Source organism: Tetrao urogallus (genome assembly GCF_951394365.1).
Source record: "Tetrao urogallus genome assembly, chromosome: 5".
NCBI lineage: Eukaryota > Metazoa > Chordata > Aves > Galliformes > Phasianidae > Tetrao > Tetrao urogallus.
The window spans coordinates 46,551,787-46,612,734 of NC_136818.1; the positions used below are offsets into that span (position 1 = coordinate 46,551,787).

General features: G+C 46.9%; 2 protein-coding genes across 2 annotated transcripts; one reads left to right on the forward strand and one right to left on the reverse strand.

The window, feature by feature from the left end:
* Nucleotides 1-49,301: 49,301 nt before the first annotated feature.
* On the reverse strand, nt 49,302-55,392 carry HIF1AN (hypoxia inducible factor 1 subunit alpha inhibitor; the record flags this gene model as incomplete). Its single annotated transcript, XM_079535245.1, has 8 exons — nt 49,302-49,346; nt 50,396-50,506; nt 50,741-50,804; nt 51,201-51,307; nt 51,811-51,956; nt 52,960-53,108; nt 53,910-54,160; nt 55,225-55,392. 8 exons carry the CDS (start codon nt 55,390-55,392, stop codon nt 49,302-49,304), a joined length of 1,041 nt encoding a protein of 346 aa, XP_079391371.1.
* A 234-nt stretch (nt 55,393-55,626) lies between these two features.
* NDUFB8 (NADH:ubiquinone oxidoreductase subunit B8) lies at nt 55,627-58,486 on the forward strand (the record flags this gene model as incomplete). Its single annotated transcript, XM_079536287.1, has 5 exons — nt 55,627-55,726; nt 55,866-55,992; nt 56,251-56,350; nt 57,399-57,554; nt 58,255-58,486. The coding sequence occupies 5 exons, from the start codon at nt 55,627-55,629 to the stop codon at nt 58,345-58,347; spliced, it is 576 nt and encodes a 191-aa protein (XP_079392413.1). The 3' UTR covers nt 58,348-58,486.
* Nucleotides 58,487-60,948: the final 2,462 nt, after the last annotated feature.

The following is a 60,948-nucleotide window of genomic DNA, read 5'->3' on the forward strand; positions in this document are numbered from 1 at the left end:
AGCAATGGGTGTGCCTGGCGGGGACTCCTCTCAACACAGGCCAGTAGGATTATGGGGTTGGGAAGGGGCCATGTCTGCCCGGGCTTGCGAGGGCAGAAGCAGCCTCAGAGGTTATTCCTGCTCTGCCTATCCTTGAGCCTGTTTTTTAGGATCTCCAGCTAATTGCCACCCTTGTCATCACACACTTTCTCTCTGCCTCCCCTCTGCCCAAACACTGTGGCTTTCTCTCCGCAGCATCCTTGCCTTGCTGCCTGTTTGATAGCTAGTGATGATGAAAAGGAGCAGCTTCCAAGCTCACTCCCCATGCCAAAGCTTTGCATGCGTCATGCCCCCCTCTCCTTTCAGCTTCCTTTCCTCCCCACTTGAGCCAATTGTTCCCCATCTAACTGCAGTATCAGTCTGTACCTAAGTGACAGTGCATGAAATTCGCCACAGACACATGAGAGAGGTGATACAGAGCAGTTTTTTGGAAAGCCAGTGCAGGTATAAGGAATCACATAGAAACCCCTTCAACTTCAGAGCAGTTCAGGGATCCATTTTTCCCCTTCCAATTTCTGACTGGCATCAAAGTTGGTATGGCTTTGCCTGCCAAAGCCTGAAATGTACACAAACTACTCAGATACAATATTTAAGAGTCATCAAACTCCATCCAGAGAAACATCATCAAGATAATGTCAGGATGTCAGACAGATGCTGTTACTGGTATACATGTTGCCATGACCCAGCACGTCCCTTCATCCTCCTGGATGACTCTAGGTCCCTGGGGATGTGAAACACCTGCTGATCAGGTCTATATAAACATGAGGGTGCCTCCCCTGGCTACAGCTTTAGCACCACGTGGGGAGATGAGCAGACTCAGGCCATTTGCTGTTGAGTTGCCTGACTCTGCCTCTGCAGAGGAGGCCCAGAGGGTCTGTATTCAGGCATGCAGGCACAAGGTGCCCCTTCAACCAGTGGCTATCCCAAATTTAGGCAAGGTAGTCAATACCAAAGACTGCCTGAGGCACAAAGCACTCTGCTCTTCCAGCACATCTCAAGGTGGCTGTCATGAAAGATCCCTTCCAACACAAACCATTCAATGATTATTGCTTTCAACATCTCTTTCCTGTTTACCTATTCCCAGCCTTGTGCTGCCATCAGTGGAAGGAGCATGTCTCACTCTCCCCAGCCTGGAGCAGCTGAGATGTAGCCACACGCTGCCTTCTGACACCTCAGTGACAGCAGATGAGTCCAAGAGACAGGCAGCAAGGCTGGAAAGCTAGGAGTAGACTGTCTTGACAGACCCCATCACCTGCAGCCCAGAACATCCCCACCAGACAGCACATGCTAGATAAAACCAGGCCTTTCCTTCACACACCAGAAAATGCCATTGTTGGCACAAGTTCAAGCCAAAATCACCTTGAGATGTCTAGCGTCTTCTGCCCACTGAACAGGTCAGCAATGGAACTGCTGCTGCTGCCAGTAATGCACCCAACTGCATGGGTCTCCCACAGCCCCAAAACTACTTTCCTCTCATCTATCCTCTGCTGAAAAAAGGATGTACTGCTCCTTTAAATGTGGTGCATGTTAAAAAAAAATTGACAAGCTTCCTCACTCTCAAAAGAGTGAGAAATTTTCATTGATTGATTTCTTCATGGCTTCTTAAACAGATAATTAATTCACCGTGAACCTGCGGACACACCGTCGTGAGTCGTTAATATTGTAAATTCACATATACTTCAATAATCGCCTGACCCCCCCGTCACCCCGAAAAACAGATAGCTGTGCAGCGAGGAGGAGGGGAATGGGGGGGAATTGATTTTCGAAGACATGAAGGGATCACCCAGCAAAGGGAAGCTATTGATTCTCTTTTATAAGACACCGCTATAATATTTATTCTTTTGTAAACAGAATTAACCCAGCATCATGGGTCATTCCTATCGAACAACTTTCCTCTCATGTGCACAGCAATGCTGATTGTATCAGATGAGGTAGAAACATCCAAACCGCACCACCCACCCTGGCCTGCGCTTCAGCATCCGCTCCTCTCATGCTTGCTGGGTCTCACTGCCATGGCACAAACCCAGCTGGCACTGGGGCCACTCCGTGCCAGCCATGCACAGGTATTAGTAGCCTGGGAAGCAGCCATGCTTTTGTGGCCATGTGCTGCTGGCACCAAGGTGATCCTTGGGCTGGGATGGAACTCCTGTGGCTGGAGCTGCAGACCCAGCACACATGGAAGACTGCTGAGCTGAGGCTCCCCACTGCCAACAGCTGCTAACAAAGGAGATGAGAGGGAGAGCTACAATACGAGGAACTTCTTTTCATCTCATAATCACCTCCTATTTTACAGAGGTTGTTTCCCCTTATCAGAGCTGGAATATCAAAAGTGTCAAGGTAAAGCAGGCTTCTGGGTTACTTGTCCCAAGGAAGAGCAAACAAGACAAGATTTAGCTAGAAAAGGATCTACAAATGAGGTTTTTGAGGGACCTCGACAGGCTGGAAAGCTGGGCTCGGGTGAACCTAATGAGGTTCAACACGGCAAAGTGCAAGGTTTTGCATTTGGGCCGGAAGAACCCCAGGCACCCGTACAAGCTGGGAGGAGTGGTCCTTGAGAGCAGCTCGGCAGAGAAGGACCTGGGGGTCCTGATGGACGAGAGACTCAACATGAGCCAGCAGTGCGCTCTGGCAGCTCGAAAGGCAAATGGGATCCTGGGCTCCATCAGGAGAGGGGTGGTCAGCAGGGACAGGGAAGTGATTGTCCCTCTCTACTCGGCTCTTGTGAGGCCCCATCTGGAGTACTGTGTCCAGGTGTGGAGCCCTCAGTACAAGAAAGACATGGAGATTTTGGAAAGGGTCCAGAGGAGGGCGACTAAGATGATCAGGGGGCTAGAGCACCTCCCCTATGAGGACAGGCTGAGGGAGTTGGGCTTGTTCAGCCTGGAGAAGAGAAGGCTGCGGGGCGACCTCATTGCAGCCTATCAATACCTGAAGGGAACCTACACCCAGGAGGGGAGTAAACTCTTCATAAGGGCTGACAATAGCAGGACTAGGGGAAATGGATCCAAGTTGAAGGAGGGAAGATTTAGGTTGGATGTTAGGGGGAAGTTCTTTACGAGGAGAGTGGTTAGGCCCTGGAACGGGCTGCCCAGGGAGGTTGTGGATGCCCCGTCCTTGGATGTGTTCAAGGCCAGGTTGGACGGGGTCCTGGGCAACCTGATCTAAATGTGTATGTTTGGTGTATGTTTGGTGGCCCTGCTAGGCAGGGGGGTTGGAACTACATGATCCTTGAGGTCCCTTCCAACCCGGGTGATTCTGTGATTCTGTGTGATTCTGTGAAATGCTGGATGAAGCTGTTCATCTTCCTTGTATGCATCTGTATAAATATGGCGTCTCACTTCTCCATGGAAGATTAGCCACACATGGTCACTCAAGTTTCCCAATAGGACAAGTCAGATTAGCCTAAAGTTACACCAGGGGAGGTTCAGGTCGGATATTAAGAAAAACCTTTTCTCAGAAAGAGCAAAGAAGCATGGGAACAAGCTGCCCAGGGAGATGGTGGAGTCAACATGCCTAGAGCTGTTCAAAAACCTGTAGAGACGGGGCACACAGGGACATGGTTTAGTGGGCAATACTAGTGGTACACAGTATTGGTGGTAGGTAGATGGCATGACTGGATGATGTTAGAAGTTGTTGGTCCTTAGAAGCAGTAAAACTGCTTCTGCACTGCTTCTGCTAAGTTCTTTGAGGTACCAAACAAAGCTTTATGAGCAACATCAACAGTCACATATAGGAAAAAGATAACTCGCCCAACTAGCAATAGGGTCTCTGGCTACAGAACATCCCCTCTCAGGAAGTAGCCCTCATCCAGGAGATATTCTCCTTCCAGAGCCCAGCCCTTAAATGAGAGAGGGGTGGGCCCAGCACCCACCCCTTTCAGTCATGTGGGTGGCACAGGTGAATTGCTTGCACCTGAGCTTCCTGGGCTGGCCATTCCATACACCAGGGGCTTAATCATCAATCAGTTCAAGCCTTGACATAACAGTTTCCTTACAGAGGTCTTCTCCAACCTTCATGATTCTATGATTTTTTTCATTTCAAATTCTTAAAAATTTGAGTTTGTGAGACATCTTTGTGTAACACCAAACTGTGTTTTGTGTAGAAATCTTTGCCTTGGGTACCTTCACACTTGATGTCTAGAGAAGTCTGGTGGATGTGGCTCTGAAACTCCTGGTTGAAATGCTATTAACTACCACCAAGTAGCCCAAAACAAAGACAGAAACTGCAATTAAATATGGGCTTCCTTTCATATACCTCCCAAATGTGAAACAGCTCTTTCCAGCAACATCTTCCAAATAACATCTAATTCCAGGAGCTGCTTTTTGCACAAGTCACCAAAACATCACAAAAAGCATGTTTTAGATTACAAAACAACGACCAACAATCTTGGCCATGTCTCATGGGCCAAACCCATATCTAAGCACCCCACTGCCTGCTGCACAGAGGGAAGGCTTGGGGGAGGTTCAGCTGTGAGCGTTCTCGGGCTGAACCCCTTACAAGGGCTCCAAGCTCTCTGGCCCCACAACTTGGGCTATGGCAACACACCAGGCAGGACATGTTTGCTTTATGCTGGGCTGGCAGTAGGGACAGACCTGTGCCTGCCCCTGTGGCAAAGCCCTGGACATGCCAAGCCCCTGGCGCTCCGGCTGGCTTCCATTTGCCTCTCTCCCATCCCGGCTGAGAGCCAGGGCAAGTGAGAAAGGCCCTAAATTGTGTCAAAGAATTTAAAAGCAGTGGGGGGAGGCCAAGGGAGGCCAGGCAGCAGTGGAGGGGCAGGCGCGGGCAGCGGAAGCTCTAATTAAAAGTGGGGCCACGGGTGGGCAGGGCTGCCATTCAGAGGACTGACAAAGGGAAGGTCTGTGGAGCAGAACTGGGAGGCAGTGAAAAGAGAGGACCCTGCAGTGCCCCTCGCCCACCAGCCAGCGCCCCAGCTCACAGCACCCGGCTGACCACGGCCACTCCTGCTGCCATTTTCCCTCCTCTTCCTCCCAGCCTCCCCTCACCCCAGTACACATGGGAAGCTGTGAGGCACTGCCAAGCATGGGACGCTGAGGGGAGGCCTGGCAGGTGGTGGGGAGGAGGAGAGTGGGGAGCGCCAGCCCCCCAGGTCAGCCTCCAGCTCCCTGCAGCCAGACAAGCGCCTTTCCACTCCATCAGCGCCCCTGAATGCATTAATTAGCCCCCGAGCCTGGTGCTGGGGAATGCCACACCGGTCATATGACAGCCATGAGTGGCCTGCCCCTCCCCACAGCCTTGGGTGGGACATGGTGGAAGGAAGGCTGGGCTCTGCTGGCCCCAAGGGGTGGAGGGGGCTGCCCAGCCCTGCTCTCTCTGAAAGTGGAAGCTATAAAGGACTTTTTGGGGAAAATGAACAAGAGGCCCTGAGCTTGCAGAAGGGCAGCCGGCACATCACAATGAATTTGGTGTTCTTTCCAAAACAAAGGCTCTTTACAGCTTTAAATATGTTTTCATAGTAGTGCAGAGAAAGAGCAGCAAAGCGTCATCTGAAGGGCCCCCCATCTCCTGCCCTTTTGTCTTCCCTCCACACCTCTCAGCATGCCCTGCCTCCTCTCGTTTTATCGCCAGCACTCTCCCCTCTTCAGCCTCTTTCTTGCTCTAAACTCACATTTTTCTCCTCTGTCACATTAGCTTTGCTTTCTAGGGTCTTCCCAAGACTTTGCTGCAAGGCATCAGTGCTGCTGAGACAGCCCCCAACAATCCCATAACAGATACCCAGTGTGGGAAAGCTCGTGGCTACAGGACAGCTAGCACAGTGGCCACACTTTAAAAGGCTACTGCTGATGAAGCATTCTCTGTAGCTCTGGCCTCTTTCCCCTGGATCTGAGCAACATCAGATTCAAGCCTTAGCAGTGAACACCTTGTTACAGGTCCTAAGGTGGAGGGTGAAAGAGCACCATACGCTTCAGATCAAACAGGAGTACCCAGGTTCTGTCAGTGGCTAAACCAGAGCTACCTGGTCTTCTGTACATGAAGAGCAAGACAGCTCAGAGACTCAACAGGCTTTGCTTGCCTAAGAGGCTGAGATAGCAGGCAGTTATATGAGACTTTGGACTAGTGAAAGAGCCAGGGGAGAGAACTGTGGGTGATTTTCACATCTGAAGATCAGTTCAGGACTTCCTCCCACCCCCCTGTCCTGCAAACACAATGGTGATGGCCATCAGCTTTGATCGCATCACAATTTCTGCCATGAGCCAGTTTGGGCAGAATGCATCTTGGTGCATGCCTACACCTCCATGTGATACCTTCTCTTTCTCTCCTCTGGGCTCTGCAAACAGAAAGGCCAGAGATCACATATCCCTGCAGTAAACGTGCACATCTTGCTCAGCTAATACGTACCAGTTAAACCAGGCCTTTTGTTCCTGTGCCAATACAAAGAAGACATATCAGTTGATTTAGCTGGCTGTGCTATTGAGCTTAAGAAGTCTTCAGCTCTCCATCATGGTGCATACAGCCCTTCCAGCAGAGTAGTGCCTTTCACTGGCTCTCAGGAACACACTATAAACTTGGAAGGAAGCTGACATGCTGATGGAGAAAAGGCAGCACGGTATGGTGGAATAAACAGCAGGCAGCAAGGCAGTGCCATTGATTAACCATCTCACCTTTGATTTTCCTTCCCCTTCATCTTCTCTATTCAGCTTTCAGTGGCTTCCAGATGGGGCTCTTTCCCACCTGTACACCCTAGGACCCTGAAAACTACTGCAAGCTGGGAGGCCTCGCAGGAACTCAACAACCCTTGCAAGAATGTAATTGCCTTCAGAGCTAGCAGTGCCGGCATGAGACTGCCTTCAGTGAGAACAGACTTTCCACCATCACATGCCTCACCCAGGTGCACAACTTCGTTTGCAAAGGCCCAAGGGAGTGAAACAGCTCTGAAAGGCCTTAGGAGAAGGGAAATTGCTATCAGACTCCTGTTGACTCCACAGCCCACCAAGGAGGCTGCTGGCTTCTACAGGCCATCCCCCATCTGTTGGAATAGCAGGAAGTTTTGCTTTAGCAATAAAAAATAAAAAATGCTGGAGTCCAACTGGTGACTGAAGTCTGGTGCCAGGCTCTGCTGCAGAGACATCACAGCTGCTTACAGTGCCTGCTCTGAAAGAGGTGCTCATTAAACATTTGCCTTGGGTTTATTTTCCCTGTTCACTATACCCAAGCATTCACAACAAAAAAAATTCATAAGGGAAAGCTGCAAATCAAAAGTTTGATTTCATTAAAACAAATGCAACCAGCCATCTGACTATGAACTCTTCTTCCTTTGCCCTCTGGTTTTTATTTAGCCTTTAGGGCTTACTTTGAAAAGCTCATAGCCACATGGTCTAGAAGTGATTTTTATTTTCTAATTGAAAAAACTCAGATTTTCATGACCAAAAAAAAAAAAAATCAAGCTTTTTGATAAGATCCCAAGCAGTCAATACACTCTTCTCCCAACAAAACCACCTTAAGTTGCAGAGAGGGTAATTCTCTAAGATGGATACTTTTGGTGAAATTCTTCCCTTTTTGCTAGGTCTTGATACCTTCAACCAAGACACCTTCAACCAATATACTCAATAGCCACAAATATTTTTCATGCATGAGCTGCTATCAGGAAGACATCAAGGCTGAGGAGTCATCCTGGACTCTCAAAACCCAGAACGCAGACTGTTCAGACTGCTTGGAGGAAGGCTCTCACCAGCAGGATGATAACACTAGTACTGTGAGCAGGACTCAGAAATACTCACATCCATATGTTAACAACATGTCAGATCTCCAAGAGGACTGGGAAGTCTGTGGCCCATAACTTAGACAGCACCCACAACTTTATGCCACTTGACTCAATAGCATGAGCTCTTTCCTCACTGGATGCCAGTGAGCTGCACTTGAAGGTGAAGGTGTTTGTAAAGCTCATTTAGCATGTTCCTCACCTTACCCTGAAGTCTGGGAAGTCTTGGCTAGTTGTAAGCCCAGCTAATGCCATACCAAAGTCTGAACCTCCTAGTACCAGCACTTGGGAAACCTGTGCTCCCTAGGCACCACTGCTCTGCCGTACCCCATGCCACAGCATCACCATGCAGCATCCATGGGCACCCACTGTTTCCTGGTGATGACCTTGCTCTCAGTGGTTCAGTTGTCCCCACATTACTCCTTCTTGGCATGGCCAGCACCAAGCCCATTTCCTCTGGCTCTCTGGGCACCTGGGGGGAACTCAATGCAAAACCATGCTGTGAAGCACTGACACAGATCGATCCACAAGCCGCCCCTGATGTTCTCCACTTCTGATTGCTACATTTTTTGTGACAAATTGATAAACTGCATCTCCACTCAGTTAAAGATTTGATCTCGCTCTCTTAATCCGCTATCAATAAGATATTAATCGTGCACCCGACCCGTTCTGTTCCCCGTCTGCCTGCAAATCCAATAATCATTTCAGAATTCACAGCCGAGTGGGGCACTCCCTTCAAACAATTAATTTCATGGGAGTCTCATTTATTTTCCCTGTAACCCTCTCCCCCCTCCACTCCTCTGCTGCTTGCTTGGCTGTCCCCTTCTCTCTCCCAGTCTACATACTTCCCACTGAAATTCCTGCTCAGCAGAGCCAGGAGGTGGGAGTGCACCTTACACCGGGAACCTCAGAGATCCTGCTCAACTCCCTTCCATTTGCTGCTCCACAGAGCTGATTAAACACCCCTTAACCTTGTTCCCAAACATCTCTAAAGATGAGGGCCAAATTTAGCCCATAGCTAGCACTGCAGCCAGCCACACAGTGAGGAAGTGAGCAACATCTGCATGCTCACCAGCTGGAGCTGCTGGCAAGATGCAGGAGTGAGCCACAAATGACATCCCAAGCTGCTCTCTTCCTCCTTCCCTTCCAACATCTATACAAATGGCCCCGGTGACCTAAGGCATGCTAGACTCACCCACTCGTGGCATCATGGCAAGGTCATGACAAAGAGTGAAGGGAACTTCAGGGCCCTTGCACAAGCACTGCCTCCCTCCCTCCCTCCCAGGTCACACCAGTACACTCATTCCACAGACAGAAGGGAGAGCTCCCATGGCATCAAGTGTGTGCTATGTGTGTCACTGCCATGCACTCACCACAGTGATGGGAGGAAAAGAGAGTCCCTAAAATGGGGACAGATGAACTGATGACAGTAGAGCTTTATCAGCATATCCTTAACATGTTCTCCTAACAGACTGTATTCCTGTATGTGTGCTTCTTGATTTGGACTTAAACATGGTCTAGTGGATGGCAACCACTTCCACAGTAGGGGTGCTGTAACCAGATCTTTAAGGTCCCTTCCAACCCAAGCCATTCTATGATTTTATGATTCTATGGTTTTAGAGCTTTTATCTCTTCCCTGCTATTCAAAGGGGAACCAGGCTTCTTGGCCAGCTGTGCTCTCATCACACTATCCCCACTCTGTCCAGCTTCTTCTGGCATTGTATCTCAACAGCCAGTACATTTCAGACAATGCTGATAGGAAAGTTAGTCTATGCAGTATTTGTAGCCACATTGTATGGAGACAAAAACACAAATTAGCCAGACACAAAAATCAGCATCATTTCTGTGCCAGACTCGCTACCACAAGTGCTAGAGACCAAACACAGAGCCCATGGGGACATGAAATATTTCAGCAAGCACCTCAAGAACATGCACAGTCTTCAACTATCCACACAAAAATACGAGAAGCCCAAGAGTGTTCCTGACTGCCAAAGAACTCCCTCTGATGCGTGACTTTTGCTTCATCCTCTTCCTATTCTTCGTCCTTTTCTTCAAAACCCACAGAGACAGAAGCGCTGTGATCAGATGAGAAGGGCTGTGAGAGCGGCGCTGTCACTGGCAATATCCGCTGCCGGCATTGGCAGGAAGGCCGGAGGAAAGAGCATCTTTGCTTCTGTGCTGGGACAAGAGCAGTGCTTTGACAAGCTCTTTAAGCTCCCCAGGCTCCAGAAAATGCTGCGCAAAGTGTTTTAGCAACAAAAGTCTTGAGAAGAACAAACACTCTAATCCCTTAATGAGCCGGCTGATCCCCCATCTTGGCTCTAGTTTCTCTAAAGAGCCACACGCTCCCCTCCTCCCCAGCCCCAGACCCCTCTGGAGCAACCCACCGCGGTCGCCTCAGAACCGATTTAAGGTGCTCTTCTGGTCCAATCCAATTACCCTGCATCCTGCTGGGCGGCCCCACAGACCGACGGCTCTTTCACGGCCGAGTCTTATGGCCTGTTAATCCTCCCCTCATTAAGAGACCTTGTTCCTCCCTCCTTAGAAATAGGAAAGAAAAAAAAATAAGCCCACGCTGGGAAAAGTTTATGCAACAAAGCCCCAAAACGGAGCATGAAAACTGGTCCACAAGCTCCAGGGGTGTCCCTCGCTTCTCCTACCCCCAAATGCTGAGCCCTGCATAGAACCTAGCTCATAGGTAGAGAGGATGAGCACGTAGCAAGCTCTCGCAGTGTTCTTGCACCATAGCTTTATTGGCATCTCTTTAATGAGCCTGTCATTAAGCTAGGAGGAAGCTGGGTGGGAGGGTTCCCATAAAACAAAGGCTCACAGCTAATGAACGCAGCATCAGGGGGAAAGGAGCAGCAGCTGTACTTGGTCATGCAGGGCTGAGCTGGCCTTCTCCAGCCTGGCAAGGACAGGGATCCTCCTCGCTGGAAGAGGACATGTTGGAGCAGCCCCCTCTGCCATCCACCCCTCCGGTCCCACACAAGTGACAGTGATTGAGGTGTCCCCAGCCCAGACAGCGGCCATTCACTCCACTGCAGAGCGCTCCTCGGTACTGAGCTGAGAACTCAACCAGCTGCAGCCACCTCCTAACAGTTGTTGTGCCGCCTGCCTCGGGGTGAAGCTGCTCCTGTCTCTTCTGCTTTCACGAAATCCAGCAGTTTCCCTCCAGTTGCTTGTGAAGTTTGACCAGTTCTGATCTGAATCTGCCAGTCTTACTGTAACCACTACTATTGCTGCTGGTGCTCATTAGCCCACTGTTAAAGTGTAAAAAAGATCTACATATGTACAAGCTAATCTGTCCCTGCAGAAGATGCCATCAACTCACCCTATTCCATGGACAATGAGAAAATTCAGTAATAATGAGAAAATACTTCAGCAACTACATTTTGTAAAATGAATTGTGATTCCAATTGACTTTGTGTGGTAAGCTGGTTGACATCTCCACAGTGTATCAGAGAGCAGAATTTCAATCCCAAATCCAGGAAGCATTAAAAGCATTGCTGAGGATGCAGACAGACCTGGGAAGTCTATATACATAGGTAGAAGATAATGAAAATAGGGTTATGTAGGATAACAGCAGGGACTGTTCTCTAAAGATAAGGAGATAAAAATCAAGTGGAATGAAATTAAGGGAGTAACATCATGGTGGTGAGATCCACCAGGATTCTGAAGCTTGCTCTGAGGAAGCAGGCTACAGGGAATATTTCAGTGCCAGAAGTGCCTGAGCAGATGTTGTGCCTACTGTAGGTAGCAAAGGGCTTGGGAAACCACAGCTTTGTTCTTGGCCCTGAGAGCAGCTCACAGTACAGCATCACTGCAGACTAGCTGTGGTACGTGATCAGGATGAGAGGGAATGGCCTCAGGTTGCACTAGGGGAGGTTCAGGCTGGATATTAGGATATCAGAAAGAGTGGCAATGCATTGGATCACACTGCCCAGGGAGGTAGTGGAGTTACCGCTCCTGGAACTGTTCAAGAAGAGAGTACACGTGGCACTGAGGGACATGGTTAGTGGGCATGGTGGGGATAGGCTGGGGTTGGAGTAGATGATCCTAATAGTCTTTTCCATCCTTAATGATTCAATCAGTTTTTGACCAGATGCAGTCCCATACAGTCAGCATAAGGAAATCCTTTGCCAAATCTAGCACAGCTAGCCAGCCCCTCAGTTAGAGGTAATACAAGCATTGTGACTTTCTGTTCCCACATGAATAATTCTTCAAATTCTCTTCTGAATTTGAGGCAGCCTCACAATTCACTTGAAAGCAACCACAGCAGCAGTCAACCTCCCTCCTGGGCCACAAGGGCTCCTGGCAGCTGTAACAACATGTATGGAAAGGGGACACAACCACTAGAGGGGAATTGCTCATTTCTGTGAGGTGGGTGGCTTTCTCCAGCTAGGGCTGACCCAGATGTCTGTGAGTCAGGCTCTGCTCTGGCTGTGCACTATCAGGAACAGCTATTAAAATGCACCTGCTATGAAACTCTGATGCAACGGAACTCAGGATTGCACGTGGAAAAGAAGAACTTCAGTGATATCAAGGATGACTGTGAGATCTCAAAATTTTGCCATGGATGGAAACTGGGACACTGACTTACTCTGCATTTTCACAGTTTGTATTGGAATGTGTTTTTCATGTAAGAGTCAACAGAGAGTGAACATATTAAGCTGGAAACAACATTTTTCAGTGGAGTTTTAAGTATTTTGAGGGAAGGAAAGTTTTTCAAATTTCTTTTTTCCCTCTCAGCAGAAAAATTCCTTACCAGTCTTTCATGGGCCCCAGGGAGGAGAACTGCATGAACTAATTGGGCATTATCTCAGTCTTCTCCAATTTCTCTCCTGTCACACAGCCTGCTTTTTTGACCTATGCCAAGAGAAACAACATTGGCATGCATCCTTTTTGGCTTTGACGAAGCCTGTTTCTGCTCTGCTCTCTTCTACAGATTCTTTCTAGTTATGCCATCTCATCCGTTCACTCTGCACATGCACATTTAACACCATCATTACAACAGAGAAGATTAGATATCAAACTCACCCTTTCCCATGTAATGCTGCTTGTTTCTTGTTCATTGTACTTCCTTCAATAGGGCCAGTGGAACTCAGCCACTCCAGATCACATTTGTTAACCAGCAGGCAGGTTCAATTTCCATCCTCTCTTTCTGAACCCAGCCATCTGCAAACAACTGCTTTGCTCAAGAATTTGGTCTCTCCCTGCCCACTGGTTGTCTGATATCAGCTGATAATTCCCCACCCATTGTTTGAAATGATTTGTTAAATCAGTTCTGTGAGCTAAACTATTCAAACTATCTTCATCAGCTTTGAGTGGATTTAAGGGTAATGCACTCCATTTCTTTCCATGTGGATCTTCACATCTGAAGTCAGGTATTGGGTGAGAATCTTGGATTTTAAAAAATAGTACCATTTTTCTAATAATTCCCTCTAAATTTTACAAAGAACACCTTTGTCATAAATACCTTTGCTAGTAAACATCTCTACTAGGGCACAATCAGAAAACACACATCTAAGAGAAAAACCCCAAGGAAGTTTGTTACAGTACATTTATGGGAAATGTTTTCTGTATGATAATCAAAATCATTATATGCTGAGCTCAGTAATGCTACTGCAAACACAGCCCTGGTCCTTTGACACCTCACCGAATGCTGAGAGCTCTGGGCTTGATCCAGCAAAATATTTAAGCACATGAGCAGCTTAAGAAATGAAGTGCGTGGTTAAATATCTAGCTAGATCAGGGCCAAAACATTTGGCATCTCACAAGATTGCTCCATAAAAATGCTTTTCATTATAAAAAAAGTTCCATTTCTCATCAAAAAAATAGATTAGGAATTACCAGTTTCCTTTTCAGATGCAGTTTAACATGATTGTCTAACTTAATATCATCCCTTAAACTCTTCTCTCCATGAGCATTTTTTTAGGGGATGGGTTATTCCTATACATCGTCATTCAGTTACACTGCAAAGCTCATTTCTTGCTGAGATCTCAGCCCAGGAAGCCCGTATGGTTCTGACCAGCCCCCTCAGGTTTCCTCAGTATGGAGGAAACAAATATTATGCAAAGACTCATTTGTTGCAAGGAACATTTTCCAAAATATTGTTTGTAGCGGGAGGTCATGAGCTGGGCCAGATTTGCAGGCCAGTCACACATGTTTAAGCCAGACTTGCTCTCTCTCTTTGTCAAACAATTACTTGCACTGTGGTTAGCACAGAAGACTGTGAGATAGAGATCAGAGCCCTCTGTGCTAGCTACCAGCATGAACACAGAGTTACTGTCCCACAGAACTTCTGTCTAAATGCCACCAGGTACAATGGGAGCCCATGGGGCAGGGAGGTATACCAGTATCTCCCGGAACAGATAAATCAAGAGGAAGTCAAGCCAAGCTAGATGGTCTTTTACTGAATCCTCCCTCCTGGGGCCATAAATAGCTCTTTCTCTGGTGACCCTCCACCTCCACAGCTCTTCCCCACCTCCAACCCGCCCTGCGCAGGCTGCTCCTTGCCCTCTGCAGATCATTGTCTCCCTGCTAATTGCAATGTCTAGGAGGAACAGGTCAGCAGCTTCAGGTGAAAGCCAAAAAGCGGTTAATAAGTAAATGATAATCTAAAAAAAAAAAAAAAAAAAAGTTACAGAATGAGCCTGTTTCTTGCCAGGATTTGCCTTGAAATTTGGCACCCACAAGTATCCTATTGCAAAAGGGCTCAAGCTCTTTTTCTTTCCTTGTCCCAAAACTCTGACGGTAAAATGGATGCAACCTGGGGTTCTGATTCCAAAAAGTTTGCATGTGTGCACGTGTGACTGTTCTGGTTCTTGCCAGCATGGAGACTGAACTTACAGCCACGCTGTGGGGCTATACCTATTTCGCTAAATAAAACAAAGCCAGGAAACAGTGCACCCCCAGATCATCCATAGTGTTTAATTAACTCTAAGTTCCTTGGCTTGGAAATAGCTCAGTCTCTGAGGCTGCACCTGGCCATGATCTGGGGAACTGAGTGTCCGACTGGGTGGTAAGGAGAGACTCCCAGTGCCACACCAGCATGCCACACACCCCTGGACATTGCTGTATGCTGCAACACCATGTCCTCAGCTTTGTATCAAACAAAACACCATTCTGGAGGGCTGCTGCACACTTTTCTTGCTATTTCAGTCTTGTCTAAGTGTAATGTGGATATGGACAGACAATGCTGCTAGTTCTGTGAGCTACAGAACAGCTCCTATCTGCTACATTTGGAGAGCCAAAGCAGAACTCATTTCCAACTCCAGCAACAAGCATCAGCCAGGCAGCCCAAAACACCCCCCAGGACACCATGCCGGGCTGTCACCCTGCATAAGGAGATGCTGAGGCTCCTGCCTGAGTCCCTTGTGATCCTGCCCCATCCCAGGAGGAGGTGCTGTAGGATGATGGCCAGACTCCTCCACTCCTGCCTTTGTGAGCCTAATCCTGTGGGGTCTTGTATTCCTTTGAAACCCGAGTTGTGTTGATGGATATATTTGCTGGATGCCTCCCATCACTCCTGAGCACAGCCTGCCCTGTCTGGAGGTTCTGTGAGGGAGAGGGGTCTGGAGTTTAAGAGCGTTATTGTTACCAGAGGAAGGAATTTTCAGTCCTATAAATCAGAGGCAGGCAGCAGTAGAGCCAGCATACTTGGACTGTGTGAACAAACTTCATTTCCTGGGAGACTGGCCTTCAATCACCCTCTGTCATACTCCACTGATCAGAGGTGGACATGAGAGGAGTTCATTAAGGTGGAAGAAAAATAATATAATAGGTCCTCCTCATGCATGCACTATTCCCGACCCCTGGGGGTGGCAAGGCACCCCGTGGCGGTGCTGAGATCCAAAACACACATGCACACAAGGAGGCGCTCACCCTGGGTGCACTGGTATTCCTCTCCCTAAGCAAATTTCCTTCTAAAAAGGGACACCTTGAACATAGCTGAGTTTTTTCTGGCTACTTTTCAGATGAACTCAGTTCCACCGTCTGTTGACTCGCTTTGTAATTCTTGGCTGCACTCTACCGGAGAAGGATTGGGCCCAACACTCAGCACAAAAGGAATCAACAATTTGCTGAGCAAACCAGAAAGCTCAAAGCTCTCCTTGTTGGTTTTGCTTCCTGACTTTCTAAAAGGATGACTGATGTGTTGTTTTTTGTTTTTGTTTTTTAATTTTACTGTTTTGTTGTTTCTCTTTGCCTTCCTTCAACCCTACTGATTCCAAAACTGTTCATAATTACTGAATCATACAATCATTGAGATTGCAAAAGACCTCTCAGATCATCTAGTCTTGCCGTCCAACTTCCACCAATATTGCCCACTTAACCACGTCCCTACGTTTTTCAAATTAACCACACCTACATGTTTTTCAAATTAGGAAAAGAGAAGAGGATGACAAAAAGTGAAAAATAAATAAATAAATGGATAGATACAGTGAATGAAAACAGAAACTTTTTTGAGTAAGAAACGTGGGAAAAAAAGATTCAAAGGTGACAAGTGATAATGAAAAGCTTTGTGTTCTCAGGAACTAATAGTAAGTTTCTGTATGGATGCACAGAAAGGAGCTCTAGAGGGCCTGGGAGCTGCTGTCGTCTGAGCTCAGCTGGGTTGAGCACATCCCATTTGTATGCTTTTTGCAGAAAGCAGAAATGGAAAAAAAAAAAGAGAAATTTTTTTTTTTTTTTTTGCCACTTTGAAAACACTTCTCTTAACAGTTCCTATGTTGACAAACTACTAATACAGTTTGGACCATGGGACTATACCAAACAACTCTTGCTATTTTTGAAGTGCTGCCTGAATCCAGTTTGAGACAGGCAGACAGATGGTGTTCTCTCTACTCCACCTTCTTGGTAAATGGAGGCACTCGTAGTTCAGTGAGCTCCTCGTTTGAATCGATGCCTCCTGGCTGTGCTGCTGGACTCCCCTCCTGAAGAAACTTGAGGTTGCAGCCAGGCAGGGGAGGAAGCAGCCAGTGGTTTCAGCAGTGCCACCTTTAGATCCCATGTCTTGATTCTTCACCTGACATCCATCCAGGGAACAAGAGGGGAATTTTGTACCAAGGAAATTCCTTTCCTTATGATCTCTCTTGAGAAACATGTTTTCCAAGTCATATTTAATCATCCCAGAAAATGCTGGAGGGTATTCTCAGAAGGTTTCTGAGAACTGTTGCTGCATGGAAAACATTTAACTATGTGGTATCAATGTCTTCTCCAGAGAGCTCCAGTGGACATTTCAGTGGCATTTGATGAATAGCTAGTGAAGGATCTCATGGGCCTCCTACATGAAAGATGTTGTTGGAAAACAGGACTATGGGATGACTTTTCCACCTTGGCTGTTCATCACCAGGCAGGCTCTTTGCAAACCTTTTATTTAGCACATGAAATCTCTCTGACCAAACATTTTATGCTAATGTCTAAAATGACAGCTGTGCTGTTGTTAATGGATGTACATTTCTGTTGTCTTCGATGATGTTTAGCATGTCTGTATTAAAGAGAAGTTTGCTGGGTTTGTTGATAAGTGCCAGAGAATGAGGATGAATGACCTCCAGGCTTTGCTGGGCTGAAAAGCAAAGGGAATAAAAAACTGAGCTAAAAAGCCATGGCCATTACTGCAGCAAAGAGGTGAGGAGCACACATTACTGGTTGCTGCACTGGGACACACCAGCCTGGGTGAAGGGTCTGTGGCTGAAGATATCCAAGGATGCTATCAGAAGAAAGAAACTAAACAAATGAAGTGCACCCCCTATACCCAAACGCAGCGATATGACCCAACCCACTCCCACTACATCAGAGCTCTGTTTGGGTCATTAGTGCTTGTTTTAATTTATTTAGCCAATTTTATCGCTGGAAACACACAGTGATTTACAACCTTTCCTGAGTGCACAGATTAATAAGCCTTCTCCTCACTTCCCCTAGAGACAATTAGCACATAGCCATGATGGGAAATGACTATGAGGAACACACAGGCAATATGCTGAGAGAGCGAGCCATGAGGCTGAATCCTGCCTACGGACAAGGTCACCTGAAAGCCTCCACCCCTACTCAAATCTTCACCTGGAGTAAAAAGCTCCCCCTGCCATGGGGCTGGGCAGAATGTGCAAAAAAGTGCAGCGAACAGCTCAGATACATCTGGCTGTGGGGAACAGAGCATGAATGCAGACAGAGAGCTGGGGTCCATTAACAACAAAGGAGACCTTAGCCTCCTGCCATTCTGTGTGTGCCCTCAAAGCCCCTTCTGCCTGCCTGGGCTGCTCCTGCTCTTTGAGATAAGCACAGTTCCTTACTGTGTCCTGACAATGTGCAGGCTGTGTGGTTGGACAAGCCAAACACACGGTGCAGGAGTAAATCCTAAACACTGAAGCATGCGTGGGGACAAGGAGGGATGCAGGGACCTCTCTGAAGGCCGCCAAATCAAATCCTTGCCTCTCTGTACTTCTCAGGAATGACAGCAATCACTGTGACACATGGCCCTCCCTGCACTGTCAGGCAGCTCCTCCTCTGCAAGCTCTTGTAAAGTCCTGGATTTTAAAACTGGCACCAAATATTCAAATTCACTATTTCACAGTCTAAGGGAAGAGAGGTAACAAGACTATGCTGGCAGCTTTGTCACATTTCCATCTGTTTGGGTTTTTTTAGTATACTGAAGTTTACTTTCCTCTGGTTTGTCAAGTCAAAAATACTTTTGTTCTCCAAAACACAACAAGATCCAGATCTTGAGGGAGAAAATCTTTGAAAATGTTATCCAAAATTTTAGAAAGGTTTGCCATTCTACTTACTGCCCTCAGCAGACACTTTGCAAAGAAGGTGAAAAGAAAAACTCCACTTTATAAGCAGGGAAACTGAGTCACGTATAGCTGTATGCCCTTTGCCTTCCTTGCAGCTGCAGCTCACAATTCACACCACAGTGGCTTTGCACTTAGAATCATAGAATCACAGAATCATTAAGGTTGGAAAAGATCTCTAAGAGCATCTAGTCCAACCATCCACCTACCACCAGTACAGCCCACTAGCTACATCCCTCAGTGCCACATCTCCTCATTTCTTGGACACATCCAGGGACAGTGACTCCACCTCTTCCCTGGGCAGCCCATTCCAGTGCACTGCACTCTTTCTCAAGAGAAGAATTTTTTCTTAACATCCAACCCAAACCTCCCCCTAGGGCAACTTGAGGCCAAATAACTTAAATAACTCTTCTATGGTTCTCCTCTACCATTCAGGCCCAGGGACTGTGTTGTCCTGGCAGGATGTCCATGGCCATCCATGGAGCTTATTGGCACAGCAAGGTCCATACGGATCCCTGTAAGGGCTGTTTCTAGGGCTCCCTTCAAGATATCAGTGAAGAAACCAATTTCTCTTCACACAGGGACCCTGTGCTTTCTTGGCAGCATCTCACCTTTCCCATTGCTCAGACACCCCAGGGTGCTTCCACCCCTATTCTCCATGGATTCCAACCTCTTTCCCGTGCAGCCTGTGGTGACAGCAAGATATCAGCGTTTTGCTCAAGCTGGGGAGGCCGAGGGAGCAGCTCGTGTGGCACAAGTACACTGGGTTGTCCCTCCCTCCCCTCTGAACCCATCCCCGCTGATAGACATTAGCGGGTGGGAGGCTGACTCACACAGGAGATCCTTTGACATAAAGGGAGTTTTCACCCCACCTCTCCATCAATCAAAACTTAAACTTATTTGTGCTTATACACTACTTCTTAAGTAGAGAAAATAAAAACTGGGTTTAGGAGAGTGCAAATATTTAACAATAAAAAAACCACATTAATTTACCCTTTTTCATTTCTACAGAAGGAACCTTAATGGAGTCACATGACTCTTATTCTAAGTGATAAACCACAGGTCATAAAGCACCACTTTATCACTCTGCACAAGCAGTATAAATAACAGCTATTACCCAACCTCACTCCATCTGATAAGCTCAGAGATTTTCTAATATACATTTCTGATTTTTTAAATAATATTCATGATCATTTCCTCTTGAGCGTTATGAGTCTCTGGCTATGTGGCCCTTGAAACCAGGGCCTGCAAGCCCTTGTACCATCTTCCTGATTTATGGCCACGTTGGTTGGGACTGACGCCCTAATGAAATCTGTGACACTGCATTAATGGGGCTGTTTGTTACCAGCGGAGTTCAGCGGCTGGCCGTGGGCTCAGCGCTGTGCTCAGGAAGGCATCGCAGGCTCTTATAAAACCCACCCGGTGGGCAGCAAACCTGCCCCACTTACATGCCATTGCACCGTTGCATGCTGCAAAAGCCCTGCAAGGGTGCAGGCGGCGGGTCACGGCTCTGCACCACGCACTGCAGCTGCGCAAACACCGGGAGCAGGCGGCAGGTTCAGGGTCTTCCCCAGCACCACAGCTCCGCGCACAGCCACACGTCTCTCAAGCGTGTAATTAATACCCAGCCCCCTGTGTGCAGTCATTCAGTTGCACAAGACACGGCAAATGTGCACCATCAGATTATCCACTAACAAGCACGTGCGTACGCAGTGTAACCGACACACATCCTTTTCACAGGCTGCGGCTCTGCAGCCTAACGGGACGTGCGGGCAAGCAGCAGCCGCTCCATGCCTTCCCATCATCCTGCCTGGGCTGCTTGCTCTGCTTTTAGGCCACAGGCAGCAAGTGACGTGTGCCTGTGTGCCCGTGTGCTCCCGTGGCATTTGGCAGCAGGAGCTGCTCCTGTCGGCAGACATCAGCCTCAAATAGCACTCAGCTCCCACCCAAAACAATGTCTGCTTGGAGGGCAGCTCATGTCCTCAGCTGACAAAAACTGAGCCAGCACACACGCAGCAAAGCTCTCATGCACCCATCGCACAATAAAACATATCTGCAAGACAGTTATTTTAATAGCAATATGCCCTATATAGAGACACATTATGATGAGCTCAATCTCGGCGCTACTGTGGCAAGCAGAGAGCACAGCCATAAGCAGGGCAGGTCGGTACCGCTCACTGGGCTGCGTGATGACCCAGAGTGTTTTAATGGAGGCACATGCTTCAGTGCGTGGACCTGTCCTCAGCGGGCTGCAGCCAGCGCTTCCCTCTTTTGCACTCAGTCCCCCTCAGCACGCACCTTCTCTTGAGTTCCTGTTCACCTTAGTGCCATTTTCCTATTTTAAAACAGTGTATAAAATCAAATACAAATATTAATGGGTGTACAATGAAGACTCCTATGCAAAGTTAAATTGAAAAAAAAAAAGCAAACAACAAAAAAAACACCAAAACATTGAAAATTGAGTATTTAACCATACTTCTGCCCTGGGGTAAAGCACCTAACACCACGAGCTGCCATAGTGCACCACAGAATGCAATTTCTTCCACAGGCAGAGAAGAATCTTCGTGCTTCAGCTTACAACGTTTAAAGCAGGCCCAAAATGCACATTCAAAATGTATACTCATTGAACCAAAGCCTTCTTCAAAAACGTTTTTGAGGAAAAAATGTCAACGTTACTGAGTGCACTGTTGTGTACATAAAGCTCTGTTGCCTTTTCTCAGCACTGCTTTCCTAGTGTGTTCAATAGTCACAGTGGCTTATGAAGAAATCAGTCATATGACCAATTCACATCTGCTGGAATTATTAAATAATTAAAAATAATAAAGCATTCAGCTTAAAAAATGACAATTTAAAATCAGTAATATTGATGTGGCTGAGTTTCATCTATCCTGAAAGGGAAACAGCTTTGACAAGACCATATTTTTAAATAAAATGAGTGTGGTATTATTCTATCAGGTCTCTTTAATTCCAGCATCATAAAAATGTGGTATATCTTTATTGATAGACTTTAGCTGGTGAATTCTCTTCTCTGCAGCATATATATGTTAATGATTTTCTCAGCACTGACATACAATACGTTTAACGAGATGATTTTTCCTTTCATTCAGTTACCTCTCTGAGCAGTAATTTAGTGGGCAGTTCTCAAATGACATCTCCAAGAAATACACACACTGCATTTTGTTAAGAGTGTATTTTAATGATATCTTGCTTGACCATGTTTCTTTTTTGTAGAATTGTAAATAATTCCCACTCTTCTCGTGATCTGCAGCTAAAGGGATGCAAGACTGCAGGATGCTATGAAGCCCATCGCATTTGTGACCACAGGTGACTTTGCAACAGGTTTTTAGTACAAAAGCAAGCAGAAAATCCTTTCTTTGTGACAAACCACAGAAGAGACTCAAAATCCTGAATATATATATATTCATATATATATTCTTAAGACGTCATAGGAGAGAGCAGGCGGTACCTGGAGCCAGAGCATCCCCCATTGCTGGAAGCTGCACGGTCACAGAAGTGCAGTGCGTGAACAGTCACAGCTGATCTCAACGCATTGCAAATGTCACTTTAGTCAGGCAGTGGATGTGCTCTCTTTAATGATATTACTGAACAGATTACATAAATGAGTGAGAATTTATGTACAGAATTTGCATGTGTTTGCAACTGATCTGAAACTTATAAATACATTTCCGTATTTATACGCACAAGTAAATTAATATTGATTTCCAACCAAAATGGCATTCAGGTGCATGTTTCCAGGTGCAAAGTATTTAGCCAGAGAGCAAAGCAAGTGAATTTGCAATGAGAACAGTGAAACTGTGGATGCGGCTCTGGAAAGAATGATTTGCATTGTTTGGCAGCAGCACCGGGTGCCTGCAGATATTGCTGGTCTCTCCTGTGCAGGGCACTGTACAGACAAGCTGCAGAGGGCCTTGTCCCAGCAGCCACCAGTGAAACAAGTGCCTCGGCACAGCAGCACTGGTCTGGTTCCCTAGTGGGTGCTCGTTCCCTGCCCCAAAGAGCTTTACTGTGCTGGGTGCACAGCTCAACTAAATGGGTAAGCCATTAAAGATTTACAAGCCATTGACACTAGCTGGCTCGGGGACATTGCAGCTACTGCAAGTGCAGTACCCACTCCTGCGCTGCTTCATTTTCAGCCTCTGCACCTCATTGCTTCCCTCAATGTATGTCACCTGCACACACTCAGCACCCCACTCCTTTGTGTCTCACCCCCAGCCCCACCATAGCCATGAAGGACCATCTCCCTGGCTTCCCACCTTCCCGGCCTTTGTCCATTCATCCCCTTACGTGATCCAGAGCTGGTGCAGAGCCTGGGCTGCAGGCACCCCCCGATGCTGCCATCTCACTGCACCCCCAGCCCAGGAGTGCACATTTGCAGCCTGGTGAAGAGCTGATGGGACTGTGACTGGAGACCAAACCTCTCTCCTCTGCACTGGAGAAGGCAGCGCTTTACCAAGGCTTTGGTTTTTAACCAAGGTTTTACTATCATCTCTCTATGGATTTACTTCCATCTCCCCTCCACCCCCAACTCCTCCTGCTGTTTGGTGCATTTTTCCTGGGTATGCTTTGTTGTTTTTGGGTTGTTTTGTTGTTATTGTTGCTTGCAGCCACTGGAGAGTTCCCCTTCCTCTGGTTAATGGCCCATTACCCAGCTCTTGCCATGCAGTGGTAGGGCCTGGGAATTGCTGAGTTCTGGAAAATCCTCCTAAGCAGGGAGATCTTTGCCAACAACAAAATCCTCTCTTTTCAGAGGGGACTCTGCAAAACAGGGTGGAACAGTCCCCTGCAGGAGGGATGGGGACAGAGCCCACGGGACAGTGGGGTGAGTAGGAGGAAGCCTGTACCATTGCTGCCTTCTGAGAACAGGCACTGACTGTGGGAGAAAGGGGGGAGAGGAGAGGAGAGAGCTGGATTGTTAAAGGATTCAATGAGCTGTGCCCAATGTATTCGAAAGGTGCTTAAGACAGGCAAAGCTCCTCACTAAACATGGGCCGCCAGGAAGCAGCACAGTACACATCCAAGTGGAGGGCATGCACCAAACCCTCCAGTGTGAGGACAGCCCCACTGCCTCACTAACATCACCCCACAGAAACAGGCTGTGCCACATACCAGCCATGGAGACACTGCTCCCACCCTCAATCTTCTGATTTCTTCTGGTTTATTGGGCCTGCCCTTGTGTCATGTGGGGCTGACAGTATCTAAAGGGGGCTGTAAGAAAGAAAGGGGCAGACTGCAGCAGAGTCTGTTGTGATGGAACAAGGGGAAATGGTTTCAAACTGAAAGAGGGGAGATTTAGACTGGGTATAAGGAAGAAGGTGATGAGGCACTGGCACAGCTTGCCCAGAGATGTGGTGGGTGCCCCATCTCTGGAGACATCCAAGGTCAGGCTGGGTGAGGTTCTGAACACCTGATGGAGCTGGCCCCATTCATTGCAAAGGAGTCAGATCAGATTGTCCTTAAAATTCCCTTCCAACTCAACTCTACGATTCATGGTGTGATGCCTGCCTTGGTCCTGCTGGTAGCTTTGTATCAGATCAGCTTTACACCCAGGGTGGTCTGGGACTCACATGCAGGCTGGGAAGAAGCCTTCTCTGTCTTTTTTTTGGCTCAGAGAAAGACCTAAAAAAAGGTTCAGTGGAGATTCTGGTGAAAAGAATGTCTGCAGGCCCACCCAGACTGTCCTCCAGTCGCTCCCAAGCGGAGAATTCACCTAGCTGAAACTCTGGAGAAAGTGAAAAAAAAATAGATGTAGAGAGACAGAAACTACCCCACCAACGGCTTGCGCTGTTTGACATTAAAAAGTGCTGACAGCAGAGAGGGAGGAGAGGGATGGAAGAAGGGCCACTTTCATCTCATACAGTCTCCTGCCAGCCCCAGCCACCGCGTCTCCCTCTCACCCCCCTCCTGGCCCCTTGCTTTCCAAGGCATTTTATTAAATAGGGTCACAGCCCGCATTAGAGTCCCTCCCACAGTCCCAGCCGAAGGAAAACACTCTCCTGTCCCACTGACCCCCACCTGCCCAGAACTCTGGCTTCACAGCCGCTTCCCCTGTCAAGAAGTGCGATCCCCACCCCACGGCAACCTTGAAGTTGCATAGCAAAATGTCAAGGCAGAGGGCTTCAGGGAGGGGAAGGTCTCCCTCATTTCTTTTTCTCTTACATTAATTATCTCATTCAGTTGAAAGAAAAGTCCAAAAATTGAGCATTCTCCTGGCAGTTTATGATGCTGGAGTGGAAATTTATAGCTCAGTACAACTTTATTTTACTCGTTCTTTATATGCACATGCAGGTACACATACGTATACCCACACTTAAGGAGACACTAACCTGAATTTATCATGCTAAGTACCTGCCTGTTACAAGTAAAGGGATGAACATAATTTACAAGGCAGGATGGAGAGGGGTGCGCATGTGGGGGGAAGCATTTAGAAGAGTTAATGTTTGAAAGTTGGTCTTTGAAGGCAGAGGCTGCTCTGGATAGAAAAAGAAAACCTAACTAATTAAAACTGATGTATCAGTTTTAGAAGAAGAATGTGCTGGTAACAAAACCGTGTGCGGTCAAAAACAACAGGTTACAGGGTTAGCCATGGCTGCTGAGACACAGTCTGGGGAGAAGGTCCTGATTTCAGTATCAAACTGTGGGGCTTGTGATTTAACTCCCTGAGGCAGCAGCCAAAGCTTCCTCTCAAAGCATCTGCGCCCTTGTGGGACGCACAACTGGGGGCAGAAGCAAATGTGGGTCATCAGTAAGACTTGAGTCATGGCCATGGCATGCCAACAATGTGACCCAGTGCAGCTCTGGTTGAAGGAGGAGGAAGGGAATGCTATGCCATGGATATGCCGCTAGTTATTTCAGGAGTAACCAGGCACATCCAAAAGAGAGGGCATGCCTGTCCCAAATCTTGGCCAACAGGGCAGGCAGCAAGAAGGAAAGAGCAGAAGCCACTCGCCTGGGCAGTTCAGTGGCCCTGCATAGCATGACTGCCATTAAGGCTTTTTTTTTGGGTATCACAAGTCAAGTGGAAAAGGGTTTCAAGCACACCTGGCTTGACAATGCCTGAATACCTGAATTGGTGGGCACTTACGAACAAATCTTAGCTTTCACAGATCCTTGCTCTTTCTGAGGCTTTCTATGTTGGCACACTGACATTTTTCCAGGCTGTACACCTCCAGGGAAAATGGGAAAAGGAAATCCAGTGGGAAAATACTGTCTTCATCGCTACCTTTTCCAGTGTATAGGTACCTGGGGGTACCTATGGGAGCTCCCCTAGGGCCTCTCCAAGCCAACCCTCTTCTCCAAATCTCTGTGACCCTCTGAAGTCCAGGAAGATGTCCTTCCACACACCACATCCAAGAAGATGAAGGCAAAAAATTCTGAGCAAATAAGTACACTGAGACAAGAAACATGTGCAAAGCATCACAACTGCTATTTGCTTTTCTTTTGAACTTCCCCAACTTCATAAAGCATCTGTGTCTTTCAGGCACAGGACTCATACAGTGACTTGGACCTGGGTCACATAGTAAGCAAATGCCATTAAATTGATGTCAGCCAAGTGCCAGGTGAGCCCGCTGCAGCCAGGCAATTCTTCTGCTCTCCTCTGGGGGACCTGCAGCCGATTTGATGGGGGCACTGACTTTAACCTCATCCCATTGTCTTTGTACAGGACCAAGTGAACAGGTTCCTCTGTATCACTGATTTCTTTTTCCCTTACAAGCCCAGTGTAATGAGGTTAAGTATGAGTATGGAGGAAAATAGCAATAAATGACTTTTGGTTTAAAAAATATAAATAAACAACAGTAAGAATCACTGTTAAAATGATTTGAGAAATGCTCATGACCCAGAACGTGTTTTCTGAAAACTGCTCAAGAAGGGAATGCCCCTTTAAAGTGATGTAGCTCTGAACAGGGCAAAAGTACACAAGACTGTGTGTCCACCGACCCAGCAAAACAACAAAACCCCCAGCAGGTGATCTGTGTGTAAGCACAGAACACCCGCTCAGCCTGGTAGAGAAGGTGTTATTTTTCTTGCTGCTTTCTCTGTAGATATTGGCTTGTTCACAAATCTTACAGCAACCCGCAGCTGTGGCATTAAACAGGTGAGGAGAATAAGGTTTTTTCTTATTGATTTAGGGATGGTTTCATTTGTAAGCAAAAGGGCAGCTGTCAATAGACAGCGTGATCTACAGAAATCCTAAGCACGTGAGCGCTCCGGAGCAAGCCTGGGACTCGGGGCTGTTGAATCAGGGCCAGCAGCCCAAATCAGGCTTTATTTCACATCACATCATAACTCTATTGCATGAATCAGAGGAACGAATTATTAAATGGGAGGATAGAGAGAGAAGAACAACAACAAATGTCTGTTTCTTGTCCAATAATGTCAGCAATATATTTATAAAAAATGAAACAAAGCTAATCTTCATTCTTCTGTGCTTCTCAGGGAGTCCTGTCTACGTTGTCTGTTTTGTTTAGGTTTTGCAGAGTTTATCTGTACTTTGTGTCTTGTAGAATTCTGGGCACTTTTTATGTAATAATAATAACCTATGAAATACACAAATAAAAAGGTTGGAGCAAGCAGTGATGGTGTAGAATTGTTTCTGCCTGAAAAGAACAGCAGCATCCAGCAAGATAGCTGCTTATTTTGATAATAAAATATGCGTGTGCATTCACACGCAGATATATATGTATGTATATAAGCGCAAGCAGTCGGCAAAGGGAGCCAAGGAGGGAATAAATTGATGGCATCTGTGTGTGTGTGGCACCTCGCATCACATGCAGTCCCCTGGCCCAGCCAGAGCCCTCCGCTCACCGCTGCAGGGGCAGTGTGCAGGAGATGAGGAGTGACAGCCCATCAGGGCGGCAGGATCAGCCCGCTGCGGAAGGGAAACTGAAGCGGGGTGTCAGCTCCAATTGCCTTTATCCCGTTCAGGGAATGGGGCTGGGTGATGCAAAGCAGAGGCAGGAAGAAAGGAGGCCGGGACATCTGGGGACTAATCCCCCATCCCCCAGGGATGCAGCACCCACGCAGGATCTGGGCTGATCCCTGCATTGCTCCTGGCCCTGTTTTCCTCCATGCTACACCCAAAGGTGACGGTAGCCCCCATTGGGGTGCCCAGAGGGAGGTCTGGAGAAAGTGGGGCGGCAGGAGGGCTGTGCTGTGTGCTGAGACTGGGCAGCACGCGGAGAGCTGGGAGGGCAAGGCCTATAATCCCCTCGGTAAATCCACGCCTGAACTATAAAAGGATAATCCATGTGCAACCCTGGCCCCACTTACAGGATTTAGCTCTTAGTGTGGAATACTAATATTTGGCTGTTTGTTTACCCCTGTGAACTAATTTGGCAGATTCTTATGATTCTCACAGGGAGAATTTATTTCGATTTTGATATTACTCAAAGCCTTGGGTCCTGGAGTCATAGGATTATATGCAAAGCTCTGGGCAGACTTTTTTAATCCTTTTTCTTAAGAAATAACTATTTGTTGTGGATGCGGCAAAAAGCTTGAAAGCTGGCCTGCTGTTCCACAGCACAATGGCATCAGAAAAGAAGCCACTTGCTAATTCCTTTTTTCCTTTTTCTTTTTTCTTTCCTTTTTTTTTTTTTTTTTTTTTTTTTAAACATGGTGATTTTTAAGCCAGTTTTGCAACTGCGAGCAGTGAATGGGGATCAGGGGATCAAGCCCATGATTCCAAGGAGTTAGCACGACCAAGCCAGGCTCGGTCTGAAGATTCCCACTGCTGTGGTAGCTCCCAGTGCCTCTTCCTAACACAGCAACACTGCTTGGGGACATCGGGATCATGGGCAGACACAGGGTCCTTCACACTCAAATAACACACGGCCTTTGGGGAGTGTGGGGAGGAGGGTCAGGAAGAAAAACGTCATGTGTTAGGATCAGGAATTCAGCCCCCAATTAAAAAGTAACTTTCTAACCTCAGACAATGGCTTTAAAAAGTGACACATGCAGCCCCTTAAAACAGAGAGACAGTAAAAGAATCCCAGCTATGTTATTTTTATAATCTTGGTGGTTTGTGGGCTTGCTCTTTGATTTTTGAACAGTTTAATTTGAACATATGAGGGAAGATTTGTTTGTGTTTGTTCTCTTTTTTTTTTTTTTTAGGGCAAAAAGCAGCATTTGCTGCAGAGCACAAAGAAACGGGATGAAAATCACAGTTCTCTCTGAATGTCTTTGTGAGCGTTCCTCTCCCAGCACACCAAAGGAAATTAAAGGCTGCAAGTATAATCCCAATCAGAAACAGGCCAAACTGAGATGTTTCCTAAATATTTACTTGCAATTTGGGAAAATACTGATATTTAATTCTGTGCCCAAAATCATTTCCTCTGAGATGACTGAAGCACCTGCTTACTGGGGAAGAGCTGCAGAAGGGCTCCACAAGCTGGGGCCTCGAGGACAAAGCTGGCAGTAAAATAACAAAACTTATCACAATAAAAGAGTTCTCTCCCTTAGTGGAAACGGAGGCAGTTCCTAAAAAACAAACCTTCGTAAATCAGGCAAACGAGACAGGCAGACGAGAATCACATCAGACATCGGAAATGAGGCAAAAATAATTTAAATTATTCACACATTTTGAAACTTCACAGGACTGAGAAGAGAGCACAAAATCTTGCTGCATAAATCAGGGACGCTGCCAAAATTTGTGCTAACAGTTTAAACTGGAAGCACCAGGTACAAACCCTGGGGGGCCGGAGGGAAAGTTTTAGAGGACGCACGTGCAGCACAGGTACCTGTTGTATTTTCCTCCTCGGCAGATCTGCCTGCATGGCTTCTTTTGGAGATTTCAGCCCCTTGGGCTGCAGGAGATCCACAGGCTCACTCATTCCCAGCCAGCCGTGTGCCTGTGCCAGAGCAGAGCGGCGGGGCGAGCACATGAGGATGCTGGAGCACTCTGCTACGCTCTCTTTCATTCCCACCCATACCCTGCAAACGTGCGTGTGGCTAAATGCACGCACCAGCCATCATTTTCACTCCTCACTCAAATGCTGACAGCTAGATCCATCTCTGCTACTTGCTGGTAATAATTAATCTGAAATGATACTGAGATTCGGAAAATTGCACCAGGGATTAATATTTTTATATTAGTAATTCCCCAAATTTCTTACGAAGACAATGGGAAGGGGAACAATGTATTCATACGGACAATACAAAGGGAAGGAGTGTGTGGCTGCCTGATTTTCCAGGGATTTGGACTTCTGTTTCCTGCTCTTTTCTTTTCTGCTTTTCCAGTGACAGAAGTGAAGAGCCCTCAGTATTAACCAAAACTGGGGAAAATAGCACACCACATGCAAGATTGGAAAGGATCTGCTCGTTTAGTTTATTAACAAGGTCCAGGGGTGACTTGCTTCTGCACATGCACTTCTTCCTAGGGAAGAATTATCAGGTACTAAAGAACTCTCTAATCTCCCAGTGAAAGCTGTAACAAGAACTGACGGATAAATGCTGAAACCAGACAAGTCCCAATTAAAAAATAAAGAAGGGTACTATTTTTATTTGTTTTATTTTGTACAAGGAAGTCGGGGCAATGAAGCATTCGAGCCGGCTGTTACAGGAAGTGCCGGAGTCTCCCTGTCTCAGCCTCTTCGGATAAAGACTTGTATTCCTTCTGGGAGCACAGCTTGACTCACACAACTTATTGTATGCAACAGAGAGGCAGCAGGGTGAATGTCTGTGGCCCACATTACACAGACAGTCCAATAAAATCACCAGAAAATGTTCTGTTTAAACTGTATAAAAACTTCTAGCCTCTGCCTGTTTTAAACTGAGGGCTTAATTTAAAAAAATAAAAATAAAAATCAGGAATATGAGAATAAAAATTCCCAACAACTGAACAATTATTAAGAAAAAAAAAAAAAAAAAAAGAATCAGAGGGAATGTGCAGCAGCCACAACAACGGATGTGGGGAGGCCACGATGGCGGGTGGCAGGATGGCACAGTCAGGGCTATCCCCAGCACCACGGGCCTTCAGGGAAGGGGCTGCTCAGGCTCCATGGAGAATCCTGCCTCGCTGGTTTCCAGCTGAGCAGTTTTCCACACTCAATGGCCGTTCCTGCTGCTTTCATGCAGGGATGTGCTCTAGCTCAGAAGAGACGGGTTCTGTTTAGATAGCCCCAATCCTAGCTTTACCTCATCCCTTCCAGCAGAGTCGCTGTAATTAAGATTTGTTAAGGTTTGGAAGAAATCTCATTAATCAGATAAGATCTGAACTTTATTTTCTTTTTAAAGACCCAATTTGATCTCTCTTGCTTGTGATAATTGCTCTCCTCTTCTGACATGGAAATTCATTTTCCAGGCACATAAAACACAATAGATTTCCATTGTCAACAACAGCAACCCCAGGAGAGTCAAAAATATTCCTCCAAAGGCTAAAAAGAGCATTGGGATCAAATCCAGAGGCAGTCAGGGAAAGGGAGCACAACAAGGGGTGCTGCTGAAGGGAAGTGGGCTGAGAGAAAGGGGTTTGCATGGTCCCCCAAGGGATATAGGTGCCGCAGGGGAAGTGAAGGCAGCTGGACTTCACTGCAGCCCACAGAGTATGGGGCTGAGCCACCCTGGCATGCTGAGGGCTCCCTGAGCTGAGGGGAAAGAGCATCCTTCTCCCAAGTGTATCAGGAACCAGTGCTTCAAAGAGTGATCAGAAACGCTCCTGGACGGCTGGCATTTCACATGAGGCAGCACCAGGATAAATGACGCACTGTGAAATATACTCCACCACATCAAATTCTATCAATCAGTGGGATTTCTAGTTTCCAGATATCAGGTGTGGAATATGTATTCCTTGGGAACATCTGAATCAGAGGAAGTTCCCTCTCTTCCTGCTTAACCGATTAGCAGGTGCCGGACTGGGGGCACCATGACAGAGCTGAGCTGTGGCTGGGTTCAATGAAGACAAACAGCTCCATCCCCATGGCTGCTGTCCCCAGGACAGATGGGGTAGCAGCACATGACATCTCCCTGCAACCCCTCAGCTTCAGCCCAGCTGACCTTCATCTTCATCACATCACACCAGCCCAGCAATTGAGCACTGAGGCCAGAGCTGTGCCTACCATCTCCCCGCTGTTGCTCATGCCACCCTGCCTGGCTTGGGCCCAACTGTACCAAGAGGCCCACGGCTACAAATGGCCTCAGCCATCCCAGAACCATCACCAAGCTGCAGTTTTCCAGGACTTCCACAGAGCCACATGTTTCTGCAGTGGCAGAAGGCTCCATCACAGCTCAGCCCAGCCACCTTCTGGAGATGCTGAAGCTTGGAGGAGCAGGCAGGGACACAAACTGCTACCAGGCATTTGTGGCTTCCCAGGAACAGGCTCTCTCAGGGGTGGCCAGCGTGGTGGGCTGTGGGCAAGCAGGGTGGTGAAGTAATGCAAGCCCTCACACAGCCAACTGCAGGCAGAGCAGTGTGCTGAGGTGCTAATAGAGACCTAGGGTGAGCGTCCCAGCCCTGCCTGCCTCTCACCCTCTCTTTGCAGAGAGAATCTGCAAACATATTAATCTCATCTCACACACAAACCCTCTGTCCTGATCCCAGAATCCATATATTAGGAGATTTGCATAAATTACCAGCTATCAATGGAGCACATGAGGTGCGGGGGCTGAAAGCCAGCACCCTTGCCAAGAAAACAGTACAAGAGGACTGGAAAGGAGGGAGAGGGAGGGGGCTGCAAGCACAGCCCTGGTGAGCAGAGGGCTGCAATGGCAGTGGCTGGCTGTTGTGTCACGGCTCCTTGTTACTCACTGCAGCTACTGTACCCTACCCCATCCCTCCTCTGCATGCCCTGTGCCATGGCACCTTTCCTCCACAACTCCGAAAAGGAAGGATGAGCATCCTCTCTGCCCTCCACTGCTCACACCCATCAGTGCTGGGAGCACCCGCTGGGCCCAGGCCCACAGTCTGGTTGTGATACTGGGTACACCACCAGCAGGGAAGACAGAAAGAGCTGGTTGGCCAGCTCCATCCCCATCACATTAGGCAGAGTCCCCTTTGCCACCACAAGTCTCAGAGGTGCCAGCCTGAGGCGAGCCCTCATTCCAAGAGGGGTCAGAGACAGGCACTCCCCAAGGTGGGTAACATGCCTAGCCTCTCCCGCAGCACCTTCCGAGCCTCGCAGGCAGCAGCCTCGGAGAGCACCCCTGTCGGGGAAGAGTCCCTGCTCGGGTCCCTTTTGTCACCTCGGAGGACAGCCCGCTCCTCCCGCAGTCTGTTGCTGCCCTCTCGGGTCCGACGACTGCACTGCAGCAGGATGCGGTGGTGGAAAAGGGTTCAGAAGCAAGCTCCCTGCACCGGACCGTGCTTCGGGAGAGACATCTGTCCTTCCTCCTTTCCTCTAGACAGATGGACATCACAGCTAAGCCTGATGTATCCGTAGGCTGCTGTTAGGTGCTTGATGCACAAACGCAGTAGGCAAAGGCTTAAACAAAACTACGTGGATGTAGGACAACATATATAACAATACGAAAATACGATGAACATCACACGCTTGTAATACCACGGCACCTAGCCCAACAGACAACATCCTACAACACCAGCATGCAGGTTTAGGTCCCTGTTCTCACGAACCTTCACAACTCATGTGCATGCGATCCAGAAGAAATAAATCTAGCCTTGGTCGAGCACCAAGGGTTTCAAAGCGGAGGCCGAAATGGAATCGAAGCTCACGCCCCGCGTCGCTGGAGCACTGGGACTCCGTGCTACGGGGCCACGAGCGCGCATCCCCGCGAGCAGCCCCAGCCTCGTGCTGCGTCCCATGGGCGCTCCGCGGAGCTGCGCACGGACCGCGGGCTCCACGCTGTGGCCAACGCCGTGCAGCACAGGCGACTCCGAGACAGGACCAGCCGTTATCAGCAACAGCCTCACTGCATCCCTCGACTAGGATATCTGCAGCGTTGTTAACCTCAGTGTCCCCAAAACTGCAGCAGAGATGCTTCAAAACTCACCCCTCTCTTGGACCCATAGGGCAGCTGCCCCTTTGCTTACTCAGTGCTCACTCCAGCCCATCAACAAGGCTGCTTTTAAGCATTTTAAAAGCAAAATCATGCCCTGAGCCACCAGATCCTGAGGCTTTCACATTCCAGCACAGCCACCACCTTTAATTATAACCCTCACCGGACCGTGTCCTGACGCCAGGGGCTGATATGGGAGTTTCCCCCCTTCTTTTTTTGCTATCTTCACGTGCATGGGTACTTGTGAATGTGACCAGCATCACCCACATCATGGATGCATTTGTCCCAGTGCTTGGGAACTGCCTGTCAGGGACTGGTTGTTCTCCACCCCATGCAGGAACACTATGGGGTGTATGGGGTGTAGATGGGGTAACATCTAATGTCCAGCCAAGCAGATGCACAAGGCAGTGCCAGCATTGGCAACTCTGCTCAAGGAGTGAGAGGGTCAGGCAGAAGAGCCTGCAGAAGCAGCGAAACCAGATCAGTCAAAACTGAGACCTGGTGATGGGTTTTTACATGAATCAAAGGGAACTTTCACCTCTGGAGCAAATTCCTTAGAGCAGCAGTGGATTTTCTTCTGTCCTAGTGTCTTCAAACTCTGACACAAGGCCCTTTGGGAAAGAAGGTTTAGACAAAAGAAACCAGGAGAATTCCCTTAGTTACCCACAAGCTTACACAGAGTAACTGAACAGCTGCTTCTTGACTTAAAATCTCTCCCCAGCTGCGCCTGAGCTGCACAGCTCTTTCAGGTGTGACAGGCAGACCTGCCTCCAGTATCACAGCCTCCATGTGGGTGGGGACAGTGACTCAAGTGGCTTCATAGCCTGTCACAGGAACAACCATCACGTGCCCATCAACCTCGCCAATTTCCAGTTTGCCTTAGTATCAAAACCAACTGCTGCTGTAAGCAAGAGAAACGTGTTTCCATTCCTGATCTGGTCACAAGCCAGAAGGAAATCTCTGTGTTATTGTCCAGATGCCTTTCACCACGGTCAGAGCAATTGCACTGCAACCCCTGGCACATAAGTAGGGCCAACGCAGACAGGACCTATCTGCTCTTCAGGACCAGATATCAGATGCCCATAGGGAGCCATGAAGTGCTCCCTTCGCTCACCCTTCTCAGAAGTACCCCACCCTTGGAGCAGCAGATGTTTTTCCAGCTATGCCCAGTTTCCCAGCAGCTCCCCAGTGACTGTCATATGTAAGCTCAGGAGCATAGGGCCCAATTTCAGCTTCCTGTGCATCTACTCATGCTCGAGAAAAATACCATAATTGAGAGCTCACATAGAAGTATCCTAAGACTCCATCTACTCCAGACTTCTAGTTAGGCTTCAGAGAAACATACCACAGTGAGCTAAGAAAACCCATAACTTACTCATTTGTGTCAATTTCCAGTAATATTCCCTCAAATCTAGAGCACAGCTCTCCTCCCATCAACTAGAGGCTGTCTGCCTACCAGTGATCCAGCTTCGGGGCAGCACAGGGGATGTTGCTCACATTTGATGTATTTGAAATCTAGGGAATGTAGAGCAAATTCAGATCACTGTGGAGCGTGGAGATCTACAGCTTTTGGGTTTGAGATTACACAAGCTTACAAGAGGAGTTGAAAGATTGGAGAAGAAGAAATTATCATACAAATGCACCCAGAAACAGAAGGCCTTACTGTCCTGCACTTCCCAATGGGAATTGGACACAACATCTCCCCAGTGCCGCAGCTCAGATGGCAGGAGGTAAGAACTGATGTTCTCAGCAGAGAGCTGACAGAGGTACAGGCTGTTGCTCTGAATATGTGAGGTCTAGGAGAACTCTGCTTCCAGATCTGTGTCGAGACTGATGAGACCAAGCAGGGAAAAAGCATCATTTACATCTTTCTTGTGCGAGGAAGTGAGGCTCAAATTCCCTGGATTTAATGCTGCTATAGCACAGAAACGACAAAAGAGAAGATGAAACTGGCAAAAAGCTATAGACCATAGGTAGCAAAGCCGAGAATGGAGTAGGCAGGGAGGTAGTTCGAGCAAATGCAGAGCACTTTACAAGGCACAAGTCTTGAGAAGATCTTCACATTCAAAGTTAACCATAGCAGAATGTTCTGTAAGGTTTTTTTGGAGGGGAATCCTCTGAGAGTTGCCTTCATTTGAAGGTTAAGATAGAGAGGAATTCTGTATACAAATGTTTCTATTCTCATAGAGGTAGACATGCCTTAGCTCAATTTGGCAGTGGGACAACACTTCACTGTGGTACTTACGTGTCAGCAAAGGCAAGCATTCTGTAGCTGCAAACATTATGATTGCCTAAACCAGCAGACACACCAAACAATAAATATAACATGATATATCATGTTTAGGGAGATGAGATTAAAAGCAGAAATTTCTTAAATGGATAAAAACATGGAATGAAGAAAAACATAATTGAATAGCAATTCATGAAAAGCTTGCCCCATCACTATTCCGATTTTATGCAAAGCTGAACACACACCTTGACAAAGCATTTTGCCTTACCCAAGCCCAGCCTTTGGCAGTCTGCCATAAAAGCCACAGACATCCATCCCAGCCTGCTCGGGATCTCACTGAAGTCACACTGCTAATGATCCAGGCACTTGGCTCTCAGGTTCCACAATCGGATATCACATCCAAGATAAGGCATGTTCACATGGCTGAGGACAAGTTAGCATGGAAACGAAAGGTCCCATGGTGAGAGGCAGAAAGAACATACTGCTCTTTCACACTAGCCTAGCTCCCCACTATGCTCCTTATATTCCCGAGAAACAGTTACAGATGAGAAGCACTGATTTTATCTATTTTGTTCCATTTAGATAGTTCTTTCTGTCACTAGTTAGTCTGAGAAGGTTTCTCCCGAGATAGAACTGGAGTCAGCCAGGCCTTGCTGGACAGAACTGCTGATACCTCAAATCCAATGGGATTTTTCATTTTGGTGCCCTCATTCCTTCAGAAGCAATTCCCTCATCAACTGCTCAGCAGGTCTGGCCACCAGATCCAGGATTCAGGGCAGTCAGCAGCGGCACCTGGGCTATATACCTTCTCCTACTGAAGCTACTTTCCCCGGTCCCTTGGGGCCCCATCAGAGCCAGGTGACACTGGCAAGGTGCATTTCTCCTTTCCTCCCACCCGAAGGCAACCTTCTTCAAATAAAGGGAATTTGTTGTATAGAAAGAAGAGGAAAAACACCTTTCTGATACTTCTGTTACTGATGAAAGAATCACTTTCACACACTGCCCTGACATGCCCTTGTCCTCTTTCAATAGTTACATCAAAGCAAGAGGTTTGGAGACTGACAGCAAGCTCATGGAGAGAAATCTCATGGTATTAGACATGAAAGATTCAAGTTCAGTTCCAGTAGGTGACATCTTGGCAGGGTGAAAAACGGTTGCTCCCAGGAAGCATCTGACTTCTGCAGGCTCTGCAGAGGCTGAGAATGCACTACCCCAGGCAGCAAAAGCAGATGGGAGCCTTGAGGCACAAAAAGTGACTGGGGCCCAGCACTCCCTTTCTGGGAGGCCAAGGCAGCCGTTAACCTGCAGTAACTCTGCAGCTCCCAGTCTGAGCCAGGCCTGATCCACCTAGCCCATCAGTTCTGCCTCATTGACTGCACACAGCCTCTTCCAAATGTTGCTGTAAACAGCAGGCTCTTGGAGGAAGCTGGAAGGTGGCACTGGTGAGGTTCACGGGCCATCTCCTGGCTCCCCTCTCCAAGCACAGCCACTTTGCCATGGGAAGGAAACCTTTGGCAGCTGTCTTGTGCTGAGAGACAGGGCTTGCTGAGTGTGGCTGAGTAATTCCAGCCTCTCTGTCACTGCAGCTGCATGCATCCTCGTTCTCCCAACCCAAGGATCGCTGCTTCGCTGAATCACCCCATTAAATTGCTAATATCTTATTGTTCTTTAAGATTTCGAAACTTGCTGCGAAACGTTTACAGATAATTTTTTTTGCCTGCAGTCACTGTGCCTAATGCCCAGCCATTGAGTGCCATATGTGTTTATATGCACTGCAATTTTCCACTTGATTACATTTTACCACAAACACTTTCATCCACTCCGCAAAGACAGCGGCAACACATCCATAATGTTCAGAGCAGCCCAGATAGACAGTGCCCAGACAGAAATATCTCCATACTGACCAGGGCACCTCAAAATTTTGGATTCCTAACTAGAGTTCATTCAAACTCCAGTCCCAACATTCCTAGAAACACAGGCATGTCTACCACCTAAAAGGAACATGTGAAGTTGTCTCATGCTCCAGCTTTCCCACTGAACAGTGGATACTCAGTGTGGGGAAGTGATAAGCATCTGCCACGTGATGCTTAGCAAGATGAGCTAGAGCTCTCAATAAAATATCATCCACCCAACCCTGCTACAGTAACAAGCCCTGCTGACAGACATACTCAAGTTCAGTGAGAAATGTCTTCATAACCCTGGAGATTAAAGCCTGGACATATGCTAAATTCACCAGGCTCTGAGGCCATTTCAGTGAATCACAGAATCATTAATGTTGGAAAAGGCCATTAAGATCATCTAGCCTGACCATCATTTTACATGTTGGGATGAAATACCACACATCAGGTGATGAACTCTGGTATAAAATCCATTGGATCTTATGATCACCTGCTTCAACTTCCTGCTTAAAGAAGGTACACTTAGATCAGGCAGTGCCTTGGCCATTCAAATTACATTTAATTCTTTGGATGGAGATATCACAGTCTCCCAGGGCAAGCAAAGTTGGATTTAACAGGTCTAAGCAACAATGAGAACCCACTGCTGGACACGTTCAGCTTCCCCTTTCAAGAGTTTAGCTTCCTGAGAAGAGAAGGAAAAGATGAAACCAACTTCATTCTGCTTACAGCTGATGGCTTAGTCATGTATTTTGTCACCGCAGTGCCACATGACTCAGAGCCTTTAGTGCATGCAACAGGCAGGAACTTGTGAAGACCTAGACCCTGCTGGTGCTGCTCATGATTTATAACAGGCTCTCCAGGATAGTCAGCATTAGCCACACTGGTCAGACTTCATTTTTGATCTCATACATTCTCTGAAAACTACAACTGAGATAAACTATTCAAGACTTTCAGCATGTTCTCTTCTTACATTACATTCAAGAAAGAAATCTTACATCCCATACTAGACATTAACTGTCCTGGCTATCTTCTGCTGGAAAATAAAGCCCTGCTAATGAATGAGTCCCATTGCTGACTGCACACAAGGGAGCACATGTAACTACTCCTTGCTAGAGAAGAGTCATTGAAGCCATCAGCAGCCACTATCCTGCAGTCACAATGCCTGTGTTCTTCATGAGAACAAGCCTATGGAAAGCAAGTCAGGTCAATAGCCTGGCCACAGCCGCTCTGCCAAGCATTTACAGCCTTTCACTCAACAATATGCTTAGCATCACCAGCACAAAAATCAATATTTCCTTGAGAGGGCTAGTTTAGAGCAACTCAACAGTGACTTTGGCAGAAGCCACTCCTGAGATGCAGGGCAGCATGTCTACTAGAGGGAGTGCATGCTGCCCTTTCACTTGTTAACTCTTCTGCTCGAATCTTATCTTTCAGAGATCTGATGCAGTCAGCCCACAGGGAGCAAAGACATTTGGTCCAAATGGGATTATATGAGCCTCTCTTTGGGCTTAGGCTGTAACGACATTTTAGGTCTGTATCTGAAGGGCAACCTTTTCACTCAAGGCAAAACAAATAAAAGAGGCATGTCGCCTTTGTTTCGGCGACCCTGACTAAAGTCTCCTTATGAAAGCGTTCCGACAGCCCCGGTCAGTTTCGCATGCTTTTCATGACACCAATATGGTGAGCGGCAAAATGGCGTTAATTGCAAGGAGCACACCCTTCTTAAAACTTTCCCCATGCCTTAGGGCTACTACCATTGTCTCTGACCAATGGACATGTGGCATGTCTTGTTTCTTCCTTATTTGGTCTAACCTGTTCTTCTCCCTTATCTTCAAGACATTTGTTGCCATGGTTTCCCAGGGGCCAAGGGGCCCCTGGCGACTGCCCCAGACCATTCAGTTAACTACAGAGGCATAGGTGTGAAGCTGTGGTCTTCCCTTGGTGCCCTCTCTGAACCCACTCTGGGGGTGGGTTCTGCTGACTCTCATGTGTATTACATACAACAAGAACCCAAGCTCATATGGCGAACAGGGGGTAGCAATCTTTCATAAGAGGGTATGAGCACTCAGCTGACTCCGGGAAATTATCAGTAGCCTGATTGCTCCTTCCAGAGGCTGCACTGAGCTTGATGTGGTACTGAAAAAGAGGTGTTGCCTTCCAAACACAAACACCACCTTCTATTCATCCCACTCTTTGCTCTTATTGAGGAGCCAGTGCAGTCTTACTCCATGGTTTTTCATTCAGGATGAGACTGCTCACTGTTTTCTAAACTCAGGGCTTGTTACTTGTCTGATGGGAACACGAGACTAGAGGAGACCACCTTAGTCAGCATACGTAGTCTCCTGCCTTACGATAAGCGACTTGACATTCACATCAAGTAGTCACAAGGTCTTCACATCATATTCCATCTGACTTCTAGTTGTTCTCGTTCACTATCTCCTGTATTTCTGTAACCATTACATTTCATTACTTCCCACAAAGTCTTTAGATCTCCCCAGATTGGTCATTTGAGGGGCCTTTCCTTCCTGCTGCAGACAGTGTTTGCTTTCACGCTAAGAGGAGAAAAAGTAACTCTAGAATTGTGGCATGCATTGATTCCACAATGAGGGGATGGAAGACACTGTAGAACTTGATTAGAGCAGATCAGGGAATATGATGCACCTTTTCTTCTACATAGGTGAGAGAGCATCTGCAATAGCATGTACACTGGCCTAAGAGTTTCCCTAGCTGCAGGTAAATGGAAGGCATCCTCATTATAATACAAGTCCAGGTAAACCAAAGCACAGAGGCATTCACAACCTCATTGGTCAGCCTGTTCCAGTGTCTCACCACCCTCACATTAAGGAATTTCTTCCTAAATCAATCCCTTTCTAGTTTAAAACCATTTCCCCTTGTCCTGTTGCTATTTGCCCTTATAAAAAGTTCCTTTCCCAGCTCTTCTTTCCAACAGCTTTTCCCTCCAGCTTTTCATTTGAAGGCTGATATTTTCTAGCAGCCTGGTTTCTTCCCGACTGCCTTTGCACTGAAACCAAGATGTGAAGGGGAGCCTGAGAAGAGGGAGGGAGAAAAGTATGACACATTCAAGCTATAGTGAGATGACATTTGTCACTGCTAACGGACTACCTCATGGCACCCTAACTGGATGCTGCTCCACTGCCCATTTACACAGCTAGATCTATGGGAGTTTCCTCCCCCTATTCTCCTCACATTTCTGGCAGTGCCACTCCAGAAGAAGTGGCCAATTTGATTGGTGAGAGAGCACAAGGAGTGTCAGAGAAGGTGCTCACAGACGTTTCTTGGCTGCCTCAAGAAAATAAAGGCCATTGCCGAGCCTGTCAAAATGATTAATCGTTTACAGGGAATGAGGGGGAGGTGGAAGAGGGAGGGAGAAGGAAGGGGAAGGAGGAGGAGAGAGAGACAGATGGGATGGGGGGAGCTATGAGTGAACAGCAAAAGCAGGAGACATGTCTGCTTCTGTGCTGAGGAAGAGGTAGAAGCAAGGGTTGCAGGCTGTGTTTGGAGTCAACTGTAGCAGATGAATTGGACCTTCCAAGCCCACAGCTCCCACTGGACACTCACACCTCTGCTCACTCTGCAAACTTGCACCACCCTGAACATAGCCACAAAGCCTTAAGGGCTGTCCTTCCAGAGCAGGGTAAGACCTGACAGACTGAGTGACACAACTCTGCAACTCCCCAGCTCCACAAAGCTCACAAATGAGCTGACAGATCAGGAGCTCGTTGCCTCATATGCCAAGGAAGGCCTTACTGGCCTTACACTCCCCAGCTGGCAGGGGCTGGCATTTGACCTGAACACCTACCAGCACCGCTAGCTCTCGCTGCCTGCAAAGTTGCTCCTGGGCACGCTCAGATTCCCAGTGCAATGAGACCATTGATTCTCTCACCTGCTTTTGTAATGAGCATGGATGAAAAGCCCAGGTAAATCCTGTCCTGAGACCTGCTGCTTTCCCCTTCATTTTGAGATTTTCCAGTGAACACCACAAGCCACTGGGAAAATCCAGGCTATCATTTCTTTGAAATTAAAGCCAGTTGGGAATGAAGTGAAATAGAGTCAGCTCTCCCCTTCAAAGATCTTCTTTGATCTCCAGTCACAGAAAGAATAACCACCCTGACAGAGACCTCTGCCTCAAGCAAATGGCCCAACCTTGCAAAGAAAGCTGTCACTGAAATCAATAAATCCAGTAAACTCCTGTCTTGAGACAATGCCCAGCAACCTTGTACGTTCCACAAATAATCTGCTAGTCTCCCTCCCAAGCCTGATCTGTTTATCTAATCAGTGGCAGTGCCTCTTCCTGCAAACCACACCAAAATGTTTAGCATGACAAGACTTGGAAATACATTTACAACATGTCAATTAAGTTAGAGAACTGAAAACGTGACCTATGGCCTTGCACTGCAACAACACTAAATTCAGCTCACATGAACCCTACTCCAACATGCCTAAAGCTCCCAATACTTGCCATAACCTCATGATGCCTTCTTATCCTTTGATTTTAGCTAGCCACTCTCTCCTAAATACCTTTCCTGTGCTTAACCTTCGCCCCATTGTTTGCCCGTGCAACCAGCACTGCATGTGTACACCTATATGAAGCTGCTGCAAACACATTTGTCCTTGCAATCACACCCAGTAAAAGTACTTCAGCTCCTACACCAGGCTGTAGTTACATGCCCCTACAAGTTGTATACATTTAAGGTGATTGTCTCTGGTGGCAGGGCTTTGGTTGGGACAGGGAAATGGTCGAGGAGCTATGGGGGAAGCTATGGATGGACTAATCACGTTAAAAAAAAAAAAAAAAAATCTATTCATCTTGAGAGCTCTAAAATACTTTGCCTATTTTCCCCTTTTCTCCACATAAACGTTTCCCAATGGATAGCAAATTCCAGACAGAGCTAGGCTACTGTGATTGGCTTGATGGAACAGTCTAGACTATAAATCTGAAAGCAAACCAGCAAACCTGTTGAATGCTGGTCTGTATGACTGGCTTACTGATGAAGGTGAGCATTGAACAAAATGGTATAAACTGATGACATCCTGCTCATAAAACCCAGTCTCCTAAAAATAGTCAGAAGAATATAGCTGTAACTCTGCCTGAGGACAGGTTCAGTGGAGAACTCCAAGCAGCAAGGAGCTTCAGGATTGGTTTTACTGCAATATAATATAATATTATATTGTATATATATGTATATATATACACACATATATATTGTATATATATTATATATATACACATATATATATACACACATATATATTGTATATATATTATATATATACACATATATATATACACATATATATATACACATATATATATACACATATATATATACACATATATATATACACATATATATATACACATATATATATACACATATATATGTATATATGCAATATAATATAATAATACTGCAATATAGACACCATGCTCAAATCTACTATTGCTGCATCAATTTCAACACACAACCTTTGTGATCAATGGAATTAATTGTGGCTTGTAACTTAAAACAATCCCTTGCTGTGTTGTATGATCCCTGTTCCATTAGGTGCTCTTTAGAAAAAAGAAAAAGGTTAACCCACAGCCTTGTTCTCAAGCATGATTTCATGCTTGGATCAAAAATAGTCAATGGTTAAAGAGTGAAAAGGTGGCATGGAAGGCTGAGAGCCAACAAAGCATGAGCAGCCTATTTAGGAGCACACTATTATGCCATAAGACAATGCACAAGGAATATTCTTTCCAACTCTGTTGCTCCGACTGGTTTAATAACCTCTCTAGATTCTAGCATCTAGTAGATGCTGAGAAGCACAACTTTATGTTCAGTAAACAAAGAGAGTTACACATTGGACAAGTATTGAGGTCTACATGCCACTCCTGTGAAAGGATGGGGTTTTACATACGTCTCTATCAGTGCAGATCTGCTCAGCAAGAGCACTGCACCTCACCTATCCCATCAGCCACACCTTGTCTAGGTAAAGCTAAACCTTCGCATGAGGAGTGGGATCTGCCAACCAGTAGTAGAGAGATGCTGTTCTGTTCATTACACCTCCACTGGCGACTCCTTGCAGCAGCAGTTGGACAGGATGCTTTCAAAGACAACAGTTGTAGTATTATATGTTACCTGTTTTTCCATGAGTAGTGATAATTTGATCAAACCCCACAAAATACAAACAAATGCATGTGCTGAATTGTGCATGCTTAGATGATGAGCTAAGTCAGCAAATGACAAACAGAGAAATAACAATTGCCTTCTTTTGTCCACCTGCCACATAATCCAGCAGGTTCCCCCCCTGCTCTTATAAGAAATGACATTAGCAGAAGAGCTGGAACTTCTCATGTTGCTTGTCCTAATCTTTCCACATACCACTCAAGGCCCATCCTAGCTCTGCCTTACTGAAAAGTAGCATACAATACTGATGGAAAGGAGATTCAGCAAAAGTTTAACGTTGATTCAGTGGCTCTACTGGCAATTTGGGGTCAGGTGCCAAGGAGAAGGGAGCAGAATATGTTGACAGCACCAGGAGAGGGCTCCACAACAAGAACTCTCCCTTACTAAGCACACAGCATAGACTTACTGGGCAGCACAAGAAGGATTTTACCCTGCCGTCAGCTGAGCTGAGACCCTTGCTGCCGCTCCATACCTAGGCGGAGGGGGCTCTGCAGAGCAGCAGTAGCACTCAGTTATGCATCTCATGGACTTCGTGTGGCTCCTGTGGCTGCCTCTATTGTTTGAGGGATATTCTCCCCCCTTTCCTCCTTCTAACAAAGATTCTGATTAATGATCGCTCATTCCTAATTGTCAAATTTCTTTTCCTTCATCCTGTGTCTAATCACCAGTGACAGAAGCCATTACGCAAATGAGAGCAGACGACTTCCCACAACTGTTCTCTTTGGTAAAAGCCTTGTAATTTAAAGCTCTGATTTGTAGAGGAAAGCTGCGTTTCCCCAAGGCGTCCGGGCATCTGTTCCACTTACACTCCAAGAGACTCTACTTCCGCTCCCTCCCCCCACAATTAGTCCTCTGCTTGCAACAAATATTTGACTTTGCAAGGCAGTAATTAGAACTTACTTTGCATGTGTTTGTCACAGTAATAGCCTCTCTTTTACTTTCCTTGAACAAGAACTCCTAGGCAGCTCCAGTATAGAAAATCACACAATGAGGATGGCAACTTCCCATCCTGGGACACTGACAGGAGAGATGCCATCTCTCAACTGGGATGAGAAGACAAAAATCATAAAAAACTAGCAAAGTGCAAGAAAGCCTTTCAGGCACATGCGGCAGAAAGAAGGCTAAGAGAAAAGCCCTCCTGAAAAAAAAGCCACATACAAAGGCAGTACTCCCTACTGCAGCTGCTGCAATACTTCCAGGAGAGGGACATGCATGAACACCAACTGAGACCTGCCAAGAAACTGCCAGTGCTGGAGTGCATCATCCCATTCAGAAACTTCAGAGTTGGGAGTAGCTTGTCTATTGGTAACAACTGCTGCAAAGAAAAGCAGCAGCTGCCCTAGCCAGGGCCTGCCCTCCCTTCCCCTTCCCCTTCCCCCCATCATAAAGAGCTGCTTTGAAGCTGAAGATCTCACCCCTCATCTCCACCCGTGTTGGGCTGTCCCGGCATCAAAGCCATGTCTGCACCTGATGTCATAGCTTCTCAGTTTTAACTCTGATCCTGACCAGCTGGCTTCCTGGCCTTCTCCTCCTCCAGGCACCCGGAGTGCTAGAAACCACAGAGGGGTTAAAAATGTACACCAGTCTACAACACCATGCTTTTATATTCTTACAGGAAAAGTCCTGCAGATATGGCCTACAAGGATTAAGAAATGTGTCACTCTTCTTCAGAAAAAAAGGATGTTTTTTCAAGAAACAGGAGAACTGGGGAGCAAAATAAAATATCACAAGGTAATAAAAACAAACAAGACTAAGAATCTGACCTGTTTTTCAAATGACACAGTTCTGATACCTCAATTTCTTCTACTTCTTTGCCTGAAACATTTCTGAGCTTTATAGTACCAGCTGTGCATATTACTCAAGAGATATGCACACAACAGAAAGACTATAGCAACAAACAAATGCAGGCAACTATGCCCAGTGGAAGAGAAGCAACTGCTATTCAAAGAGGTGATGATCCCAGCAGGCACAGCAAGGAAGGGAGAATGCTCATGCTCATAGAAAACACACCCGCTAGTCTTTTCTACTCCCTCCACATTTAAACTGTCCCTCGAGGGTGCGAAGAAAGAATGAATGTTACAGAAGCCCAGGGTCAGGCAGCTGTCTCTCTCTTACCACCCTCCAACATCCCTATCCTCTGTTCAACTCTCCACTATTCTACTACACATTAGAAATTTGTTCTGATTTAGCCAAGGCTTTTTCACTGATGATGCTGAGATCACTGTGGTGTTATTACCACCAGAAAGTAGTCCACATCTTCAGCTCATTGAGAGTACTCTACCACCCACAGCTGTGTGCCTCTGCAAACAGGAAGCCTTTCATTCACTAAGATTACCTTGACCAAAGTATGAATCACATAAAGAACCAAAGAGAGAACAAGATACACATAGGAGAAGCAATTGATAAAGAACTCATTACACTAATAGTACAGTTTGCTCCTTTGGTCCCATCAGCGACCAGAGCACAGCAATACCACTCAAGTCATCAGGAAAGGAAATTCGTTGCTTCCCTAGCAGTATACGCAGTCGATAATTTGTTGGTACTTGGAAGCTACAAAATTGCTTCTGATAAATTCTTTGTGATACTAAGCAAAGCATTGTTGGCAACAATCATATGTAGGAAAAAGACAACTCACCCAACTGGTGATAGGGCCTCCAGTTACAGAACACCCCCTCTCAGGAAGTAGCCTTCATCCAGGAGATGCTCTCCTTCCAGAGGCTTGCCCTTAAATGAGCCCAGAGAGGGCCCAGCACCCACTCGTTTCAGCCAGGTGGGAGGCACAGTTGAATTGCTTGCACCTGTGCTTCCCAGGCTGGCCACTCCCCCCCCCCCCCCACACACACACCAGGTGCTCAGTTTAGGCTGTGTCTGAACAGTTCCCTTACAACAATTTTTAAAGATTCCTTCTTATACCCAGCTTTCCTGTCAGGCTTATGGGGACGAGCTTGGGGTAAATCATGAAAATGCAGTTGGTAATGCTGTCGTGAAGTTTCTGAGACCAGCAGACTTTACCAGCTAAGAAAAAAAGTGACATTATTAGACCAAAAAGTAACTCCCTATGTACATCCCTTTATGCAGCTTTCATATACAGTCACTTATAAAATAGAAGCCACACAGTTCTGTTGTTCAACATTGGTTGTATTTAAGAACTACACTTCAGAAGGTACCGTGTGTTTGTCACACCCCACCCCCTGCACACACGCACCCCTAGCAGAGAACACACACAGCTTCCCAATACCATGGCAAGGGGCATTGAAAGCACAAGGTGAAAACGGAAGGGGAGAGTCAGTCCATCAGTGCATTGTAAATGAGCTTTCACAAAGTCAAGTGCAGCAAAAACTGTTCAGACACTTTAAAAGTTAGACCTTTGGCAAACAAAAAAGATCCTAAAGTTACATATGTACCATTCTCTCTCTACATGGGACATGAACTCCCACCCTGAGCTCCAGGAATTGATGGTGTCTAACAAGTAGTACTGGAGACTACTGTGTGATAAATAAATAGCACAGAGATGGGATTTCATTTGAGCATCTTTCAAGCAAGGGCAGAGACTTCCCAGATTCCTGGGAAGGCCTTCTTTTGGGCCAGTCAGCAGACTAGCCTTTTTCCCCACCTGCCCAAACACTAAGCATTGAGAAGCATCCAGGTGAGCAACCTTCATTTGGCAGAATCTGCAACAAGTAACACGGCAGTCAGACTATTCTGTGACATGTACATTTTCTAAACAAGGGCTCTGTAGCTGCCAGTTACACTTCATTTGCTCTGACCTGCAAGCAGCCATAAAACTAGCCCCTAGAACCTCCAGTTCAATAAGTCTATCACCTTTGTGCAAGAAAACCTCACAGCTCGTGGTGCATGAGCTATCTCTGCAAAAGATGAGGCCAATGCCAGAGCACTTATCGAGCAGCATCTTCTCAACACTTATCGGAATCCTGTGTCAGAATAAGACCTGAAGAAAGGGGAAAGTAATGGGAAGTCTCAACAACAACAAAAAAATCCCTCACTATTTTCTTTAATGAAAAAAATAGCTTCTCCCATCTATACTCTTAGGACCCATTACAACTGCATTAGATATACAAGTCCTTGGCACTATCTCCAAATCAGGAACAGCACTGCAGTGCACTCTGGGCAATAAAAAGCCAGCCTCCATATGAGCCTAAGGTGTTTGGCTTTTTTGTTTTGTTTTGTTTTTTGTTTTTTGTTTTTTTTTGCAGCAGAGATGGAAGAAAGCAAAATGATTTTTTAGGGTGACTGCTGAGAACTCAACCAGAAGCTCCTCTTATTCCTCTGCCCCAGTCTTGTCACTTCCAGCCATGCCAAGTTCCAGAATGCAAGAAGGATTAAGATAAACTTAATTACAATTAAACAGAAAGCCCTGACCTCTTTCAAGTGACTACACAAGGAAGGGAACATCACACTGGCATGGATTAAACTGATGGACAGGAACCATACAACATCACACAAACATGCGTGCAGCCACACACACTCGAGTTTTTGCAGGTTTGGTAAAAAGGGCAAAATGTCTGAGGAGCTGGCATCCCTGATGGGGATAAAGGAGACTTTGTACCTGTCTGACACTGTATCTCTATAGTCTCTCTCAGCACTACCACAGAATTTTTTTTTTTCAGACATGGCTTGATCAGTCAAGACTCAAAGACTGGCCTGACATTTATCTATCTCACTTCACAATTCTTCATCCCCTTTTAAAACACTGCAGCTTAAGAGTGGGAGAGAAGTCTTCACTCCCTAAAACTGCTGTCAGATTGAAGGTTTATCTAGACTCCTACAACAGACACTTGGAGAGCACAGGAATTGGTGCTCACATACTTGATTAATTCACTTTCACCTCTCTACCCTGTACAAAGTCTCAAGCACAGATGTCTTGAGTTAAAGAAACTGAATCATTTGTCCAGTTACTCATCATACAAGATCATTTCACTTTTTCACCTCTGCTATACAAAAAGGTGCCAGAGTTGAGCACGGACAGGTCTTCTGATAACAAAGAACTGTGAAACCTGTCACTTTCCATTACATATCCACTGCAGGCACCAACATGTAAACCCAGCCAAGAGGCCCAAACCCCATGAGGCTGAGGAAACACAATCGAACCCAGTTCCCCTTCAAAGTCTTCTTCAAATGCCTGAAAATCCTGAAGCAACATCTGAGTGCCAGAAGCCATGCTTCTTTTTGTGGCAAACAGAGCAGAGGAAGAAAAAAAAGTTAGTGAGCATGAATCCAGCTTCCAGTAAGTGCAGACTCTTTCTTGGGAGGTTCAATCAGATGACAGTGGAGGATGATCGGGGTACTAATGGTATTGCAGTTCCAGTAGCCCCCTTTATTGTAGTGGGGCAGGGATAGGGATGGGCCAGGAAACCCATCAGTCTGTTAAGTGCTGCGTGCAATACTAGCTCTCAGTATCTTCCATTGCTTGTGAACAAAGCAGCTGCAACATCAGTCACCTGGGCAGCCAGGCATTTAGTCATACCGTCCTTTAATCATCATATTCAACAAGGGACCCACCTGTTGAAAGCAAAAACACAGTTAGACAAGATAGTTACAGAGAAGAGGCAACTGCACAGCATGCTCCTTTCACATCTAGACAGTTTAAGAGTCAAGTGCCCAAGCGCAGAGGATATCAATATTCAACTTCAGATGCCACCAAAATACTACATGCATAGTATTGGTTTGACATTTTTTCCACTTCCCTGCATATGATTTCTCAGAACACGCTATGAAAAACAGCCAACCTTCATCAGGGGTTGCTTTTTGCATGTTAGAGAAGGGATATTCTTCACAGCTAAATCCACTCTGGTCGCTGGAGTCACTTGGAAGGCAGGCTAGTACAGCTTTCAAGCAAGACCACTCCTATTTCTCAGCACTGCCTGTTGGGAAGACCTTACGCATGCTACAGTAGCAAGACAATTGCAGGGGACAGGACTGACCTCACATTATTGAACTAAAGAAGAGTTCCTGCACAGTGGTAAGGGATACAGACTATGAAAGCATTTATATTCATATCCAGTATTTTCACTCTCAGATCAACATGACATCTTCAAAAGCATATATCAGTACTTCAGTCCACTGTTTTTGAAATATCAGTTAATTAAAATTGGGGGGAAAAAAAGTAGAGATGACTGGGATTAAGGGGAAAGCACACAACTATGGAAGAGTTATTTCCAATTTAAGAGATTTGGACTCAGCAGGTAAAAACAAAATCATTTTTATTTATATATACTGGATATTGTTGCTGCAAGGAGACTTACGATAGCTTGGGAGCAACATTTTCTTGATACTGCGCAAAGCCAAAGTACATCTTTCTCCTTAAAGCTGAACAGTTATTCCATTGCCTGCAGTTTTCCTCTATAGAATTATAATTTAAGGAGTTTGCACTTTTCAAGCCAAGAAGAATTCTGAAGACAGCACAAAGAACCAACTACTGCAGAAGAGTAAAGCTGTGTTCTCCTACCTGTGCTGTGACAACACCTGCAGAGCCAAATAGCTTGTACCTTAAGTTTTGCATTAGCCTACAACCATTTCAACAGCAGCAACTACTTGGTTCTCATTTGTACCTCTTGTGGACTTCCTAAGGCTTCTCCCAACATCTTCTCAATGTTTCTCATTATCGCCACTTTCTGATGAGCCTTTAATGGATATTCAATTCTCTTTGGGGTCGGGGCACCCTGAAATACCAAAAGTAGCTCACTGCACGCTTACTGAATTGGCAATTAATTCAACCTTCTCCCAGCCACTCAGCTCTTCACACCACATGAAACAAACAAAGTAGTTTTCAACATTAAAGCACACAGTTTGTTGCAAAGAAGATCTCACAATGACAGCACGTGCCAACAGAGCTCTATTTGAAACAGTCGTCTGCAACAGAGATATCCAAGGTGTAGGAAGGTGCTTGTACTCACCTTGTACCAGAAGTTCACAGTGATGGTAATCCCACCATTCAGGAGAGACTCGATGTGGTGCCACCTGCATAGAAATATCAAAAGGAAAAAGAAGAACTACTGAGAAGATATTTCTACAGCTTACAGGCAGATCGTTTGGCTGAATGAATTCAGACTGCACTGGACAAAATTGGCCCTATACCTCCAGCATGAAGAACTCAGAACTTCTGGAGAACTCCTTTATTAAATACAGATCATTTTCTTGCACATTAGTAGAGAACACACACAGCAAGGTAACATGAGGAAGAATTATCACTCTCATCTTAAAGCAAGGAAGCAGGCTGGCCCAAGATATAACAGAAAATGACATATTTGCTGGAAGAGGCAAAGCAAAATTCTCCTAAGAGCCAGCCCAAGAGTTTAAAGAAAACTTTTTAACCCCGACTTGTTGGTCACTGCGCAGTCCCTCCATCTTTCTTACCAGTACATAGGGATGTACAGCACATCCCCTGGACCCACCACCGTCTCGTAGCCAACCACACTCCGGAAATTTGGGAACTTCTCATAGTCAGGATTGTCAAAATCCACCTAACATAACAAAACATTAAGATACTTAGCAAAACTTCCTGCTGTGACAGTCCTTATTTGGCCACAGAATGAAATTCCTCCCTATCTTTCTTTCCTGGCTTTTACAATCCCATTTCCATCTTAACTCCATAGTATGCTCCTGCACATCCAGAAAGTACTACCAACTCAGTAAGAGTCCTGAAATTTCTCTCCATGCAAATCTATCTTTGGTCAAGTGATCTATGAATCAGAATAGAGGAAGCAGCTGCTGAAGACCAGATGTGCTATCAGTGAGAGAAGTTGATAATCCTAGTGCTTGCAAGTCAGGACCACACACAAACAGAAACACCTCCTGTCCTCCCATCTATACTCAGTGTATCCAATAGTTAACAGATCTGAGCACAGGTGCTGCAAAGCTCAGAAGCGCTATGCAGCTTTAACTGTAATACAGATTCTTTCCACACAGCATCTTCACAAATACCCTTGTTCTCCCATGGAGCAGAAAACAGATCTGCAACTCTCACCTGGCTCTGTCTGTCACACGGGTGGTGCACAGGATAAGGGTAGAGGCATTCAAACTGATCAGGAGGAAAAAGGATACACCTCTTGTAACCCTTAATCTGAGCGAAGAAGTTCTGCTGCTCATCATAATGAGCTGGTGTCACATTCCCTATACAGAGAGAAAAGATAATCAAGACACTTCTGTGCAGTTATGAGAGACTGAAGCAAGTTCTATTCCTTGCTGGAGACTGTAAATACTCTTCCACATATCAAGAAAACTAAGAAAGGAAAATAACTCCAGGAACATTACAATCTGATCATTTTATCAGTCGGTCATTACTGAACAGTTGTTACCCCACACACAATTGCCATGCTGAATCCATATTCAGCAATTTATGCTCTGCAGGATTAGGATTTCCAGCTTGTCTCCATGAACAGCAGATGGCAAATGTTTATGGGAAGCTTTTTCATAAGTTAGTCTGTTTAGCTGAGAATTTTTTATAGTCAATTCTACAACTTATTATTAATCTAGAGAAAAGGAGTTTAACAGCCCGATTCCGAGAAAAGTCCTAGTAATTCTGCAAGAAAACAAGTAAACAAACCTCCTTGTCATTTGGGCTTCATAATGCAACGCCCTCCTACTGTCTCAGGCACTGATTAACGGTTACGAAGCTTGACTATTATTACCAGATCTTAAATATAATCAAATCTTAAAATTTGATTATATTAAAATACAGTAAGTCATTTTATACACATCTGTTTTTTCCTTTAGGGTAGACATTGTCACTTCTAATAGAAGTCCAGAAGGCTAACTTCGCTCATCTTACAAACTCTTAGACTGCAGACATTTTAAATCTATGGTATCTGAAGTATTCAAACAACAACCAGGTCTCAAAATATGATCACAATAATCACCCTGTAGTATCAATTAGAGCCTTTCCACAAGCAGAAGATTACCTCCAGGCATTCCCAATAAGCAAGCTATTCATTTTGGTTTCTTCCTTTTTATAACCTAAGCTGTGACAACAGTCCCATTCCAACTGAAAGCTTTCAATTGCTTGCTGGGGAAGAATGCTTAGGAACTAGCTGAAAATCCATCTGAAAGACTTTCAGGAACTCAAACACAGAGTTGCTAATCAAATCTTCTCCCTGACTCATAAGAAGCTACTCACCTTCCATGCCAATGAGCAGCAAGTTAGAAGTCAGTTGACCCCAGCCACGTTTCCCCTGCTGTTTGTTAATCCAGTTCCAGTTGAAGCCAAGGAAATCCACCACAATCTTCCTTCCAACCGTGTCATTCAGAGTTTGCTGCAGGTAAAGTCTGTATTTCCCCAAAGACAGGCACGAAGCAAATATTAAGCTTTATGATGAACACAGAAATGCATCTCCACATCTCTTAAGAAAGACTTCAAAGACAAAGAAATATAACCCCTAGAGATTTTGTTTTAACAGCACTACACATGGCTGTGAAAATGAATGGCTTCAAAAAGACCCCACAGTTTGCCAAATGGTTCCCTGGTACACAGCAAAGCAGAATACAATTCCATATGAACAACCAAAGGGGGAAAATTGGAATTTTAGATCAAAAACACCACCTCACAGGTGCAGGAGGAAGAAGCCCTAAACAGCCTGGCTCACAAAAAAACTCACAAATAATCCTCAGATAGATGTTTGCACTGTAAGTCATCTGCAATGAGCTAGAAACGTGCAAAGGCTCAGAAAATCCAGCATGTTTCAGTATCAAGCTGTTTGTTTTAGGCAGACATCACCTACAAACACACAGCACACAGTCAAGTTTTCCTCATCTCTGTAAGAAAAAGTTAAGACAATTTACCTCAGTATTCTATGAAAAGGTTGAGTTCTATAGCCTCTACCTTTTTATCCTCACAGCTCCTCTACCAATACCACAGTTTGTCAAAGTCAAGTGATGCACAAGGCCTCCTCTAGTTTCATGAACTAAGGGCACGTATTTCTTTAGTAAGCTAACACAGCTGCTGTCAAATGGCAGCTATGCAGGAAATGCCTATAAAAATGAAGTTTGAAAGGCTTTTATCACCAGCTCACACTAAAATGTACCCCGTGGAGACCTGAAGAAATGGGGGAATTTCTACCTATCACTTACCTCTCAGCACTCCCTTTTTGTTGTATTTCTTGAAGTCTGTCCACAAACTCAGCAAACTTCATCTCTTCCCTACTTGACTTAGGTTTGAAATTCTTAAAATTGGCCATCTTCTTTTCATCATAGTACAAAAATTTGTGTGTACTGGCACTGTACACTGAGAAGTCCCCATTGCCAATGTTTTCCTGGAGGTAGTCCAGGTCCCACTTCAGGGCAGGATAAACCAGATTTGTATCCGTCAGCACCACTGGCTCCTGGAGAGAAACAGGAAGTTCAGTGATTCAAGGATCATTTAAACTTGAAAACTATCACGTTTGTTACTGCAGCTCTACAAACTCTCTTTTAAAATTTATAATTGGAAAACACACTTAGAGCAATGACATGCCTTGGCCTGGAGAGAAAAACACACAAAACACAACAGGAAGTCTTAAATAAGTGGTGGCTGCTCCCACAGCCAGCTCCTAGTAGCAACAGGACAGATTCTGCTATCTATTTAGCTAATCTCTAACATGGGAGGTTAGGCAAACAGAAGCTGGGGACTGTTTCAGATTTGCTTGGCTCTGTCACGTAGCAAGGAAACAAATTCTGCCTCATCATTTCCACTCTGACAACTAAAGGGTAAATACTGGCAAAAAAAAGTAATTCTAAATCCAGAGAAAGTGTTTATTGCTTTTTTCATGGAGAAAAACTGCAAAATACAACCATCCAAAACCTGAGATTATAACCTCCCTTCTACCCAAACAACCACTAGAGAAGTAAGGCAAAAAATGTTATTTGTCTCCTCGTCTACAAACACTAAGAGTCCTAAACAAGAACGACACCAGCTATATTCTCACACTGTGCAAACACAACACCCCTTCCTGCTGGACTGCTGGCCCCAAACCTGGCAATCTTACCAAACTCTGAGCTTGTCCTCCAGAACCAATAGCAGAGCAGCCACTGCAATGCAAACTTCACATCTGCGGCCACACTCACTTCAACAATAACTGCATGCACACGGTTTTACACAGTATTTCCGTGATTTCCGCTCAAAAAACTGAAGTAAATAAAGCAAAAGCTCCTATACGTACAAAAGCCAAGGCTGCAGCACCAGAAGGAATAATAACAAATAACGGAACCGGGAACCCGGCGGGCTACAAGTCCACACGGGAAGAGGGCAAGCGGGGCACACAGAGCGAAGAAAGCGGCAGTCCCGAGGGACGAGTCGGGAGGCGGAACGGATAGCACAGGCGCCAGAAGAACCCCGTAGCCCATAAGCTGCCCCGCGGGCTCCGTTCCGCACGGCCGGAGGAGCAGCGCCGCCCGCTCCCAGCCTCACCTCGTTCTCGATGAGCTCCTCGGCGCGGGGGTCGCTGTGGCTGAGGCGCGGGATGGGCCGCGTCTCGAAAGAGTAATGGCGGAACTGGGAATCGCTCCAGCCAGGCCCCGCTGGGCCGTCCCGGCACCCCGCCGCCGAAGAGGAAGAGGAGGAAGAGGCCGCCGCCATCACCGCCTCGGCCGGGGAACCCGGAACTAGAAAACCGGAAGCGGAAGATGCCCGCCCACGGCAACGCCGGAAGCGAAGGGAAGGGCACCACGGAGACGGGAGGTGGGAATAGAGGCTAACGGCGCCCCCCTGCGTTGTGGTGGTTCTGGGGGAGGGCCGGCCCCGGCTCTCGCTTTTTCCTCTCTTCCTTTCTGTCCTTGCCAGCCACCGTCGGCAGCGCTGCGCGGCGGGGCGATGGCGGCGGCCGGGCGCGGCGGTGTCCTCTGGCAGCAAGCAGCAAGTTGGCTGCGGGCAGCGCGGGCCGCCGCTGCGGCGCCCTCAGGGGCACGGGCGGGTAAGGGGCGGCCGGGAGCGGGGGGCCGCGGCGGGATGGGCGGCTGCGGCGGGATGGGCGGCGTCCTTGAGGCCTGCGGGCTGTGAGGGCGCCGTGCCCTTCCCGGCCGGGCCTGCGCCCACTGACCCGCTCCGTCTAGCTTCGGGTCTGACCAAGGATCAACTGCCCGGGCCATACCCAAGAACGGCGGAGGAGCGGGCGGCAGCCGCCAAGAAGTACAACATGCGAGTGGAGGACTACCAGCCCTACCCTGACGACGGCTTCGGGTGAGTTGGGAGCCCCTGCCCCCTGCGGCCGGGGTCTGGCTGCAGCCTGCTGCACTCCTCACTGCTGCGTGCCTGTGGGCTTGGAAGCATCGCGTGGGTATTGCAGCGGTGGGTGTGTTGGCGTAGGTGTGTGTTCAAAAAGATATATGTGCACGTGGATCCATATATAGATATGTATACGGATATATATTATTTGCCAAATGTGCCAAAATTAATACAGATTTCTCAAAGCTGTGGGATTTTGTCTGTTTCTCACAGGTATGGTGATTATCCCATGCTCCCTAATAAGTCCATACATGAGCGAGACCCCTGGTACCAGTGGGACCAGCCAGATGTGAGGCACAACTGGGGAGAGCCGGTGAGAACACCTGCAACAGCGTTCAGCATCAGTGCTGCTGTTACTGAATGGCATTACGTGGGCATCCTTATTGTGCTTGCTTTGTTATTCCTTGTTCAAACACATCCACAAGCACGGGGGTGTTACACACAGTGCAGGAACAGTCAGAAGTAAAGGCTGTGACCATCAGGAGAAACCTGCTCAAATAAAACATCTGTGTCAACTTTCATTATCCTAAGCTCCTCAAGCTCCTGGTCAGGAGTAAGCACTTCTGTTAGTATGTGGCCTTTCTGTGAAGGACTGGAATCTAGCTGTTATTATTGAGTTGGTAGTTGACTTGAGCTCTTTTTACTAGAAGTGGAGTTTATATAAGTTTGTGATGTAATACATCATAGTATAAACATGCAAGAGCTTACTAGCATGTGTATCACAGAGTAGAGTTTAAAGTCTACGTTGCAGTGTCTGTAGGAAGCACCACATAGAAAACCTTGTGATTCTGTATTTTTGTGCTGGTCAGCACATGAAGGCATGTATAGGTAATGCTGCCCTTAAGATGGGTGAGATTTTTAGCTGTAAGAACTGGCTCTTGTTACTACTTGAGGTGGCTTCCTACTGCCCTTACCCTTAAGGAGTAACAGCAGGTGCTTTACCTACTTTGAGGAACCAGCTTCCAAATAGCAGGTGGTTGCTTCTTTGTTTGGAATGCAGCTGCTAATTCTGTTCAGATGTGTGACTGATCTTTCATAAAAAAAAGGGTCCCAGTTTCTACCATGACTTCTCAACTGTGCTGGGGAATAAATCTAAAGTGGAGTGATTATGCATATAAATAAACATTGCTCCTGTCTTATAATTAAGCATGATTGCCAGGTATGAACAAAGGATGGAACTTGGAGCCTTGTTTTACCGTAAGCAATTATTGCCTCTGTGGCTTTATCTCCACTTGTGTGGTGGAGATTAAAGGTAACTTCTAGCAGTTTTGTGATTGAGAATGTTGTAAATAGTTCTAGGTAAAAGCAGCTTGAGTACTGCTGGTAAATCTGTATCCTTCTTTGTTCTTTTTATTCTTTAGATGCACTGGGACTTTGACATGTATATTCGGAATCGTGTTGATACATCACCTACTCCAGTTCCATGGCATACTATGCGCAACCACTTCCTGATTTTTTTGGGTACCATGCTGGTCATGTTTGCTGTTGGAGAGATCTATCCATCTTACAGGCCTGTGGTGAGTGATACTCTTGGGCAGAGGGAGGGAAAATAGCTGTGCTGCTTGTCACTGCTGATGGCCAAAAGAGTATTTTCTGCTGCAGTTGGGTGAGTGTGGATGTGAAACCCTGCTGGCAACAAGAGATACTTCATTCAACCTAAGTTACTCTGTTGGCTGGCTCAGTTGAGTTCACAGGTTGTTTCACAATGAGCAGTTCTCATTTCCAGGGAACTAATTTTTAATTTTCTTACGGGATCCATCCTTTGGTCTAGGCTTTCTACTGCCTGTGTGCCCATGTGCATGAGAAATGCCTTTTTCCTCTTCTCTAGCCCTGTGTTTTTCATTCTCTCCAATGACCTGCATCATTTTGAATACTACTGATAAATGAGTCTGATCACAAACAAGCAAACAGTTCTTGCAATGCGTTATCCTCACACTGTGAGATGAACTGTTGGTTGATTAAATATTTCCCTGTTGAAGGGCTTGGGTTTTTGCAAAAAAGAACCCAACCTCTAATGTCTGAATTTCCTGATCTGATATTTCTACTGAAGCAGTTACAATGAAATTTAAGGAGTGGCTGACATGCCTTCTATTTTAAGGGGGAAAGGTTAAGGGTCTTAGAGGAGACTGAGGGGGAAGTTGAATGAGATGTTTTCTCCTTACCTCCTAAGTTGCTTGTTTGAATGTGGTGTATTTGCTGCTGTTTTTGTCTTTGCAGGGACCGAAGCAGTATCCCTTCAATGATCTGTATCTGGAGAAAGGAGGGGACCCCAATAAAGAGCCACCAGTTGTGACGCACTACAAAATCTGAAAGCTGCTGGAAGTGCTTTTTATCCTGCACTAGCTCTGCTGGGGCTGGCATCTTCTTTAGTTTTCACTGCAGCATAAGTTAATGCTTGTTCTTCAACATTGAACCACTAACTGTAGTGAAATATATCAATGATACCTATTGTGCTAGTTGTTGTCTGTTGTTTTAAAAAGGTGAAGCAGTGGCCAATGGAATTAAATGTTATTTGCCTTTTTTCTAGACAGGCTATGATGTGGGGCAAACTTCCAGCTTATAAATATTTTTGTAGAAGGTATATTTGTTAAACCTGTTTATGTTGAAGATACTGCTTGTTACTAAGTGGCTTATTGGAGATACAGCTTGGAATTGAACTAGATCATATAACTTGATGTGAAATGTCTGGTCTGGTAAGTGTAAGTGCCAGATTTCGGGAGTCTCATTCCATGCGAACAACTGTCCTTCCTCAGTGGGATTTGGCTTTGATCTTTTCCTGCTGTAGATGACTTTAGTGAAGCCTGCCAAAAAAAGCTAGCAAACAAACCCAGCTCTGGCCTGGACTTCAGGTCTGAGAGCACAGGTGCTCGAGCTGTGTGCTACCCAGCCTGAGCTCAGGTAAGGGCCTCCTGTGGTGTTATTCCCTGTTTGATTGGGAAAGTTATGCATAGTTTAATTAAGCTCTTTTATTTTCTAACTCCACCCTTTGCCATAAGCTTTTCCCTCTTTGCTAAAGGGGGCAATGCCTTCCACATAGGTGTGTGATAGAAGTTCCATTTCCCTGCTCTGCTGTCAGCACCCTGCTGTCATTCAGTTGTGTGCATTAAGGGAAGCGGACATTTACAGGAAACGATTTGCAATTACCAGTGTAAGAAAAGACCTCATAACGGCATTCTAAAGGGCAGTTTGGTCTCTGTGTCATTTCTGTAGGGATGTGTGTGCAAGGAAATGAGGTGACCGAGTCCTAGGACACAGAAGTGTTTGTAAATAAGGCTGACCTCTTGGGCAGTGCTGAGCAATCCACGCGCTGCCTGGCTCCTGCTTTTAAGCTGGAAACAACGGTGCTTTACCTCAGCGGGGTTTGAGTTTTTCGGGTAATTTTTTGAACTGCGGGGACCACGAAACAACGTGTTGTGCACAGGAAAGCGCTCCTGGGGACGCTAAGCGGTAGGCGCCGCGCCGCAACCCGGCCCGCACTCCACCTGCGGCCGAGCCGCGGGGAGGCGCCGCTGGCGCGTGCGCAGTGCAGCGGGCGGGGCGCGTTCCTCGGAGTCGGCGCCTTTTGGGCTCCCGGCGGCCACCGTCGTAGGGCTCAGCTGCGGGACCGAGCGGCGGGACGGCCGGCAGCCGGTAAGGGCCGCGGCCTCTCCTCCCCTCTCCTCCCCGTCCCGCCTCGCCCCCACCCGGGCCGGCACCGAGCGGCCGCTTCTGCTCCGCACCGCTCGGCCCCGGGAACCGCCCGCGGGCCGACCTCGCGGCCTCCGAGCCAGCCGCCTCCGCCGCTCGGGTCGGCGTTACCGCGGCTCCGTCGCCGCCCCTCTCTCCCGGCGGCACGGCGCGCGTGACCGCTGGGTGCGCCGGGCCGGCCCCGTGCCCTCGGTGCGGCTCTGCGCCCGGCGGCCTCCGCCGCCCCGGTACGTGTGCGCGCTGCCGTGCGCAGAGCGTGCCTGGCGATAGTTGGAGTGTGCTCGCAGCGTGACAAGTTTCTTTAGGCGTGTGGCTGGAGCGCACGAAACTCAGAAGTTTCTTTCCGTGCCGCGATGGTGTCGAGCCGAGCCCTGCCCTGCTGCGACCGCGCCTCGGCAGCGCCGGCGATTAGCCGCGATTAGTGCCTGTGCCGCCTGTAATCTGGGTCTATAATAAGCACCTGGGAGAGCTGTAGGCTGCGATGCCGGAGAGCTGCGGAAAGGAAGGAGCGGTGCGAGGGTTTGGGATTGAGCCTGGGGTGTGGAGCGTCACGCAGTTTGCGTCTCAGCTCCTGTGCCGTGGCCCTATGGCCTCTGTCGGTTCCGGGGGGCTGCTTTGCTGCCAAGTGACCTTGGCTGAGCGTTGTGTTCTGCTGTGTGCTTGGTTACAGTGGGTCGGGCTGGCAGCTTCCTTCGTGGGCTGTGCAGGAGGGCAGCATCACCGGGAGCTGTTGAAAGGAGCGGGATGCCCGGGGGTGAGGGGGTGTGGTATCACTATCCCTGGAAGTGTTCAAGAACCGTGGAGGCGTGGCACTGAGGGATATGGTTAGTGGGCACGGTGGTGGTGATGGGATGGTTGGACTCGATGACTGTAGAGGCCTTTTCCAACCTTAATGATTCTATGAAGGGGGAATGGTTTGATGCCCAGTGGTGTGGGGGACTGGAGAAGTGAGTAGGGCCATACTGACAGTCCTGGGTGGGGAAGGAGAGAGGCCTTGCAGGAGTGGCATCGGGGTTGGTTATTGTGGCAGCTCTGAGATTCAAACAGAAGATAGAAGGTCAGCTTGGTCTTTTACAAGTGTTTCAAGCTATTGTAGATAAGGAATTCTGCCCCTGTCAGCACTGCATGTAATCCATCACGGTATTAGAGCATGTGCTCCTACCCGTGCCCTCCATTTCCCAGCAGTGAGCGGTGCCCGGCAGGGCCGGGTTTGGCTTTGCCGGC